Source organism: Pleurodeles waltl, chromosome 11, assembly GCF_031143425.1.
Source record: "Pleurodeles waltl isolate 20211129_DDA chromosome 11, aPleWal1.hap1.20221129, whole genome shotgun sequence".
Classification (NCBI taxonomy): domain Eukaryota; kingdom Metazoa; phylum Chordata; class Amphibia; order Caudata; family Salamandridae; genus Pleurodeles; species Pleurodeles waltl.
The window spans coordinates 967,506,796-967,578,884 of NC_090450.1; the positions used below are offsets into that span (position 1 = coordinate 967,506,796).

General features: G+C 47.9%; 1 protein-coding gene across 1 annotated transcript; it reads right to left on the reverse strand.

The window, feature by feature from the left end:
- Nucleotides 1–2,515: 2,515 nt before the first annotated feature.
- Nucleotides 2,516–27,604, reverse strand: GSC2 (goosecoid homeobox 2). The gene is made up of 3 exons (XM_069212947.1): nt 26,847–27,604; nt 10,507–10,754; nt 2,516–4,783 (listed from the first exon to the last, which is right to left on the reverse strand). The coding sequence occupies exons 1-3, from the start codon at nt 27,085–27,087 to the stop codon at nt 4,679–4,681; spliced, it is 594 nt and encodes a 197-aa protein (XP_069069048.1). The 5' UTR covers nt 27,088–27,604; the 3' UTR covers nt 2,516–4,678.
- Nucleotides 27,605–72,089: the final 44,485 nt, after the last annotated feature.

Here is a 72,089-nt window from a genome sequence, read left to right on the forward strand (position 1 = left end):
TAGGGAGTGCGATCCACAGTGCCCCCTCCTATTGCCCATTAGTGGAGCGCGATCCTCAGTGCCCCCTCCTACAAGCCATCAGTGAAGTGCAATCCCCAATGCCCCGTCTCCTATTGGCCATTGGTGAAGTGCGAGCCACCGGGTTTCCCCTTCTATAGGCCATCGATGGAGTGTGATCCCCAGTGCCCCCTCCTATTGGCCATCCATGAAGTGTGATTCCCAGTGCTCCCCATCTATTGGCCATCAGGGCATCTATATTCCCAGTACAACGGCTATTATTCTTTTAGTGCAGTGTGCCCTCTCAGTGTCGTTTATTCCACAATGCTCCACACTGTCTCTCCCTTTACCCCATTGATGCAGTGGGTCCCAGTGCATTACTTTCTCCGGTGCACCATGTCCCCAGGGTATCTCCTTGTTCCATCAGTGCAGTGTGTGCTGACTCCTCTTACTCAGTCGGTGCAGTGTGCCCCATTTCCTCTTTGCCCATCAATGCAGTGCACCCCAGTCAAGTTTATTCCCCCAGTCCACAATTTCGTCCACCGCCTCTCCCTAGTTCACCCAGTGCCGTAGAGTCCTTTAGTGCAGTGCATCCTAGTGCTGTTTAGTCCACCAGGACACCGTGCCTCCCACAGACTCCCCCTAGTTCACCCAGTGCCGCTGAGTCCTTTAGTGCAGTGCATCCTAGTGCTGTTTACACCACCAGGATGCCGTGCCTCCCACTGACTCTCCCTAGTTCACCCAGTGCCGTAGAGTCCTTTAGTGCAGTGCATCCTAGTGCTGTTTACTCCACCAGGACACCATTCCTCCCACCGACTCCCCCTAGTTCACCCAGTGACGTTGAGTCCTTTAGTGCAGTGCATCCTAGTGCTGTTTACTCCACCAGGACGCCGTGCCTCCCACCGACTCCCCCTAGTTCACCCAGTGCCCTTGAGTCCTTTAGTGCAGTGCATCCTAGTGCTGTTTACTCCACCAGGACGGGACTCCGTGTTTCCCAACGCCTCTCCCTAGTTCACCCAGTGCCGCTGAGTCCTTTAGTGCAGTGCATCCTAGTGCTGTTTACTCTACCAGGATGCCGTGCCTCCCACCGACTCTTCCTAGTTCACCCAGTGTCGTAGAGTCCTTTAGTGCAGTGCATCCTAGTGCTGTTTACTCCACCAGGACACCGTGCCTCCCACAGACTCCCCCTAGTTCACCCAGTGCCGCTGAGTCCTTTAGTGCAGTGCATACTAGTGCTGTTTACACCACCAGGACGCCGTGCCTCCCACTGACTCTCCCTAGTTCACCCAGTGCCGTAGAGTCCTTTAGTGCAGTGCATCCTAGTGCTGTTTACTCCACCAGGACGCCGTGCCTCCCACAGCCTCTTCCTAGTTCACCCAATGCCGGTGAGTCCTTTAGTGCAGTGCATCCTAGTGCTGTTTACTCCACCAGGACGGGACTCCGTGCCTCCCACCGCCTCTCCCTAGTTCACCCAGTGCCGCTGAGTCCTTTAGTGCAGTGCATCCTACTGCTGTTTACTCTACCAGGACGCCGTGCCTCCCACCGACTCTTCCTAGTTCCCCCAGTGCCGTAGAGTCCTTTAGTGCAGTGCATCCTAGTGCTGTTTACTCCACCAGGATGGGACGCCGTGCCTCCCACCGACTCCCCCTAGTTCACCCAGTGCCGCTGAGTCCTTTAGTGCAGTGCAGCTCAGTGCTGTTTACTCCACCAGGACGCCGTGCCTCCCTCTGACTCCCTCTAGTTCACCCAGTGATGTTGAATCCCTTAGTGCAGTGCAGCTCAGTGCTGTTTACTCCACCAGGATGGGACGCCGTGCCTCCCACTGACTCCCCCTAGTTCACCCAGTGCCGTAGAGTCCTTTAGTGCAGTGCACCCTAGTGCTTTTACTCCACCAGGACGCCGTGCCTCCCACTGCCTCTCCCTAGTTCACCCAGTGCCGTAGAGTCCTTTAGTGCAGTGCACCCTAGTGCTGTTTTACTCCACCAGGACGCTGTGCCTCCCACCGACTCCCCCTAGTTCACCCAGTGCCGTAGAGTCCTTTAGTGCAGTGCATCCTAGTGCTGTTTACTCCACCAGGAGGCCGTGCCTCCCACCGCCTCTCCCTAGTTCACCCAGTGCCGTAGAGTCCTTTAGTGCAGTGCATCCTAGTGCTGTTTACTCCTCCAGGACGCCGACCCAGTGCCACAGAGTTCTTTAGTGCAGTGCATCCTAGTGCTGTTTACTCCACCAGGATGCTGTGCCTCCCACCGCCTCTCCCTAGTTCACCCAGTGCCGCTGAGTCCTTTAGTGCATTGCATCCTAGTGCTGTTTACTCCACCAGGACGCCGTGCCTCCCACCGACTCCCCCTAGATCACCCAGTGCCGTAGAGTCCTTTAGTGCAGTGCACCCTAGTGCTGTTTACTCCACCAGGATGCCGTGCCTCCCACCGCCTCTCCCTAGTTCACCCAGTGCTGCTGAGTCCTTTAGTGCAGTGCATCCTAGTGCTGTTTACTCCACCAGGATGCCGTGCCTCCCACCGCCTCTCCCTAGTTCACCCAGTGCCGCTGAGTCCTTTAGTGCAGTGCATCCTAGTGCTGTTTACTCCACCAGGACGCCGTGCCTCCCACCGACTCCCCCTAGTTCACCCAGTGCCGTAGAGTCCTTTAGTGCAGTGCACCCTAGTGCTGTTTACTCCACCAGGACGCCGTGCCTCCCACCGCCTCTCCCTAGTTCACCCAGTGCCGTTCAGTCCTTTAGTGCAGTGCATCCTAGTGCTGTTTACTCCACCAGGACGCCGTGCCTCCCACTGGCTCTCCTTAGTTTACCTCTGCAAGGCACCCTAATGGTTTAAGCACACCAGTGCCTTGTGCCACTCAGGCCACGAATGCACCACTTCCTGCACTACAGGTGTGTTTAGTCCTTAGTGCTGTTCATTTCTGTAATGCAGTGCAGCAGAGTACCGTTTATGCCACAGGGCTCCATTTCTTTCACTATCTCTCCCTAGTTCATCAGTTCAGCCGTCATCCATTATAGTTCCTTGGTTCATCAGTGCAGTGTGCCCTCCAGTACACAAGTATCTCTTAAATTCAACAGTGCAGTGTGCCTGCTAGTGCACCATGTTTTCCACTCCTTCCTTTGTTCACCAGCGCAGCATGCTCGCCAGTGCACCATGGTATATCCTTAACTCACCAGTGCAGTGTGTCTATCAGTGCACCATGTTCCCCACGCTTCCCTTAGTTCACCAGTGCAGTGTGTCCACCAGTACGCCATGGTATCTCCTTAAGTTACCAGTGCAGTGTGTCTACCAGTGCACATCTTCTCTACTGTCTCTCCTTAGTTCATCAGTCTAGCGTGTCCACCAGTCTCCCGTGGCTTTATAATAGTGCATCAGTGCAGAGTAGCCACCAGTGCACCATGTTGTTCTCTATCTCTTCTTAGTTATTAGTGGTGTGCCCACAATTGCACTATGTACCCCCATTAGTCCATAACTGCAGTGTGCCCTCCAATGCAGCATGTTCTTCGCAATCTCTCATTAGTTCATCAGTGCAGTGTGGCTGCCAGTGCACCGTGACCCCTACAGTCATTATTTCATCAGTGAGTATGGCACCAGTATGTCCTGTACACCACGATGTCTTGTTAAGGCAGCAGTGCAGTGTGTGCCCTCCAGCGCACCCCATCTCCCATGGTCTCTCCTTAGTTCATCAGTGCAGTGTGGGTGCCAGTGCACCTTGTCTCCTGTGGTGTCTCCTTAGTTTTTCAGTGCAGTGTGCCCACCGGTGCACCCTCTCTTCCATGGTGTCTCCTTAGTTCCTCAGTGCAGTGTGTGCCCTTCAGTGCACCCTCTCTCCCGTGGTGTCTCCTTAGTTCATTACTGCAGTGTGACTGCCTGTGCACAAAGTCCACCGTGGACTTTCCTTACTTCACCAGTGAAGTGTGCCCTCCAGTGCACCCTGTCTCCCACAGTCTTTCCTTAGTTCATTACTGCAGTTTGCCCTCCAGTGCACTGTGTCCACCATGGTGTCTCATTAGTTCATCACTGCAGTGTGCCCCCCAGTGCACCCTCCTCTCTCCCATGGTGTCTCCTTAGTTCCTCAGTGCAGTGTGTGCCCTTGAGTGCACCCTCTCTCCCAAGTTGTCTCCTTAGTTCATCACTGCAGCGTGCCCTCTAGTGCACTTTCTCTCCCATGGTGTCTCCTCAGTTCATCAGTGGAGTGTGCCCTCCTGCGCACAGTGTCCACCATGGTGTCTCCTTAGTTCATCACTGCAGTGTGCCCCCCAGTGCAGTGTCCACCATGGTGTCTCCTTAGTTCATCACTGAAGTGTGCCCTCCAGTGCGCCCTTTCTCCCGTGGTCTCTCCTTAGTTCCTCACTGCAACGTGCCCTCCGGTGCACCCACTCTTCTATGGTGTCTCTTTAGTTCCTCAGTGCAGTGTGTGCTCTCCAATGCACCCTCTCTCCCATTGTGTCTCCTTAGTTCCTCAGTGCAGTGTGCCCTCCAGTGCACCCTCTCTCCCATTGTTTCTCCTTAGTTCATCACTGTAGTGTGCCCTCCAGTGCACCCTCTCTATCACGGGATCTCCGTAGTTCCTCAGTGCAGTGTGTGCCCTCCAGTGCACCCTCTTTCCCAAGGTCTCTCCTTAGTTCCTCACTGCAGTGTGCCTTCCATTGCACCATGCCCCCCACGGTCTCTCTGGCAGGGGGCTAGCGGACCTCCTCACTGGATTTCTTTGCTCCCTGGATGAGCAGCGCAGAGCTCGACACCCTCTTCTGACGCCTCCACTTGGCTCTTCGGTTCTTGAACCAAACCTGCAGGTGGAACCAAAACTGGTGAAGGCCCGGGCTGACGTGGTACGACATGTACAAAACACTGAAGACGGACTCACAGCAACACTGAACACATACTCCCAGGCCTCAGTCAGGACTGGCCAGGGTACCAGAGCCTCACCTGGCTTGGTTTGTTTTCCCTGGTCTGGGGGCCAATGAAGGCTGCAGAAGGATGTAAGTCTGTGAGAGGTTTGCTTTCTAAAGTTTCAACTCTTTTCTCCTCCCCTCATCAACAAAGAGAGGATGATACTAAGGGAAAACCCAGTAATGCTTTAAGTGATCAAGAGGGCTGTGAAGTCACTTTCACTTCCACCGGAAGTTTGGAGACTTCAAGTCCATGCGCATGCGCAGTGTACACTGCCCGCACTGGGCATGAGTGCCAGTGAACAAGGGTGGGTGGAAGTATCTAGCACGGGCGAGCTCTTTACTGAGTTATGTAAATACCTCCAAAGTTCTTCATGAAAAATGAAGACTTACTTGCAGAATTGGGCGCCACCACACCAAAGTCCAAATCTATTCGAATTTACAGTTCATCTTTCCACCAGGAAACTTCAGCAGATCTGAGGAGCAGAGACTCGCCAGGGGATAATTGATAGGTGTTTGTGTGTGTTTGGGGGGAGAGGGGGCGAAGAGGGGGTCATAACTTCATAAATCCTCATTCCGAAACTTTTAGAAATGTAACACTGACCAAAGGCCCCTCGCCCTCCAGCCATGAGAGCATTAGAAGTGTAAGAGTGCCCAGAATGTCCAGGCTGATGGGCAAAGAGTGGTTTATAGGGTCACTACTTGACATGGATAGAAACAAGGGCAGGTACTCACCGTCTTAGAGTACCCATTACCGGCTAAGAAGTGCGGATACTCTATGTTTGATAGTAACACCCCCTGCTGAGAAGTGCGGGCACTCTGGGCCTGATTCTTACCTTGGCGGTCGGCGGAGAGGCGGCGGTCGGACCGCGAACAGACCGGCGGTCCAAAAAATGGCATTCTGACCACGGCGGTCACCGCCGCGATCGACCGCCACTTCCCCACTCCGACCGCCACGGCGGTCATGACCGACGGGCTGGAGTTCGCACACTCCGGCCTGGCGGTCGACCCAAGACCGCCAACCGTATCATGACCCTGCTTACCGCCGCGGTTTTTGGCGGTCGGGAACCGCCATGCGAACCATGGCGGTAGGCACTATCGGGGCCAGGGAATTCCTTCCCTGGCACTGATAGGGGTCTCCCCCACCCCCCACTGCCCCCCACGAGTCCTCCCCACACACCCTCCACCCCCCTGCCACCCCCCAGAGGTGGTACGAACCCCCTGCCCCCCCCACCCCGACATGCACATACACGCACCCCGACATGCACGCACCCCCAACATGCACATATGCACACCCCCTACACACACACATACACAACGGGGGCACATACCCGCACACATACATGCCGACATGCGCACCCGCCGAACTACACACGTTGCCCAAAGGCACAGCAGCACCCCCCGCCCGCATGCACGCACTCACACACCCCCTCTACACACCCCCATGCACGCACACATCACACAACACCCCCCCACCCCCTCCCCTCACGGACGATCAACTTACCTTGTGCGTTGGTCCTCCGGGAGGCGACGGGAGCCATAGGGACGTGACCGCCAACAGAAGACCGCCAACAGAAGACCGCCACACAGAAATGTGGGTCGTAATTCTGGGGGCGGTGTTCTGCTGGCGTGGCGGTGGAGGTTGACCAGTCTCCACTTTCCCGCCGACCGCCAGTGTGGCTGCTGGCGGTATTCCGGCGGAACGCTCCCAGCGGTCGGAATACGCGCAGCGGCATACCGCCGCGGTCGGCGGTCTTTACCGCGGCGGTAACTCGGCGGTCTTGCGAAAAGACCGCCAAGGTCAGAATCAGGCCCTCTGTGTTTGGCAGTAATACCTCCCTACTCAGAAGTGCAGGCACTCTATGCTTGGCAGTAATACCTCCCTGCCGAGAAGTGCAGATACTCTATGTTTCAGGGTAAACCTTCCCTGCTGAGAAGTGCAGGCACTCTATGCTTGGCAGTAATACCTCCCTGCTCAGAAGTGCAGGCACTCTATGCCTGTCAGTGATACCTCGCTGCCGAGAAGTGCAGGTACTCTATGTTTGATAGTAATACCTCTCTGCCGAGAAGTGCAGATACTCTATGTTTCATAGTAACACCTCCCTGCTGAGAAGTGTGCAGGTACTCCTTGTTTGGTAGTAATACCTCCCTGCCGAGAAGTGCAGATACTCTATGTTTCATAGTAACACTTCACTGCTGAGAAGTGCAGGTACTCTATGTCTGTCAGTGATATCTCGCTGCTGAGAAGTGCAGGTACTCTATGTTTGATAGTAATACCTCTCTGCCGAGAAGTGCAGGTACACTATGTTTGATAGTAATACCTCTCTGCCGAGAAGTGCAGGTACTCTATGTTTGATAGTAATACCTCTCTGCCCAGAATTGCAGATACTCTATGTTTCATAGTAACAATTCCCTGTTGAGACGTGCGGGTACTCTTTGTTTGCCAGTAATATCCCCAGGCTCAGAAGTGTTGTACTCTGTGTTTGTAGTAATAACCTCCCTGCTTAGAAGTGAAGGTACTCTATGTTTGATAGTAACACCTCCCTGCTGAGAAGTGCAGATACTCTGTTTTTGATAGTAACACCTCCCGGCCGAGCAGTGATACCTTCCTGCTGAGAAATGCAAGTACTCTACCTATCAAATACCATTAGAACGGGTACTCGGAGCATGACGGTAGCGTCTAAATATAAAACATGGAATGTGGTCGCAAAGGTTACAGCTCACAAAGTGCAGCTGTTTAAATGGCCAGGACTCTCTGAAGGTGTCGCACCTTTCATGAGCCACATCCCAGCCATGTCCCCTGCTTCATCCTCTCACGGTTCCTGAGGCGGACATTTCTCCTCGTACAGGCCCGCCTTCTCGGCACCCTGGTGTACATCGCTTATTCACACTAGCCACTCTGCCAGCATCTCTGGAGCTGCAAGGGAGGGGTGCAGACAGGAGTCCCAGAGGAGGCTGACACTGGACCAAGAGAGGCGCACCCTCATTGGCGCTGCGGCAAGCCCCGTCAGGTTTCTAGCAGCATTTAGATCAGACCCACAGACTGAGGCTCACCTCATGCAGAGTGCCCCAAAGCTGTGAAGTTAGGGGTCGTATAATACATGTGAACCCACAACAGGATAGTGACGTACAGCTGTGTCCAGGTAAACATGCCATTCTGCGCTTTGTTTAATGAACTGCTGCATTATGTTCATATTTGCTACAGTATATGTACTTTAGATCAACGCTGCACATGAAGCGCACTGCATGAAACACTTGTAAATTTAATCAACCACTTTTCAGCTGCCGATTGCAGTATCCAGGCATTAAAGAGTTGAAAATCCTACCCAGATGTTGTTATTATCCTTAGTGGATTGCTTGGAGAATCTGCATTGGCCATACCTAGGCATACACACTGTATATACTTCAATTTATATTAGACATATCCAAAACAGTCATTCATTCTTTGTCATGAAATTGTTTTTTCCCACATTTTATTTATACCACAGATCTCTCAATATATCACTAGTGATGTGTGCTCAGTGTGTCTGTACTGACTGATTATGGGGTGCTCCAGCACTGCACACTCCACGGGACCTCTTTGTGTGGCTATGTTTGTGTTCCCAGTGCTTGTGCCTCCCGGTTTGTGTGTGTATCTCCCTATGGATGTGACTAGGACGCCCAGAAGAATTCATGTTTGCTTGCACCTGGTGTTTTCCTGATAGTTGTGTCCTTCTACTGCCTCACGTCTTCAGGTGCCCACATGTGAGGGTGCTGGTGTGTGTTCTCTGCCTTTATTTGTGGTAGTAGGTAACATTAGTGAACTGTGGTAAATTGCATTTTAGACAGTGGGAATGTAGTACATCCAATTAGTGGGACCCATTGTCCAGGTGGTGGTGCCTGAGGCTTCTTCCCACCGACTGATCCTGGTTCAGGTGCCAGAGGGAGAGTCGGAGTGGGTCAAGCAATAGGCCCTGGCACCAAAAAAAAAGTGTCTCTATTAGCGAATAAGAGAGTTAAAAAAGTTTCCCATGTTTGCAAATTGGGGTAGTTTTGAACTTGTAAAGACAAGCTGCATAACTGTTTTGTAGGGTATGAAACACTGCATGGATTTGAGCTTCCTTCAGGCAATGTTTGTTTTAATATCAGAGAAATCAACAGGAAAAACTGTCTCAACAGACCATAAACAGGCCCACAAGCAGCCAAAAATGTGGTCCACACACTGATCTGTAAGAACACCCTGTCGGGCACTTGCTGATTGCCCTATTGGCAGGGGCGTGGCTTGGTCAGTAACATTGGGGTTGTGTGAGCTTCAGATTTTCCGACAATCAAGCTGTCATTTGATATTTAAATACTTTATACGACAAGCAGGCTGCATGAGAGGGGCCTAAGGGGCAGAGGAAAAGGAAAGGAATGCGGATTGGTACGACTACTAAGAGAGAAAACACTATATTTTGTAAAATAACTATTATTTTTGAGGACTTTCAAAACAGAGAAGGAGAGAGTGTGTGTTAAGTTTTGTCTGTGTGTATTTACAAATTCTTGGTGAAATCCGACTGACAGTTCACAATACTCAACTGACAGCACCTGTACCCAACTATTTATCGGAAAATACATTTATTAGGCGGGTGTAACACCCCAAACACCCCCCTGAAGCTACACCTCTGCCTATAGGCCAGTCCAACCCTGGCAGGAGGCTCATTTCTTTGCCTTTACATTTGGTGGCTGTAGTGAGAACTGCTTGTGGGAGGATGGGGCAGGAGTCACAGCCTTTCTGTTTTACAGGTTCTAACAGGGGTTCATAGTAATCTTTGATCATTTTAACTTTTATGGGATCGCAACTATCCTGCCTCTGAGCATGTGTCTTTGGAACCCATGTCAGCCAATCAGAAGGCAGTCTTCTCAGCCCAGGCACTGTAGAAGGAAAGGAAGTGGAAAGGTGGGTCTTGGGAGAGCAGGATAGTCACCTGGTTGGCAGTAGTGGGTAGTGTTTAATTTTAAAACAAATAAATCAATAAATAGGTCGAGGGACCCAAAGTTTTTCTTAGGGCCCACCGCTGGTCCTCATGAATGTCAGGGTGGCGAAGTACCAAGGCTGCCTAGTTTTGATTCCACATGATGCTTCTTTCTTCCACCACCCTACATGTCCTGTCTCCTTATCTCGCTTGTTTGGCATCCATGCTTTCTTCCTTTAATGCAGTTTTGCTATATTTCCCTTCCACCTTCTTTCTCCCTCTCTCTTGTTCTGTGCCAAAGCCTGACCATAAAAAATATGAGTCCAGGTCGCTAAAAATGAACGCCCAGGCCCACCACCTGCAACCACCGGCACAAATTAAGCACAGCCACTGGGGTAAGATGCCACAAAAAGGATGACATGCAAAACGAAATCTGTAGTAACGAAATGGAATTATTAAATGGACTAGTGAAATAAAACAATGAAATGCAAAATCAAAATATTATAAGCGAAAGTGAACTATGCTAACGAAATTCAGTAATGAAATGCAATTACATTTAGGGACTCTAAGTATTGCAAACCACACCAAACATGACGCAGCGCTCTGGTTCATTTCATGAGTGCATCGGGGTTGCAGGGTTCGCTGGTGCCTTGCTCTCCCTATGAATCCGGTGACCTGCCTTCTCACCTCCACCCTCTCCTCCTTCAGTTGGATGCGTCCCGCCAGGTGCTCGCGCGTGATGACGTCGGGGTACTGGTTCTGGCGGAAGAGGGCCTCCAGGGCCTGCAGCTGCTCCTCGGTGAAGATGGTGCGGTGCCGCCGGGTCCTCCTGTGCGCCGGCTGCACCGGGCGCAGCTCTCCGGAGCCCCCGGGGGCCGGCTCCTCGGCCCTGGGCCTGGGCTGGAAGAGCCGCACGGACCACGGAAACCTGGGGGCTGACAAAGGAAAAGCAAAACATTTCTACTAGGCACGGGGACATTAGCGTGAGCATACGCTCGGTAACCTCCAACTAGGCCTGTTACTCAAAATTGCAAAGTTTTGCCGTATCACATAATTAATTATGCTTCGTTCTTGGGGAAAATTTAGCACGTGTGCACGGAAACACCAGGAACTATCAGTGCGAGTGAGTGCTGTTTGCGGCACGTGTTATCTTTGCAGTATTTTAGTGCAAAATGTGTCGTTACATCCAATACGAACACAGCAATCAATACATTTCACGGTGAAATATTGCTCCAGCTACCAGTTCTGCATTTTGCTTGATTAGGCACACATTTTCACGTAATTACGCTAAAACAAATTGCACAAGTTTTGCACCCTCCCAATGACTGCCACAGACGCTGTGCACAGGGTGACCACCAGGCATCGAGGCAAATTCTGGACAGGACTGTAAACAATTCAGGACAAAGGGTCAAAATTCAGGACAAAAATTCAGTACAAAGGGTCAAAGTTCAGGACAAAAATTCAAGAACAAACTTCAGTTTTAGACTCCCAAGAGAGGCCATGCCTCACTATGTTATCAGTGCACTTATTTACTCTTTTTTAACATAGCACTACTTATTCACTATGGTATTTTTGTGATTGCCTTCTGGTATGCTACATTCAAGTGTCACATTAGGTCTTTGTTCAGTCGTAAATGAATGCCCTTCAGCACTGTGTTAAGGCCATCACCTCTATCCAAATCTACCCAATCTTTCTTGAGAGGAAGTAACAACAACATTTTGATTAGGTTTCTGAACATTTTAAATCCCATGGCAAACAGTTTGGGAAACATTAAGGTAATTAACCTTATGCTAGTTTAAACAAATTGAACAAAAACATCTGGCTCACCCCAACCGCCCATGAACTTTCAAGCCCATAAAAATTTAATGAGGCAGGGTAGATGGTGTGGACGACGGTCTCACACCTAATGTCAAGATGTGAGGTACCCACAACTTGTCTGTCGTCTCACAGCACTAGAGTGTATGTCTGGGTGGGACTCTACATTTATCTCAGAACTGGGAGCCTGAACTACCAATCAAAGATAATAAAAGAGGAGGATGAAATCGAGATCAAATGGGACGTTGTTGCTAAGAATTCCTAAAATCAGACAAGATGGGTCCACCAAGACTATCGGAAGGTATTTGGTACCTGGGTAGTTATCTCTGCAGACAGGAGAGAAACAGAAGAGGCACTGTCAGGTGGTTGAACAAGCAGCACCCATCCACCTTGGCAAACACTTCTGGTGCAATGGTCTGCTGTTCGTGCCTGTGAAGGGCGAGCAGGGGCCAGACCCTTTGCAAGGTTGTGCAAGGCAATTGCCCGTTTTGTCCATGTCTTAAAATGGATTTCAAATTGAGCAAAAGCCAAACTAGTGATCTGGGTTATCCCTAAGTGTCATGCTTAGAATCGTCAAAATATTTGGGATGTAAATTGCACAAACAAAATGTAAATATTTTAAAATGTAATAAGTGTTTCTTTAACATATGGCACTGTTTTGCCCTTTATATACAATTAGACCTCAGATTGAACTGGGAACCAATTACCTTTCCATACCTAGTGATTAATATCTGCCATTCTCCCACTGATTTGCTGGATGGAAATCTCAGCAGAGCGTCACAGTTCCTCCAAGGCCAGTTTGCTTTTTGGTTCTCTCTTCTCTGTAGAGGCCACGGGGCACTAGTGAAGATGGTGTGCTAACCCAATGATAGTATTATTTTGCAAACCTTCTTCTGCTCATCCTTCATTCCTTCTTCAGACATGCCACACAACTGATTTGGTGGTTGGGGTGCCGTCGGGTAGCTCTTTCCACTCTAAAGCTACCCATGACTGTGGGTGGATTAGGCCTTCTGGATATAGAATGCTATTAGTCAGCTGCACAGGTCCTAAGGGTGGCTCGCTGGATTTCTGCCGCCCCCCCTGCATGAGATGGGTTTTATCTGTAAAGACTTTTAAGGAGGGCTTAATACACTGCTCATTGTTTCCTACTGACCATTCTACGGCTCACCATCCGCGGTTATCAGGCACAGCTTTATCTTGCCTTGCTAGACCCTGTAAACTCACTGACCCGAAGAAACCCTGTGCTCCTGCACTACCTTTGCTAAGCCTTCCCACTCGCACAGGGCGGCTGTGCTCAGAGCAACTCCATCAGTGGCATGCTGCAGGTGTCTTAAAATTGGGGGATTTGTTTCTGGACAGTGAGCTACTAAATTTCCAAACCCTTGCGGCCATCTTCACCCCAGTCAGCTTCTTACTTACAACCACCTTAAACAGTCATTAAATGCCCTATTTCATGTCTGCCACCTAGCACTAACCCTACATGAGGTGTCCCAGAAGCTCTACACCATAGGGACTGGTGAGAAGAAAATGCACTGGGGCACACCGAAAAGTGCAATAAGTCCACACTTTACTGTGCTTGCGAATCAGCGTGTAACACAAGTCTGTAATGCATCATCAGAATTTTATTAATACGTTGGCAAGTGATTCAAACCAAAATGACGGTAAGTCCAATGGAAAAGACAGCCAGACAGCCGACACGTGTTTCGTCTAAAATACTTTTTCAAGGCATAGACGAGAAAGCATGAATCAAAATTACACAGGATGTGGCGAATATCCCATGCCCTGGATTTACCAAACGTCCAATGTATCTCAAGTATGTAAAAAGCGTAAATATGTGCAGAATCACGTGCAATGCTACGACCTTGATAAGTCGTACGGTCGTGTCTCTTCCGAAATCCCAAGAAATGGGGGCACTGCACCAGAGGGACTGGTGGCAAACTGATAGAATGAGTGCACAGACCTTTCTTGCAACATTGAGACCACTCCAGGTCTTCTCGTCATACTACCTGGGTGAATAATGTGGCGAAACCTCTGCAAGATACAGACTGGAATAAAATACTGGACTTTCCCCACAAAGTATCACACAACTGTCACTTTAAGTACATTCATAGATCTTCCTTGGCCATTGGCTTTGTGGTTTGTAACTCACATTTCAATGCTTTCAATTGGCTGGCTTTATTTGTTTTAGGCTATGCAGCTTGAGTTCATCCCTTTTCTTGCCCAAACCTTATTTACAGTATCCTTTCGAGTGTTCCCTTTTTGTAAACAGACAGAGAAATCTTGTTCTTATCTCATGACATTTGCTGTGCTTTCAAAGAACAAGGTCAAATGTCAGGCTCTGTCTTCGGTGGGAACTTTGTTGTTACTTTTCTTTGACTTCAAAGTGAGAGGATTTATGCAACAATCTTGCTGGATATAGAGGTTAGGAAAGAGTTTTTTCTATCACATGACAACATTTAAATAAACCAGAATATATCAGAAATAGGAGTATGTTTTTGTTAATTCTGAACTGTGCTGGAAACAAATACCTTTATATGATTTAAACAAATCATTGCATTAGGCGATGCAATTTCCACACATCATTGTCTGTGCACTGTGTAGTTTTATTTGAAAAACTGTATGTCTGCGCAAATATAATGATAATTTCAATTAAAAACGTGTTGTCTGTAATGGCAGTGTGTTACCACACCATGCATACTCCATTCCACTCTGCTCTGCACCACTCCATACCACTGCACCATATTCTGCATCACTCCACTTTACACCACTCCATGCCACTGCACTGTACACTGCACATTGCACTTTTCTCCACTCTTCTCCACTCCACTCTATGTCACTGCTCTCAAAGCTACTTCACCCTACACCTCTCTACTCTACTCTGTACCACTCTACTCTATGCCTTTCTACACCACTGCGCTCTGCGGCTCTGCACACTATACCACTCCAGTCTAGGCAACACCAATCTGGTCTGCACAACTCCACTCCAACTCCACTCTATGCCACTCTGCAACACTGCACTGTAAGCCACTGCACTCTATGCTAATACACTCAATGCTAGTGCACTTTACTCTGTAACACTCAACTCTATTACCCTGCACTCTACATCAATACAATGTACGTCACTCTTATCTACTCTGCACCACTGCACTCTGTGCCGCAGCACTTTACACTACTTTCCTCTATACCATCACACTCTATGCCACTCTATGCAACTCCACTCTACCCTGCACCTCTCCACTCTACGCCACTTCACCCTACTGTGAAACAATCTACTTTACCCCACTGCACTCTGTGCCACTGCATTCTATGCCACTGCACTCTACCCCACTGCACTCTAAACCACCGCACTCTAAACCACTGCACTCTGACACACTGCTCTGCAACAGTGCACTGGTCGCCACTATACTCTACACCACTCTACTCTGTACTACTGCATTCTGCACCAATACACTCTATTCCACTGCACTCTATACCACTCTACTCTGCATAGCTCCACTCTACGTACTGCACTTTACAGCACTATGCTCAGCACTGCACCACGCTACACTACTCCACTCTACGCCACTGCACTCTATGCCACTCGAATCCACTCTGCACTCTATGCCACTGCACCACTTTACACTACTGCACTCTCTGCCACTCTATTGTATGCCACTCTCTTCTCCACTGCACTCTATGCCACTCTACTCTGCCCCATGCCAATCTATGTCACTGCACTCTACCCCAATGCACTCTAAACAACTGCACTGTACACCACTGTCCTTTACTTTGCACCACTGTACCCTACACCACTGCTCTCTCTGCCCTCAGCGGCCAGAACATGACACACTGCCTCCTAGTGAGGCCAGAACACAATGCACTTTCCTGGAGAGTCCAGATCACGACACACTCTCATAGGGAGGCCAGAACATGACACATTGTTCTAGAGAGGCAAGAACACAAAACTCTGCCGCCTAGAGAGGACAGAACCTGAGACACACTCCTAGAGAGGCCAGAACACAACCCACTGCCTCCTAGTGAGGCCAGAACACAATACACTTTCCTGGAAGGTCCAGAACACCACACATTCTCATAGGGAGGACAGAACACGACAGACTCTCCTAGAGAGGCCAGAACATGACACACTGTTCTAGAGAGGCCAGAACACAACGCACGACCGCCTAGAGAGAAGAGAACCTGACACACTTTCCTAGAGAGGCCAGAACATGACACAAAGTTCTAGAGAGGCCAGAACTCAACACACTGCCTCCTAGAGATGCCAGAACACGAACCACTGTTCTAGAGAGGCCAGAACACAACACACTGTTCTAGAGAGGCCAGAACACAACACACTCTCATAGAGTGTCCAGAACACAACACACCGCCTCCTAGAGAGGCCAGAACACGACACACATTCTAGAGCGGCCAGAACACGACACACTCTCCTAGAGAGTCCAGAACACGACACACTGCCTCCTAGAGAGGCCAGAACATGACACACTGCCTCCTAGTGAGGCCAGAACACGACACACTCTCCTAGAGAGACCAGAACACGACACACTGTTCTAAAGCGGCCAGAACACGACACACTCTCCTAGAGCGGCCAGAACATGACACACTCTCTTAGAGAGACCAGAACATGACACACTGCCTCCTAGTCAGGCAGAACACGATACACTTTCCTGGACAGTCCAGAACATGACACACACTCATAGGGAGGCCAGAACACAACACACTCTCCTAGGGAGGCCAGAACATGACACATTGTTCTAGAGAGGCCAGAACACAAAACACTGTCACCTAGAGAGGACAGAACCTGACAAACTCTCCTAAAGAGGCCAGAACATGACACAAAGTTCTAGAGAGGCCAGAACTCAACACACTGCCTCCTAGAGAGGCCAGAACATGACCCACTGTTCTAGAGAGGCCAGAACACGACATATTGTTCTAGAGAGGCCAGAACCTGACACACTCTCATAGAGTGTCCAGAACACAACACACCGCCTCCTAGAGAGGCCAGAACATGACGCACATTCTAGAGCAGCCAGAACACGACACACTCTCCTAGAGAGTCCAGAACTCAACACACTGCCTCCTAGAGATGCCAGAACACGACCCACTGTTCTAGAGAGGCCAGAACACAACACACTGTTCTAGAGAGGCCAGAACACAACACACTCTCATAGAGTGTCCAGAACACAACACACCGACTCCTAGAGAGGCCAGAACACGACACACATTCTAGAGCGGCCAGAACACGACACACTCTCCTAGAGAGTCCAGAACACGACACACTGCCTCCTAGAGAGGCCAGAACATGACACACTGCCTCCTAGTGAGGCCAGAACATGACACACTCTCCTAGAGAGACCAGAACACGACACACTGTTCTAAAGCGGCCAGAACACGACACACTCTCCTAGAGCGGCCAGAACATGACACACTCTCTTAGAGAGACCAGAACATGACACACTGCCTCCTAGTCAGGCAGAACACGATACACTTTCCTGGACAGTCCAGAACATGACACACACTCATAGGGAGGCCAGAACACGACACACTCTCCTAGGGAGGCCAGAACATGACACATTGTTCTAGAGAGGCCAGAACACAAAACACTGTCACCTAGAGAGGACAGAACCTGACAAACTCTCCTAAAGAGGCCAGAACATGACACAAAGTTCTAGAGAGGCCAGAACTCAACACACTGCCTCCTAGAGAGGCCAGAACATGACCCACTGTTCTAGAGAGGCCAGAACACGACATATTGTTCTAGAGAGGCCAGAACCTGACACACTCTCATAGAGTGTCCAGAACACAACACACCGCCTCCTAGAGAGGCCAGAACATGACGCGCATTCTAGAGCAGCCAGAACACGACACACTCTCCTAGAGAGTCCAGAACTCAACACACTGCCTCCTAGAGATGCCAGAACACGACCCACTGTTCTAGAGAGGCCAGAACACAACACACTGTTCTAGAGAGGCCAGAACACAACACACTCTCATAGAGTGTCCAGAACACAACACACCGACTCCTAGAGAGGCCAGAACACGACACACATTCTAGAGCGGCCAGAACACGACACACTCTCCTAGAGAGTCCAGAACACGACACACTGCCTCCTAGAGAGGCCAGAACATGACACACTACCTCCTAGTGAGGCCAGAACACGACACACTCTCCTAGAGAGACCAGAACACGACACACTGTTCTAAAGCGGCCAGAACACGACACACTCTCCTAGAGCGGCCAGAACATGACACACTCTCTTAGAGAGACCAGAACATGACACACTGCCTCCTAGTCAGGCAGAACACGATACACTTTCCTGGACAGTCCAGAACATGACACACACTCATAGGGAGGCCAGAACACGACACACTCTCCTAGGGAGGCCAGAACATGACACATTGTTCTAGAGAGGCCAGAACACAAAACACTGTCACCTAGAGAGGACAGAACCTGACAAACTCTCCTAAAGAGGTCAGAACATGACACAAAGTTCTAGAGAGGCGAGAACTCAACACACTGCCTCCTAGAGAGGCCATAACATGACCCACTGTTCTAGAGAGGCCAGAACACGACATATTGTTCTAGAGAGGCCAGAACCTGACACACTCTCATAGAGTGTCCAGAACACAACACACCGCCTCCTAGAGAGGCCAGAACATGATGCACATTCTAGAGCAGCCAGAACACGACACACTCTCCTAGAGAGTCCAGAACACGACACACTGCCTCCTAGAGATGCCAGAACATGACACACTTCCTCCTAGTGAGGCCAGAACACGACACACTCTCCTAGAGAGACCAGAACACGACACACTGTTCTAAAGCGGCCAGAACACGACACACTCTCCTAGAGCGGCCAGAACATGGCACACTCTCTTAGAGAGACCAGAACATGACACACTGCCTCCTAGTGAGGCAGAACACGATACACTTTCCTGGACAGTCCAGAACATGACACACACTCATAGGGAGGCCAGAACACGACACACTCTCCTATAGAGGCCAGAACATGACACATTGTTCTAGAGAGGCCAGAACACAAAACACTGTTGCCTAGAGAGGACAGAACCTGACATACTCTCCTAAAGAGGCCAGAACATGACACAAAGTTCTAGAGAGGCCAGAACACAAAACACTGTCACCAAGAGAGGACAGAACCTGACACACTCTCCTAAAGAGGCCAGAACATGACACACTCCTAGAGCGACCAGAACATGACACACTCTGTTAGAGAGACCAGAACATGACACACTGCCTCCTAGTGAGGCCAGAACACGATACACTTTCATGGATAGTCCAGAACACGACACACACTCATAGGGAGGCCAGAACACGACACACTCTCCTATAGAGGCCAGAACATGACACATTGTTCTAGAGAGGCCAGAACACAAAACACTGTTGCCTAGAGAGGACAGAACCTGACATACTCTCCTAAAGAGGCCAGAACATGACACAAAGTTCTAGAGAGGCCAGAACTCAACACACTGCCTCCTAGAGAGGCCAGAACATGACCCACTGTTCTAGAGAGACCAGAACACGACACACTGTTCTAGAGAGGCCAGAACCTGGCACACTCTCATAGAGTGGCCAGAACACAACACACTACCTCCTAGAGAGGCCAGAACACGGCACATGTTCTAGAGCGGCCAGAACACGACACACACTCCTAGAGAGGTCAGAACACGACACACTGCCTCATAGAGAGGCCAGAACACGACAAACTGCCTCCTAGTGAGGCCAGGACACGATACACTTTCCTGGAGAGTCCAGAACACCACACACTCTCATACGGAGGCCAGAGCACAACACACTCTCTTAGAGAGGCCAGAACATGACACATTGTTCTAGAGAGGCCAGAACACAAAACACTGTCGCCTATAGAGGACAGAACCTGACATACTCTCCTAAAGAGGCCAGAACATGACACAAAGTTCTAGAGAGGCCAGAACTCAACACACTGCCTCCTAGAGAGGCCAGAACATGTCCCACTGTTCTAGAGAGGCCAGAACACGACCCACTGCCTCCTAGAGAGGCCAGAACATGACACACTGCCTCCTAGTGAGGCCAGAACACGACACACTCTCCTAGAGAGACCAGAACACGACACACTGTTCTAAAGCGGCCAGAACACGACACACTCTCCTAGAGCGGCCAGAACATGACACACTCTCTTAGAGAGACCAGAACATGACACACTGCCTCCTAGTGAGGCAGAACACAATACACTTTCCTCGACAGTCCAGAACATGACACACACTCATAGGGAGGCCAGAACATGACACACTCTCCTAGAGAGGCCAGAACATGACACATTGTTCTAGAGAGGCCAGAACACGACACACTGCCTCCTAGTGTGGCCAGAACACGATACACTTTCCTGGAGAGTCCAGAACACGACACACACTCATAGGGAGGCCAGCACACAACACACTCTCCTAGAGAGGCCAGAACATGACACATTGTTCTAGAGAGGCCAGAACACAAAACACTGTCGCCTAGAGAGGACAGTACCTGACATACTCTCATAAAGAGGCCAGAACATGACACAAAGTTCTAGAGAGACCAGAACACGACACACTGTTCTAGAGAGGCCAGAACCTGGCACACTCTCATAGAGTGGCCAGAACACAACACACTACCTCCTAGAGAGGCCAGAACGCGGCACATGTTCTAGAGCGACCAGAACACGACACACACTCCTAGAGAGGTCAGAACACGACACACTGCCTCATAGAGAGGCCAGAACACGACAAACTGCCTCCTAGTGAGGCCAGGACACGATACACTTTCCTGGAGAGTCCAGAACACCACACACTCTCATACGGAGGCCAGAGCACAACACACTCTCTTAGAGAGGCCAGAACATGACACATTGTTCTAGAGAGGCCAGAACACAAAACACTGTCGCCTATAGAGGACAGAACCTGACATACTCTCCTAAAGATGCCAGAACATGAAACAAAGTTCTAGAGAGGCCAGAACTCAATACACTGCCTCCTAGAGAGGCCAGAACATGTCCTGCTGTTCTAGAGAGGCCAGAACACGACCCACTGTTCCAGAGAGGCCAGAACCTGGCACACTCTCATAGAGTGGCCAGAACACAACACACTACCTCCTAGAGAGGCCAGAACACAGCACATGTTCTAGAGCAGCCAGAACACAACACACACTCCTAGAGAGGGCAGAACACGACACACTGCCTCCTAGACAGGCCAGAACACGACACACTGCCTCCTAGTGTGGCCAGAACACGATACACTTTCCTGGAGAGTCCAGAACACCACACACTCTCATAGGGAGGCCAGAGCACGACACACTCTCCTAGAGCGGCCAGAACATGGCACACTCTCTTAGAGAGACCAGAACATGACACACTGCCTCCTAGTGAGGCCAGAACACGATACACTTTTCTGGAAAGTCCAGAACACGACACACACTCATTGGGAGGCCAGAACACAACACACTCTCCTAGAGAGGCCAGAACATGACACATTGTTCTAGAGAGGCCAGAACACAAAACACTGTCGCCTAGAGAGGACAGTACCTGACATACTCTCATAAAGAGGCCAGAACATGACACACTCCTAGAGCAGCCAGAACATGACACACTCTCTTAGAGAGACCAGAACATGACACACTGCCTCCTAGTGAGGCCAGAACACGATACACTTTCCTGGATAGTTTAGAACATGACACACACTCATAGGGAGGCCAGAACACGACACACTCTCCTAGGGAGGCCAGAACATGACACATTGTTCTAGAGAGGCCAGAACACAAAACACTGTCGCCTAGAGAGGACAGAACCTGACATACTCTCCTAAAGAGGCCAGAACATGACACAAAGTTCTAGAGAGGCCAGAACTCAACACACTGCCTCCTAGAGAGGCCAGGACATGACCCACTGTTCTAGAGAGACCAGAACACGACACACTGTTCTAGAGAGGCCAGAACCTGGCACACTCTCATAGAGTGACCAGAACACAACGCACTACCTCCTAGAGAGGCCAGAACACGACACACACTCCTAGAGAGGCCAGAACACGACACACTGCCTCCTAGAGAGGCCAGAACATGACACAATGCCTCCTAGTGAGGTCAGAACACGATATACTTTCCTGGAGAGTCCAGAACACCACACACTCTCATAGGGAGGCCAGAGCACGACACACTCTCCTAGAGAGGCCAGAATATGACACATTGTTCTAGAGAGGCTAGAACACAAAACACTGTCACCTAGAGAGGACAGAACCTGACATACTCTCCTAAGGAGGCCAGAACATGACACAAAGTTCTAGAGAGGCCAGAACTCAACACACTGCCTCCTAGAGAGGCCAGAACATGCCCCACTGTTCTAGAGAGACCAGAACACGACACACTGTTCTAGAGAGGCCAGAACCTGGCACACTCTCATAGAGTGGCCAGAACACAACGCACTACCTCCTAGAGAGGCCAGAACACGACACACACTCCTAGAGAGGCCAGAACACGACACACTGCCTCCTAGAGAGACCAGAACATGACACACTGCCTCCTAGTGAGGTCAGAACACGATACACTTTCCTGGATAGTACAGAACACGACACACACTCATAGGGAGGCCAGCACACAACACACTCTCCTAGAGAGGCCAGAACATGACACATTGTTCTAGAGAGGCCAGAACACAAAACTCTGCCGCCTAGAGAGGACAGAACCTGACAAACTCTCCTAAAGAGGCCAGAACATGACACAAAGTTCTAGAGAGGCCAGAACTCAACACACTGCCTCCTAGAGAGGCCAGAACATGACCCACTGTTCTAGAGAGGCCAGAACACGACATATTGTTCTAGAGAGGCCAGAACCTGACACACTCTCATAGAGTGTCCAGAACACAACACACTGCCTCCTAGAGATGCCAGAACATGACACACTTTCCTGGATAGTCCAGAACACGACACACACTCATAGGGAGGCCAGAACACGACACACTCTCCTAGAGAGGCCAGAACATGACACATTGTTCTAGAGAGGCCAGAACACAAAACACTCTCGCCTAGAGAGGACAGAACCTGACATACTCTCCTAAAGAGTCCAGAACATGACAAAGTTCTAGAGAGGCCAGAACTCAACACACTGCCTCTTAGAGAGGCCAGAACATGACCCACTGTTCTAGAGAGACCAGAACACGACACACTGTTCTAGAGAGGCCAGAACCTGGCACACTCTCATAGAGTGACCAGAACACAACACACTACCTCCTAGAGAGGCCAGAACGCGGCACATGTTCTAGAGCGACCAGAACACGACACACACTCCTAGAGAGGTCAGAACACGACACACTGCCTCATAGAGAGGCCAGAACACGACAAACTGCCTCCTAGTGAGGCCAGGACACGATACACTTTCCTGAAGAGTCCAGAACACCACACACTCTCATACGGAGGCCAGAGCACAACACACTCTCTTAGAGAGGCCAGAACATGACACATTGTTCTAGAGAGGCCAGAACACAAAACACTGTCGCCTATAGAGGACAGAACCTGACATACTCTCCTAAAGATGCCAGAACATGACACAAAGTTCTAGAGAGGCCAGAACTCAATACACTGCCTCCTAGAGAGGCCAGGACATGTCCTGCTGTTCTAGAGAGGCCAGAACACGACCCACTGTTCCAGAGAGGCCAGAACCTGGCACACTCTCATAGAGTGGCCAGAACACAACACACTACCTCCTAGAGAGGCCAGAACACGGCACATGTTCTAGAGCAGCCAGAACACAACACACACTCCTAGAGAGGGCAGAACACGACACACTGCCTCCTAGACAGGCCAGAACACGACACACTGCCTCCTAGTGTGGCCAGAACACAATACACTTTCCTGGAGAGTCCAGAACACGACACACACTCATAGGGAGGCCAGCACACAACACACTCTCCTAGAGAGGCCAGAACATGACACATTGTTCTAGAGAGGCCAGAACACAAAACACTGTCGCCTAGAGAGGACAGTACCTGACATACTCTCATAAAGAGGCCAGAACATGACACAAAGTTCTAGAGAGACCAGAACACGACACACTGTTCTAGAGAGGCCAGAACCTGGCACACTCTCATAGAGTGGCCAGAACACAACACACTACCTCCTAGAGAGGCCAGAACGCGGCACATGTTCTAGAGCGACCAGAACACGACACACACTCCTAGAGAGGTCAGAACACGACACACTGCCTCATAGAGAGGCCAGAACACGACAAACTGCCTCCTAGTGAGGCCAGGACACGATACACTTTCCTGGAGAGTCCAGAACACCACACACTCTCATACGGAGGCCAGAGCACAACACACTCTCTTAGAGAGGCCAGAACATGACACATTGTTCTAGAGAGGCCAGAACACAAAACACTGTCGCCTATAGAGGACAGAACCTGACATACTCTCCTAAAGATGCCAGAACATGACACAAAGTTCTAGAGAGGCCAGAACTCAATACACTGCCTCCTAGAGAGGCCAGAACATGTCCTGCTGTTCTAGAGAGGCCAGAACACGACCCACTGTTCCAGAGAGGCCAGAACCTGGCACACTCTCATAGAGTGGCCAGAACACAACACACTACCTCCTAGAGAGGCCAGAACACAGCACATGTTCTAGAGCAGCCAGAACACAACACACACTCCTAGAGAGGGCAGAACACGACACACTGCCTCCTAGACAGGCCAGAACACGACACACTGCCTCCTAGTGTGGCCAGAACACGATACACTTTCCTGGAGAGTCCAGAACACCACACACTCTCATAGGGAGGCCAGAGCACGACACACTCTCCTAGAGCGGCCAGAACATGGCACACTCTCTTAGAGAGACCAGAACATGACACACTGCCTCCTAGTGAGGCCAGAACACGATACACTTTTCTGGAAAGTCCAGAACACGACACACACTCATTGGGAGGCCAGAACACAACACACTCTCCTAGAGAGGCCAGAACATGACACATTGTTCTTGAGAGGCCAGAACACAAAACACTGTCGCCTAGAGAGGACAGTACCTGACATACTCTCATAAAGAGGCCAGAACATGACACAAAGTTCTAGAGAGACCAGAACTCAACACACTGCTTCCTAGAGAGGCCAGAACATGACCCACTGTTCTAGAGAGGCCAGAACATGACAAACTGTTCTAGAGAGGCCAGAACCTGGCAAACTCTCATAGAGTGGCCAGAACACAACGCACTACCTCCTAGAGAGGCCAGAACACGACACACACTCCTAGAGAGGCCTGAACACGACACACTGCCTCCTAGCGAGGCCAGAACATGACACAATGCCTCCTAGTGAGGTCAGAACACGATACACTTTCCTGGAGAGTCCAGAACACCACACACTCTCATAGGGAGGCCAGAGCACGACACACTCTCCTAGAGAGGCCAGAACATGACACATTGTTCTAGAGAGGCCAGAACACAAAACACTGTCACCTAGAGAGGACAGAACCTGACATACTCTCCTAAGGAGGCCAGAACATGACACAAGGTTCTAGAGAGGCCAGAACTCAACACACTGCCTCCTAGAGAGGCCAGAACATGTCCCACTGTTCTAGAGAGGCCAGAACACGACCCACTGTTCCAGAGAGGCCAGAACCTGGCACACTCTCATAGAGTGGCCAGAACACAACACACTACCTCCTAGAGAGGCCAGAAAACGACACACACTCCTAGAGAGGCCAGAACACGACACACTGCCTCCTAGTGAGGCCAGAACACTATACACTTTCCTGGAGAGTCCAGAACACCACACACTCTCATATGGAGGCCAGAGCACGACACACTCTCCTAGAGAGGCCAGAACATGACACATTGTTCTAGAGAGGCCAGAACACAAAACACTGTTGCCTAGAGAGGACAGAACCTGACATACTCCACTAAAGAGGCCAGAACATGACACAAAGTTCTAGAGAGGCCAGAACTCAACACACTGCCTCTTAGAGAGGCCAGAACATGTCCCACTGTTCTAGAGAGGCCAGAACACGACCCACTGTTCCAGAGAGGCCAGAACCTGGCACACTCTCATAGACTGGCCAGAACACAACACACTACCTCCTAGAGAGGCCAGAACACGGCACACGTTCTAGAGCGGCCAGAACACGACACACACTCCTAGAGAGGCCAGAACATGACACACTGCCTCCTAGAGAGGCCAGAACACGACACACTGCCTCCTAGTGAGGCCAGAACACGATACACTTTCCTGGAGAGTCCAGTACACCACACTCTCTCATAGGGAGGCCAGAGCACGACACACTCTCCTAGAGCGGCCAGAACATGACACACACTCTTAGAGAGACCAGAACATGACACACTGCCTCCTAGTGAGGCCAGAACACGATACACTTTCCTGGATAGTCCAGAACATGACACACTCTCAGGGAGGCCAGAACACGACACACTCTCCTAGAGAGGCCAGAACATGACACATTGTTCTAGAGAGGCCAGACAAAACACACTGCCTCCTAGATAGGCCAGAACATGACCCACTGTTCTAGAGAGGCCAGAACTCAATACACTGCCTCCTAGAGCGGCCAGAAGTTAGACAACACTTGCATGTTTCCAGGTGTGCTTTAGAATTAGGTTCCATTGCAAATTCTATATTTTTCTTTGGGTTGAGGTACAATATTTAACTTAATACATTATTTTAATTTTAATGCGAGGATTTGGTCGTGCTGACACATGTTCGCACTGCTTTAAATTGAACTAGAAATACCCTAAACAAATGCTCATGAAATAATACACAAATAACAGTTATGTATTCCCAGAGGCACCTTCTCCGTCCTTCAGGTTACCGGATACGTTACCGCGGTACAGAAAGGTATATCTGCCCAAGATCAGACTGCGTGTCAGGTTATGTCATGGCATTTATAAAGCCTCTTCAAGAAGTGGGGTACAGCTTCTTGAATCTACGCTCGATGGCTTGCACATAAGTCTCTTCTAAACGATAATGTTGGTCCACATACATCCACTCGGCGTCTTCTGGCCAAGTTAAGTTGAAGATGCATCCAGGAGGTCTGCATCTATTTAATTTTTTTCAAAATACCGACCAAAGATATGTTTAAATGAAATGATATGGAACGTTTTTGCATAGTCGCCGGTTATCATGAAAATCTGGCATGGATCGGGCCCTCGGGGGCCTGCCCTGGCCATCCCTCCCCCACCCTTTCACCGTGCAGGAGGATACTCACCCATCCAGGCCCCAGGCTCCTCTGGGGTGTGGGCATTTGCGTGGGAGCAGCAGCAGCAGGGACACCCCGGCGCCATCCCGTCCTCTCTGTAAACTGCAGGAACGGCGCCCAGCGGCAGGCAGGGAGTTGTAGGCGCTGGCTCCACGGACGAGTCCGCCAGGATACTGTCTATGGTGAAGGCGCGCTGCTTCTTGGCGCTGGGCCTTCGGGGGTCATTGCCCCGCGCCAGCTCTGCAGACATCTTAGCTCGACAATGGCGCTCCCTGCTGGACGGTAGCGTGCATAACCACTCGCTTGTGGCAGCTCTTGAAACAGTAAATGTGGCAGGTTCGAGCTCCCTACATCATAACTTCAGCTGTCCCATTAACAGTGCAGCGGGCCTGCTGAGAAGCGCCGGCACTTTATGATTAGATGTGCAGTGAGAAGTGCACGTAGAGTCCCATTAAAGTACAGCGGGCCTGCTGAGATGCCCCGGCACTTTACGATTAAACGTACAGCAGCTCTGCTGAGAAGTGCATGCATTGTCCCATTAACAGCACAGCAGCCATACTAAGAATACTGGTAAAGTCCGATTAAATGTACAGTCTTCTTACTGAGAAGTGCTGCTACTGTGTCTTTAACAGTAAGCAACCCTGCTGAGAAGTGGTGGCGGTGTCCCATAGCTGCTGAGAATTGAAGGCAGTGTGTCATAAAAACCACGAAATACCTAACGAGGAGTGCTGGCACTTTGTGATGACATTTATAGAAACTCTGCTGAGAAGTGGATGTACCGTCCTGTAAAAGCACATTAGCGCTTTTGACTGTGGTGAAAATGTCTGCCTTTTCGAGAATTGCTGCTTTTGTCTCATTAAGGGTAAGCAGCGCTGCCGAGAAGCTCCGGTACTGTGCAATTAAATGTGTAGCAGCTACACTGAGAAGTGCGTGTACGGTCACATTAAACGCACAGCAGCCCTACTACGAATGGTGACGAGGCCCCATTAAAAGTATAGCAGTGCTGCTTGGAATTGCTGCTTTTGTCTCATTAAAAATAATCAGCCCTGCTGAAGTGGTGGTGTTGTCTAATTCCTGGTGAGAATCGCAGGCAGTTTCCCATTAAATCCACCGAAGTCCTGCTAGAAGTGCTGGGAGTGTCCCATTAAATCCACCGAAGTCCTGCTGAGAAGTGCTGGGAGTGTCCCATTAAATCCACCGAAGTCCTGCTGAGAAGTGCTGGGAGTGTCCCATTAAATCCACCGAAGTCCTGCTGAGAATCGCAGGCAGTGTCCCATTAAATCCACCGAAGTCCTGCTAGAAGTGCTGGGAGTGTCCCATGAAATCCACCGAAGTCCTGCTGAGAAGTGCTGGGAATGCCCCAGGATTGCACCGCAGCTCTGCTGAGAACTGCTTGCACCGCCCTAACCAAAGTGCAACACTCATCTGAGTAATGCACAGCAGCCCTAGTAAAAGGGGTTGGTTATGTTGTTGAGAAGTGCCCGCTTATATTGGTGCTGTCGTGGGGAAAAGTGCCACCGTTAACATGAGATACATAGCAGTGTTTTTCACAAGTGCTGGTACTGCCCCTTCCAAAACTCCCGCAGCGTTGTGTAGAAGCGCCTGCGCCATCCCATTAAAAGTCTTCTGGTATTGGACAGTAAAAGTGCAACCCATCTGCCGAGGAGTCTCTGTACTGTGTCATTCAAAGTGCTGCAGTCCAACTTAGAAGTGCCTGCTGTGTGCCATTAAAAGTATTGCCGAAGTGCCAGTTACTGCAAAGTGCCAGTTCTGTGCCATTAAAGGAATTACATTTCTGGATTGACGTACCGGTACTGTGGTGCTTGAAAGGCAAGAAGTGCCGGTGCTCAGGTTTTGACTCTTCCTGAGTCCACAGGAGTCAGCATTAACCCTTCGCCTTCGGTGTTCAGGAGTCAGCGAGCCCCGAATGCCGCGCGCAGGAACCCGCAAAGTGCCAACACCGCGCCACGGGCTGCCTTTTAAGAAGACCCGTAATTCCCCTGAAATACCTTTTCAGTAATTCGTTTAGCTTTAAGCTGTTTTCTTTCAATCTAGTGACACTTTTTTCCCCTACATTTTAAATACCTATATATGTTTTTTCCTCTAAGCTGGCTGCTGTACAGAAGGCCGCTTTGAAAGAATAATCCTCTCGGATGCCGAGAGCATCGCACAATAACGCCCCTAATCTTGGAAGGCTTTGTTTGGGGTGAGTGTGGATCTAAGATTTTGCTAATCCCGTGGAATGAGCCGGGCCTGGAATCAGGGTCGGTCATCTTGAGCCAGATTTAAAGGAGGGGTCCCCTCAGCCCTATTGTGAGGCCGGGCCCTTCCGGGGCCTGAGCGCGCGCAAAAACGCGCGGCCGGGCCCGGGGATGGCGACGGATTAAGGCCCAGGAGAGGCACAATTATCGCCCCGCATTGCCCCAGCTTTGGGGGGACGTGGCCCCGCCAGAAATGAGCTGTCAGCTCCAACAGTGGAGGGCAGGCCGTGGCAATGAGAGGGAGATTCAGGCCCAGTGGCTGCATGAGCGGAATTGTGCAGATAAAACCAACTCCTTTGTCGGGCTCAACAAAGGAACAATTTGGCATTTTCTCTGACCTTAAATCTGCAATCAGCTTGGCTGCCCCCAGCCCCCCACCAGCACCTTGTATAAGTCTCTATATTGGCTGTGAAGTGAGGTATTTGCTGTTGTGTTGTGCTGCTACCAGCTGACATCACAGTGCTTCCTGGCATCAGCCCAGTGCTTAATTTGTCAATAAAAACGTGCCGGTGCCCAAAGCTCTCCTCTGAAACACGTGGCTGCCGCAATTAAATGTGCAGAAACAGATCATCAAGGCAGCGTAATCCTAAAACCTTCTTGGGCCTCTTTAATCCATTTACAGCCACTCCCTGCCCCTTCAGCTCACTCTTGCAGCTTTCTGTTCTCTCCCTGTGAAGCTTTTTTCCCTCTTCCTCTGCCTTTCCCGTGTGTGTCTTTTGCTCGCAGTAAAAGCCTGATGCAGAAAACTAAGCCCCGGCCCTCAAAAATAAGTGACAGTGCTCCGCACCGGAAACAACAAGCACAAATTAATCACTGCATCAGCCGCGTCGTAGGAAGCAAGAACGCTTCCCATCCAGCGCGCAATGAAAGCTGAACTGCCTCTAGGCGCTTTGCATTTTGGAACTCTGAAAGATGACCCTGGCTGAGGGTGAAGTCCCTCATGGCAGCGCAGGCGCCTCACACTGTCTATCCAGGTGCCCTCAAGCACTTTACAAATGCCTCACACTGCCTATCCGGGTGCCCTCTGGCACCTACACTATCCATGTGCCCTGAGTTCTGTCCCTAAGCGTCTGTCCATGGGCCAATGCCAAACCCCTCACACTCTGCGTTCTTATGGCGTCTCACAGCTCACACGTGTGTGCCCAGGTGTTTTCAGCTCCTCATAGAGTCTGCCACTGTGCCACAAGGGGCATTCCATTCAACACTGTCTTTCCTAAGCATCAGTGCATCTTACTCAAGGTCTGTCTCACTGCATGGCCATACACAGTGTTGATCAGGTCAGAGGTCATTCCAAGGCAGAGTTGGAGGGGAGCCGAGTCGTCAGGAGCACTGGATAGCTCAAGAAGGAAGCTTTTTGCATGGCAAAGGGCTGGGAAAGTATCAGTCAAATCCTCATCAACCTGCAGAGGTCAGAGTACTTCCATGATGATGGGCTACACTTGTCCAAAGAGCGGACGAAAGTTTTCTGCCCCAACCTCGGGGCAGCCAGGAAGCTAGTGGGCTGCGAATAAAGGGACAAAAAGTGGGGGGAGCCGCCCTTGGGCAGTAACCCAAAGGCAATGTGGCAGAAAGGAGGGTAAGGATGATGGGCAGGCCACACCCAACATGCCAAGGTGGCAGGACTACTTACCTTGGGATGCCTTACAGTAGGGTAAGACAATCGTTGGAGGGGGCATATGAAAACACAACGCTCACAGCCCAGGCCCGCCGGTGGGCAGGTTACAAGGAATACCCAAAGGTAGCGAGTTAAGCCTAAAAAGTTTAAAAGTAGTACCCCCCACAGGAAAGAAAAAACGCCAGCGCCAAGGCTCAATGTACTCAAAACCAAACCGTTTGATTTATGGCTGAGTGATTTATGGAAATGATGCAAATATAAATGTCAGAATTACTGATGGTAGGCCTGGCATCAATGATGCATGGCCCTGTGTGTCATAAATATCAAAGTCATTTATGACAGGCTCAAATGATTTATGGCCCTAACAGAGGATAACAGGGATCTTTTTGCTATAAATCAATGTTAATAAACTGGGCCGAATGTTTTTTCAAAACTACATAAGGCTATGTGTATCATTGTAATTTGGGAGTAGGCGACAAGCCGGGGTTTTGTCCGAGAGCGTCTGTCCTGTCCTAAAACCACTCCCTGCCCTGAAAAAAACCCGAAACTAAAGGTTTCGGTTTGTTTTGAAGTGCAGCTCGTTTTCCCTTAGGGAAAACGGGCTACACTTCAAAAAAAAAAAACTGCTTTATTTAAAAGCAGGTCGCTAACATGGAGGTCTGCTGACGTCAGCAGGCCTCCATGTTAGCGAGTGCCTATACTCACAATGGGGCCGCAATTTGCGACCCACCTAATGAATATTCATGAGGTGGGTCATTGCGACCCCATTGCGAGTTGCAGTCGGTGTCTGAGACACCGTACTGCATAGCAATTTGCGACTTGCAAATTGCGAGTCGCAGGGACTCGCAATTTGCAAGTCGCAAATTGCTTTTTTCCTACATCTGGCCCTAAGGTCCTTATTTAGAGTTTGGTGGACGGGATACTCTGTCACAAATGTAGTGGATGTCTTATCTGCTGTTCTACTAGCACGTTACATTGTCTGGCACTTCTAGAACGGAGGACATGAATTCTGACACCTTTCGAAGGTGTTTCCCATCAGTTAACTTTGAATAAGGCCCTAAATCTGGGCCTAGGAAAGTTGGCTTACTCCTGAATAGTTTTAAAACTTTCATTTCTTGGAAATTCTGAGGAGAGGAGTCAGGCTCCAATTATTGCCTCATATTAATATCCTCACTTCTTTTTACTTCCCATCAATCAAACACTCGGAGGCAAGACAATCACCCTTTAGGTCATACAAAATGCTCAGCACATGAAGGATGAAGGTATTGCTTGTCTGCTGTTGGTGCTGCAACCGTCTCTGGCTTTTGACGTGGAGGATCTGGCCAGTGGGAAGTGAATGGATGGTTTGGTTTTACAATCTTTCACTTTTTTCCTTTCTGACAGATCTCGGTTCTTGAGAGTATGTAATACCGGCCACCAACCCTTCACCTGCTGCGCTCAGTGTTCTTTCCTGCCCCTTATATTTTTCAGTGCATATATGGGACAGCTTAGTGCCAGTGTAGACAATTTACATACATCAATGTAGTAATCACACACTGCTGTACCTGACAGTCCCTAACTTTCTCGATATCTCAAAGTTGGAGTTCTAGCTGGAAACTCGTGAGACATCTTCACACTGGTGACTCTGAACTTGTTCCTGACTTAATGACGAAGCCCGTCCTGAGACCACCACCACTCTGATTTCAATTGGTAAACGCACAGGATGCACTCTTGACTCCCTGCTCTCCATGCAAATTTACAAGATAGCCCTATTCCAATTTCTCCTATTCAGAAGGGTCATGTCCTTGGGTCTCACAAGTGTTTGAGATGGGTGAAGGTCGCAGTAGTCCTCTCTCACCACCAGGGAGGAGATATGATTGTGGAAGGCTTGCTCAGATTATCTCTGGGACCCCATTAAATCTCTCCTACACACCCAAGCAGATTCAGTTGCAGGAGTGAAAAAATCTGACAGCATCACCCCAATTCTGACCAATCTTCACAGGCTCCCCTTTAGGCAAGCACTTCACCTTCAAAATCTGCAAAGGCATTCATAGCCATTCAAAGCCACTCACCACCAAAACAACCCCCCCAAAGAGAAGCTTTGTGTAGCCAGGGGGATTAAGAAATACTAGGAATAAAATATTTCTCGGTCTGGACATTCCACGATGCAGGGAAGAAAAGACATCCTAACAAGCTTGCTAATACTTTTCACCAAAGAGAGAACAAACTTCCATAAAAGTAGCAACCTTTCTCAGGGCACTTATAACATACACATTTTTTGCCCACTTCATCACGTAGTGCACTTTAAAATACATACCACCTTAATAGCAATGATACATACAATCAGTTAGTAGGTACGTTAAAACATTCATGATCCGATAGTAAACAAAAAAAATAGACGAAAAAGAAAGACTTAGCCCCTATTAACCAGTATATTATGTAACTATTTACTAAAATACCTTCCAGCTAACCATAGTTAAAATTTCATAATAAACAGAAGACCACTACACTAGATGTCTACTAAAATTCACAAATGTAAATAACTCTCATTAAAACGTTAAAACATAAATTAATATCACAATTAAACATTTGTACAAGCTGCCAAACTCTGGAACTTGCTACAAGCCAAGAAGAGAAGCCCCCCGGAGTGTGTACACTTCAGAAGACAGTTGAAGACATGGCTATTCCCTAGATAACCGCACCACCCACCTCCCGGCAAGAGAGCCCAGAAAACAGTTGCACCTTTAAGCACAACCCTCAGCTTCCAACCAAGGAATTGGAAATAATTCAAGAAGGAAAGTGTTAGGTAAGCGAAGACGGGCTGACCTATGGTTCGGCACGGTAATATATAGTTATATAATTGCATCTGTAACAGGTATAGCCCACAAAAATACTAAGACCATAATACTCAGTGGTCAGCACCAAATTATTACTTGTACCTCTTAAATTCATAAAAGTCATATCTGCTTTGAGGGCTGTCCATCACCAGCACTTTACGCCAAAAAAAATCAAACAACACCAAAATAACAGGCGTGGAATAACTGAAGAGATCACACATTGCAGGACAATTTCGAGGACTTTAATAAAGTCCACCGCTGAAGATCGCAAATATCTATATATCCTGACCACTTCTTAACTTCTCACAAAAACACTCTGATGTGGGACGATAATAAAAATGGCCATCCCAACAGATCTCTCCACTTCTCTCTCCCTTCAACCATGCCAGCTCAGGGACACAACTACACCAAATCTCAGATACACAACCCAGCGTAGTAAGCAGCCAAGCAGACTATATCATAAGAATCCCACAGAGACGTGCAGAGATGTTTAAAGCTATTAGCATACTGAAAACCATAAAACTGCATGTCTGTCTCTCACATTTCATCATTCATCACACTGCTACGTGCTGTGTCCCATAATACGATAACCACATCTCGGTGGTCATCATGTACGACATGAAAACACCGCCTACGTAGGATCAAAACAAAGACAACATCCTTCCTACCACACATCCTACCTGGTGAAGCATGCTACACATGTATGCACGTCCTTTAACACCCCACATAGGGCTACTAAGTGTTAATTAATAATGCAATGCAATTTGTATTCCTTTTCTGGAATTAATTCCTTTAAATCTTATATTTAAAAGTTTGCTGGGATTAGTAATCTTGCCATTATTCAAGCAATATTTTAGTGTCTCTGTGCAAGCTGTAATCCCATTATTTATAAATAATGTTTTAAGGAGTTTTCACAGATAAATTCTGGACAGCAGCACAGTAGGTGCACATCAATTATTTCTTGTATGTGCAAAATCTGTATGTCTGGTGATCTAAACTCTTTCACCTGCTTCTATAATCCTTTATTTGTTGGACCATAAAGTGTACTGACAGCATATCCTGATTGTAAGCCCTATTTAACAGCCCCCTAAAGTAATATTGCATAAAAAATGTTTCATATGGCGAGGAAATTAATTTAGCATAATGATGTAAGTCGAGTTGATTTAGGTCTAAAGCCCTGACTGTAATAGCTGCTTTTTAAATTAGTTTTTAAGGCGATACACAAACTTCTGTAAAAGTATTAAACCTTACATCTTTATTGCATGTTTCAAAATACTTGGACCAATGATTGTTTTGGAACCTAATACTCTTCTGCTAGACCAGTTTTAAGGAATTTGGCTTAGTGTGCATCACAAGATAGTAATATTGGATAAAAGCTGATTTGCACAATGGATCCTTTCTGATCAGCTGAATTCCTGTCATTTCTGGGCGCGACGTGTGACCTGGGGAAGATTTAAGATCCTTCTGTACACGATGCACTGCAATTTATTAAGGATGGGTGAGAATTCTGATGAAAAAGCATGAGGACTGAATGATCTTTTTAGTAAAATCTTTGCTTTTATGATCCTTATTAATGCTTCTGTTGATGGACTACAAATTTGTGCATTTGACCTGCAAAGGCCTAAATTTAAACTGCTTGCTTTCAGGACAGTTCATGGTTTGATTGAAGATTTTTGTAAAAACTTTGCACATAATTAAGGTTGTGTGATGAGGGAAGAGCAACAACCCTTTGTTCAATGACATTTATTCCATTTGGGTGTGGGGTCAGCTAGGAATCTATTAGTTTAATCAAGTTTTTGAAATTGAAGTCACCTGATAGAATTAGCTCATAATTTGCGTAACAACTTCTCTATTGATTCGCAAAAATGTAATTTTTTTTTCTTTTTGACCCCCTAAAAGGATCTAAATCAGAGGTCTTCAAACTGGGGGCAGGCACCCCTAGGGGGGCCTCAAGTGATCCCAATGGGGGCTCCAGGCTCTGGCCAAACAAAGCATTATACAGATAACAGTGCTACATTAAGAAAAAACATGTTATTGCATTTTAAAAAGGTAACAGTACTTAACTACAATGTTTAAATAAGTCTAGACATATTTACACATTGCCATCTTTATAAAATAATTGTGAAACATTCTGAGGGGGGCTCGATGAGTTTTATTTTTCAACTAGGGGGGCACGGCATTAAAATGTTTGAAGACCACTGATCTAAATAAACATTAGTAACGAGAATAGGTGTCTGCCTACAGCTTAACACCTGGACGGAAACTTTCTTCAAAAACCCCAACTGGAACAGAATTACTGCTTCATGTTTTTTGCAGACAAACAGTGTCCCAGTACCTTAAAAAAGGGGGCACACCCTCATGAGCGAGAGTTTGTTTAAGATCCACCTCATTCCAAGGTGTGACAGATGTTTTCCTACAAGACTGCTTATGTCTAATAAGACTAAGCTGTATCTTATGTTTGACATGTACACATGCTTTGATTTTATTGCTAATTCACTGTAAAGTGCGTTGGTTTGGTATGCAAGCCTGTAAAAATCATAAAAATGTTACCAGACCTTCAGGGGAAGGGGAGGTGGGTGAAAAGAAGAAGCAACAGTGTCTTCAGCCAGCCTGGTCCTTCTGTGTGCAGGTACATCTCACTGGTTCCTCTGTGGTTTGCTACAGCATGGCCTGTGTGCAGTGCTTAATTTGTAAATAAAAACGTTCCGGTGCTCAAAGCCCTCCTCTTAAACACGCAGCTGCTGCAATTAGATGTGGGAACACGGAATACGGAGGCAGCGTAATCCCATCGTCATCTCGGGCCTCCTCAATACATGTAAAGCCACTCCCTTCCCCTTCAGCTCACTCTTGCAGCTTTCTGCTTTCTCCCATTGTGACGCTTTTCGTTTTTCTCTTCCTCGCCTTTCCCATATGTGTCTTTTGCTCGCAGCAAATGCTTGGGGCAGAAGAATAAGCGCCGGCCCTCAAAAATAAGTGCCGGTTCTCAGCACTGGAAACAACAAGCACAAATTAAGCACTGCCTGTGTGCTTCTATGAAGAGAGGGGATAGGTAGTGGTACTATGATACAGGATGTAAAAGTAGCCATCTTACCAAAAACGTCCCTCTGCTCCACTATAGATCTTAACCTTTTGAGCAGAGGGTACATGCAGATGATGCATCCCATGAAAACACAAACAAAACCATCACTAAATAATTCTGATTGAATGGAGTGACATACGTAGGTTTCTACAGAAACCTCATTTATATCTCTTTTAACTAAATACGAGGACCGATGCCCCACTAGTTGCATCCGGGGAATTTCCATGCCATTCCCTCATTGCATCCAGTTATCTCTCTGATACCAGAATTTGTACTTGAAAAATAGAATGTCCCACAGCATTTTAGGACCACAGACTTTGTACAGAAGTGCGCAAGAAAAATAAGTACTTCTCTATGATCCACAGAGAGTCTTATTCTCTTTATGCAAGCCTTAGAAACCTTTGAAGAGATGATTCTAGGCATAGACAGCCATTATGATAAGTTGTTCTATAACAAATTTGTGCATGCACCTTACCAATTTGTAGCAATAGTCCTCTGTTGGTAACTTTTATTTACTTTTACCCAAGTCCCTCGGTTTCTTCTACGGAGCGGAGAAGCAGCACCAAGGTATGAAACTACCTCCAGGGCTCTTCAAGAGGTAAAAGATGAGCTGCTGACAGGGAATTCCAAACAAGGACCCAACTTCCAAGTTGGGCTGACAGCTCTACTAATGGCCAAGGAGACAAGGAATCAGCAAATACTCATCACCATGGTAAGTATTACAGGTAGGCATCCAATATAGCAGGTGACGCATTGGCCCGGGCACTGCTTTTATTCTTGCTGCTCCCAAATGCTAAATGTTTGAGGTCCGTGGTCTCTCAGGGTGGGCATGGCCACTGTACGCACAGGATGTGGTCAATAAAGACTAGACAACTTCCTGTATGATGAATTCTCTTCCTGGTCACAGCTGTGTTGACACGCTCTTGGAAGAGGCGCAGCAACCCTGACACCGGAAGTGGCTAGGGCAGACTCTACGGGATCACCAGAGGCTTGTGATGCTGCAGAGGCTGGCACCAACATACGGGAGCAGGGCAACCACCCCTGGCCACCTTCCATGCATAACAACATCACACATAGACCTGAGACCCTACATGAAGATGCGCCCTGATGTGGGAACCTTGGAGCATCGGTGGGGATCTGCGGCTGGATTAGGTGACTGGGGTTATAAAGTATTGCTCAAGTCTAGCTTTAGGCTGGTCCAACTCAAGGTTCTACACAGGGTCAGCTATGCCAGGGAATAAATGTAAGTTCAGATAGATGTATACATGGATGCATGGAAGTGGCAACATTATTTCAAATTTAAGGAAATGTCCTCCAATAGAAAGTTATGGGTCAGTGGAGAAGTGGAGATTTAGAGTCAGCGACAGGGGAAGCCCTGGAGATGCTGGCTTCGACCATGCTCCTTGGAATATGTGAGGCAACAGACCTATCTAGATGTGAAACATCCCTAGGAATTCAAGGTCTAATCATAGTAAAAAGAGGCATTGCCAAGAAATTGGGTAGCCGTGCAGCCGCTATAATCGAGGAATAGACCAGGGGTATGGACTGGTGTATGAGAGGAATGATGGATGCATCAGGGCTAGGGCTGTCCTATCAAACACAAGAACATTTGGGAGAGCTAGGCAATCTGGATGGGGACTGCCCATGATGGACAAGCAAAATGGGAACTTATCTGTTGCCTCTAGGTGAATATCTACAAATGCACATAGCATGCGGACTGAGAAGCCCACTCCCTGTAGACAGACTATAGATCCGGGGGATCTAATATGTAACATGAACTGCCCTGCAGGCATCACAGGAGATGAAGTTAATGTCCGTCGGATTCATAGCCACTGATATCCATTCCCCTCTGTCCGATGGATTGTCATTTAACGAAAATCAATAAAATGTATTACGAAAAAACATAATTACAGGGAGTGCAGAATTATTAGGCAAATGAGTATTTTGACCACATCATCCTCTTTATGCATGTTGTCTTACTCCAAGCTGTATAGGCTCGAAAGCCTACTACCAATTAAGCATATTAGGTGATGTGCATCTCTGTAATGAGAAGGGGTGTGGTCTAATGACATCAACACCCTATATCAGGTGTGCATAATTATTAGGCAACTTCCTTTCCTTTGGCAAAATGGGTCAAAAGAAGGACTTGACAGGCTCAGAAAAGTCAAAAATAGTGAGATATCTTGCAGAGGGATGCAGCACTCTTAAAATTGCAAAGCTTCTGAAGCGTGATCATCGAACAATCAAGCGTTTCATTCAAAATAGTCAACAGGGTTGCAAGAAGCGTGTGGAAAAACCAAGGCGCAAAATAACTGCCCATGAACTGAGAAAAGTCAAGCGTGCAGCTGCCACGATGCCACTTGCCACCAGTTTGGCCATATTTCAGAGCTGCAACATCACTGGAGTGCCCAAAAGCACAAGGTGTGCAATACTCAGAGACATGGCCAAGGTAAGAAAGGCTGAAAGACGACCACCACTGAACAAGACACACAAGCTGAAACGTCAAGACTGGGCCAATAAATATCTCAAGACTGATTTTTCTAAGGTTTTATGGACTGATGAAATGAGAGTGAGTCTTGATGGGCCAGATGGATGGGCCCGTGGCTGGATTGGTAAAGGGCAGAGAGCTCCAGTCCGACTCAGACGCCAGCAAGGTGGAGGTGGAGTACTGGTTTGGGCTGGTATCATCAAAGATGAGCTTGTGGGGCCTTTTCGGGTTGAGGATGGAGTCAAGCTCAACTCCCAGTCCTACTGCCAGTTCCTGGAAGACACCTTCTTCAAGCAGTGGTACAGGAAGAAGTCTGCATCCTTCAAGAAAAACATGATTTTCATGCAGTACAATGCTCCATCACACGCGTCCAAGTACTCCACAGCGTGGCTGGCAAGAAAGGGTATAAAAGAAGGAAATCTAATGACATGGCCTCCTTGTTCACCTGATCTGAACCCCATTGAGAACCTGTGGTCCATCATCAAATGTGAGATTTACAAGGAGGGAAAACAGTACACCTCTCTGAACAGTGTCTGGGAGGCTGTGGTTGCTGCTGCACGCAATGTTGGTGGTGAACAGATCAAAACACTGACAGAATCCATGGATGGCAGGCTTTTGAGTGTCCTTGCAAAGAAAGGTGGCTATATTGGTCACTGATTTGTTTTTGTTTTGTTTTTGAATGTCAGAAATGTATATTTGTGAATGTTGAGATGTTATATTGGTTTCACTGGTAATAATAAATAATTGAAATGGGTATATATTTTTTTTTTGTTAAGTTGCCTAATAATTATGCACAGTAATAGTCACCTGCACACACAGATATCCCCCTAACATAGCTAAAACTAAAAACAAACTAAAAACTACTTCCGAAAATATTCAGCTTTGATATTAATGGGTTTTTTGGGTTCATTGAGAACATGGTTGTTGTTCAATAATAAAATTAATCCTCAAAAATACAACTTGCCTAATAATTCTGCACTCCCTGTATGGTAATCACAAAAATCAGAAAGCAAAGGCAGCTACATTCTAGAGCCACAAGCATCAATCACAAAGCATGGAATGTTGCATCCTAGAGTCACAAGCATCAATCACAAAGCACGGAATGCTGCATTCTAGAATCAGAAGCATCAATCACAAAGCATGGAATGCTGCATCCTAGAGTCACAAGCATCAATCACAAAGCACGGAATGCTGCGTTCTAGAATCAGAAGCATCAATCACAAAGCATGGAATGCTGCATCCTAGAGTCACAAGCATGAATCACAAAGCATGGCATGCTGCATTCTAGAATCAGAAGCATGAATCACAAAGCATGGAATGCTGCATCCTAGAGTCACAAGCATCAATCACAAAGCATGGAATGTTGCATCCTAGAGTCACAAGCATCAATCACAAAGCACGGAATGCTGCATTCTAGAATCAGAAGCATCAATCACAAAGCATGGAATGCTGCATCCTAGAGTCACAAGCATCAATCACAAAGCATGGAATGTTGCATCCTAGAGTCACAAACATCAATCACAAAGCACGGAATGCTGCATTCTAGAATCAGAAGCATCAATCACAAAGCATGGAATGCTGCATCCTAGAGTCACAAGCATCAATCACAAAGCACGGAATGCTGCATTCTAGAATCCGAAGCATCAATCACAAAGCATGGAATGCTGCATCCTAGAGTCACAAGCACCAATTACAAAGCATGGAATACTGCGTTCTAGAGTCACAAGCATCAATCACAAAGCACGGAATGCTGCATTCTAGAATCAGAAGCATCAATCACAAAGCATGGAATGCTGCATCCTAGAGTCACAAGCATGAATCACAAAGCATGGAATGCTGCATTCTAGAATCAGAAGCATCAATCACAAAGCATGAAATGCTGCGTTCTAGAGCTACAAGCATCAATCACAAACATACCATTTTAAACTCCAGAACCCATGTCAGTCAAAAAGTATACCGTTCTGCATTCTAGAGGCACAAGCATCAACCAGAGGCATACCATTCTTAACTCCGGAACCCCATGTCAGTCAAAAAGTATACTGTTCTGCATTCTAGAGGCACAGCATCAGTCATAAAACATAAAATTCTGCATTCTGGAGCCATAAGCGTCAATCACAAAACATACCACTCTGACCTCCAGAAAGGATTCTGTACTGCATTCTAGAGGCACAAGCATCAATCAAAAGCATACCATTCTGAACTCCAGAAAGGATACTGTTGTGCATTCTAGAGTCACAAGCATCAGTCATAAAGCATAAAATAATGCATTCTAGAGCCATAAGCGTCAATCACAAAGCATACCATTCTGACCTCCAAAAAGGATACTGTTCTGCATTCTAGAGGCACACACATCAGTCATAAAATTCTGCATTCTAGAGACACAAGCATCATTCACACAACATCCAGCTCTGCATTCTAGAGAAGGGGCATCAACCACAAAGCTGCTGTGCATTCTGCAGCCAGTACTGTCAATCACAAAGCATAGCATTCTAAAATCTAAAGCCTTAATCATCAATCACAAAGCATGCTGTTCTGCATTCTAAAGGCACAAATATCAACCACAAAGAATACCATTCTGCTTTCTAGAGGCACAAGCATGAATCACAGCATACAGTTCTGCATTCTAGAAGCAAAATCATGCTTGACTCTAGAAGCACAAACATCAATCACGAAACATACCATTCTTCACTCTAGAGGCACACGCATCAATCACAAGCATACCATTCTTCACTCTAGAAGCACACCCATCATTCACAATACAAATACCATTCTGCACTCTAGAGGCACAAGCATCAATCACAAAGCATACCATTCTTCACTCTAGAAGCACACCCATCATTCACAATACAAATACCATTCTGCACTCTAGAGGCACAAGCATCAATAACAAAGCATACCATTCTTCACTCTAGAGGCACAAGCATCAATCACATCACAAAGTAAATCTCATTCTGCACTCTAGAGGTACAAGCAACAATCACAAAGCATACCATTCTGCACTCTAAAGGCACTAGCATCAATCACAAAGTAGATACCATTCTGCACTCTAGAGGGACAAGCATCAATCACAGAGCATACCATTCTGAACTCTAGAGGCACATGCATCAATCACAAAGTAAATACCATTTTGCACTCTGGAGGCACAAGCATCAATCACAAAGCATACCATTCTGCACTCTAGAGGCACATGTGTCAATCACAAGGCATACCATTCTGCATTTTAGAGGGACGGGCATTAATCACACAGTATACCGGTGTCCATGCTAGAGGAAGAAGCATCAATCCCGCGGCATACCGTTCAGCCTTTTAGAGGCACACTACTGCTGATGTGTAAAAAACAGGAACAGTAGGACTGGGACAACAACTAGCCGAGACCCCAACATAAAAGTAGGCCCATTAGCAAGTGAGTCATTAGCGAGCTGAAAACGTGGCCACATTCACAAATTGGGGCAGTTCTAGACATGTAAAGGACACTTTACAAGTGGTTTGGAAGGTTTGGAAAACTGCATACATATGTGTTTGCTGCAAACAACTTTTGTGCTACTGTTATGCTATTAATTGTGTTTGCCCAATGACTTTGTGTTTCGCCACTGCGCATATTAGTTGCTCAATGTTCACCAGGAGCACATTACACTCTGTATTCAGTTTAGCTGCCTATTGGCTTTAACGTGGCATTAGACATTACATTTGGTATTTAGGTTAGCTGCCTATTGGCTTTAACGTGGCATTAGACATTTCATTTGGTATTTAGGTTAGCTGCCTATTGGCTTTAACATGGCATTAGACATTACATTCTGTATTCAGTTTAGCTGCCTATTGGCTTTAACATGGAGTTAGACATTGCAGTTGAGACATTGCAGATGAGCTGTGTTTTTCCAAGCTGTGTTTTTCCACATGGTTGATCAAGCTGTGTTTTTCGTATTGAATTCACACCAAACCCTAGCTGATAAGAGAGCATAGATTTTGTGTTTACCTCTCAATCAAGCCTGGGAACGAGTGAGGTTTGGAGAGTTGGCCACTCTCCAAACTGATTCAGTTCCCACACTGAGCCAGCATTTTTGCTTTTAACGGTGGCCCCGGGCAGCAGCGAGGAAGAGATCTTTCAGGACTTCAGTCAGGAGCGGACGTCAGCTGCCTGATTCCCGTTTGGGTGGAAAGTCTCTTTCTCGCAGTTGAACCGGAGTCATCAACTTGAAGATAGGAGAAGGATGACAAGCAGTGATAGACCCTACGGTGATGCAATTTTGACTTTTATTCTTTGCTTTGAAGTTATGCTATAATATAATCACATGTATTTGCTGTGTACATTACAACTGAGAAGTACTTTGATATATTTTGCTTTCATTGCTGTGACTACTTTTAAACATGTGCTTCCAACCTACTAATCTCGTCATTCAGGAACTTCATGGTGAAGTAATAATAATAATAAATGTCTTCTTTAAACTAAGAAGTGCATTCCAGAGAAGTTTTGTCAGCTCGGTCATAAGATAAGAGAAGGAAAGCAGGACATTTTGTCGTTAGTCGGCAGTCTTGGGAGTCAGAGTTGGAGATTGGAAGTGCACTATTTAAAAGTGTAATTGTTTTTGTTGTTTAGAGAATTAAAGAAGCACGGCAGACCATGTTTGAAAATGCATCTGAAGTTAAACTGCCTTATGGTGCTGTGAGAAACATGTTTTCTTGTTTATCAGGACTTTGTGAGTCTTGGAATGAGTGCTTTGATAAAGCAAAAGTGTTTTCATATGTAGAAAATGTGCCTTTTGAAAGAAATGATGTTCCTTTTGTTCTTGACAGAAGGTTTTGGATACTTTTGTCTGCTTACAGAAAAATGCAGGAGAGATGTAGGCAGTTAGAACATGAAAATAAGAATTTACGTGAGCAAATTAGCCAGAACAAATTATTGCAAGATAATGCTGAAATCTATAAAACTATTATAGAAGAATCTGGCATTTCCCATTCCAGTAATGAGGAGGTTAAAAAAGGTGGGGGCCAGTGTGAGCCACTTGAGCAGAGCGTAGCGCAGAGCAGCCCACAGCTTTTGGCAGTTGAAGTGCATTCCTTAACAGATTACACTGAGAACAAAGTTGAGAATGTTATTTTCAGACCGCTTTTGCAAAGTACGATGTTTAAAATTAATTCAGACAAGGCAGCAGTACTGTCGCAAAATGTGCAGTTTCTGGGAATTCAGTGGAATCCAGAAAATAGACAGATGTTGTCACAGGTAAAACAAAAGATTTTAGAGTCTCTTATTATTTGCACTAAGCAAGAGTGTAGGAGGCTGGCCTGGCTTATAGTGGGTACCTTGTGGTACTTACACCCTATGCCAGGTCCAGTTATCCCTTATTAGTAGAATAGAGGTGTTTCTAGCAGCTTAGGCTGATAGAAGGTAGCTGTGGCAAAGCTTAGGCTGAACTAGGAGACATGCAAAGCTCCTACTATACCACTTATATCATATAGCACCATATCATAAGAAAACACAATGCACAGAGTTACTAAAAACAAAGGTACTTAATTTTTATGACAATATGCCAAAAGTATCCCAGTGAGTACCCTCAGTTAGAAGGTAAGTAATATACACAAGTTATATGTACACAAACCCAAAACAGGTAAGTGATAGTAAGAAAAGTAATGCAAACAGTGTAGAATTACAATACGGATGAACATAGGTCTAGGGGCAACACAAACAATATACTCCAAAAGTGGAATCAATCAATCAATAAAAAAAATATATAGAGCGCGCTACTCACCCGTGAGGGTCTCAAGGCGCTGGGAGAGGGGGGATCAAAAAAGGGGGAGGGGCAGGGAGGGTCACTGTTCGAACAGCCATGTCTTGAGGCTCTTTCTGAAGAGCAGGAGGTCTTTGGTTTTGTGAAGGTTGGTGGGGAGGGAGTTCCAGGTTTTGGGGGCAAGGTAGGAGAAGGACCTGCCTCCTGTGGTGGTGCGTTGGATGCGGGGGACTGTGGCTAGGGCGAGGTCGGCTGATCGGAGGTTGCGTGTGGGAGTGTGGAAGTTCACTCTTTCATTGAGGTAGGTTGGGCCGGTGTTGTGGAGGGATTTGTGAGCGTGGTTGAGGATCTTGAATGTGATTCTCTTGTCTATGAGGAGCCAGTGAAGGGATCAGAGGTGTGGTGAGATTCGTTCGTGGTGGGGGAGGCCAAGGATGAGGCGTGCGGCTGTGTTCTGGATTCTCTGGAGTTTGCGTTTGAGTTTGAGTGTAGTGCCGGCGTAGAGGGCGTTACCGTAGTCTAGTCTGCTGCTGATGAGTGCATGGGTGACTGTCTTCCTGGTCTCTGGGGGGATCCATTTGAAGGATTTTTTTAGAGTGCGGAGTGTGTGGAAGCAGGAGGAGGTTAGGGCATTGATTTGCTGTGTCATGGAGAGGGAGGGGTCTAGGATGATGCTGAGGTTTCGTGCGTGGTTTGCAGGGGTGGGTGCGGGCCTAGGGCGGTGGGCCACCAGGAGTCGTCCCATGTGGTTTTGTTGGGGCCGAAGATGATGATCTCGGTTTTGTTGGAGTTAAGCTTGAGGTGGTTAGTAGTCATCCAGTTGGCGTTGTCGAGGAGAGCAGCGTGTAGGTTGGTTTTGGCGGTGGTGGGGTTGCGGGTGAGGGAGAGGATGAGTTGGGTGTCATCTGCGTAGGAGAGGATAGTGATTCCGTGTGCTCGGAGGATGTTGGCTACGGGGATCATGTAGATGTTGAAGAGTGTGGGGCTGAGGGAGGACCCTTGGGGGACTCCGCAGATGATCTTGGAAGTGGTGGAGTGGAAAGGTGGAAGGTGGACTCTCTGGGTCCGGTCGGTGAGGAAGGAGGTGAGCCAGTCTAAGGCTTTGCATCACAAAATGGACCCCAGACCTATGGGAGCTTGTAGAGGATCGCTGGGACTGTAAGAAAACAGTCAGGGTGTCCAAGATACCCCACCCCAAGACCCTGAAAAGTAGGAGTAAAGTACCCCTACTACCCAAATAGTCGTGATAGGGGGATTCTGCAAGAACCACAAACACCAGCAAAGCACTGAAGACGGATTCCTGGACCTGAGGACCTCCAAGGCAAGGGGACCAAGACTAAGAGTCGCAATAGTGTCCAGAGGGGACAGGAGCCCAGGAAACCCCGGATGAAGTTGCAAGAAGGCTGCCGCCGGATGGAAGAAACCTAGGATTCTGCAACAATGAAGAGAGCTAGGAACTTCTCCTCTGGATCGAAGATGTCCCACGGCAGGCTGAAGGTTGCAGAAGTGTTTCCATGCAGAGATACCGCAAACAAGTCTTGCTAGCTGCAAGGGTTGCGGTAGAGGTTTTTGGGTGCTGCTGGGGACCAGGAAGGACCAGGATATTGCCCCTTGGAGGAGGAGACAGAGGGGGTGCTCAGCAACTCAGAGAGCCCCCACAAAAGCAGGCGGCACCCGCAGAAGTACTGGAGCAGGCACTTAGAAGATTTGTGAACCGGAGCTGGCTCAGAGTCACAAACGAGGGTCCCACGACGTCGGAGTCCAACTCAGAGGGTTGAGCACTGCAGGACGGAGTGCTGGGGACCCAGGCTAGGCTGTGCACAAAGGAATCCTTGGAGAAGTGCACACAAGCCGGAGCAGCTGCAAATCACGCAGTACACAGGTTTGCAGTCTAGCGTGGGGAGGCAAGGACTTACCTCCACCAAACTTGGACTGAAGGATCACTGGACTGTGGGAGTCACTTGGATAGAGTTCCTGTGTTCCAGGGACCACGCTCGTCAGGATGAGAGGGGACCCAGAGGACCGGTGATGGAGTCTTTTGGTGCCTGGTTAGCAGGGGGAAGTTTCCGTCGACCCACTGGAGATTTCTTCTTGGCTTCCAGTGCAAGGTGAAAGCAGACAGCCCCAAGAGCATGAACCACCAGGAAACAGTCGAGAAAGCCTGCAGGATGAGGCGCTACAATGTTGCTGGTAGTCGTCTTGCTACTTTGTTGCGGTTTTGCAGGCGTCCCAGAGCAGTCAGCGGTCGATCCTTGGCAGAAGTTGAAGAGGGAAGTGCAGGGGAACTCTGGTGAGCTCTTGCATTCGTTATCTGAAGAATATCCCAGAGGAGAGACCCTAAATAGCCAGAAAAGGAGGTCTGGCTACCAAGAAAGGAGGATTTGCTACCAAGAGAGGTAAGAGCCTATCAGAGGGGGTCTTTGACGTCACCTGCTGGCACTGGCCACTCAGAGCAGTCCAGTGTGCCCCCAACACCTCTGTTTCCAAGATGGCAGAGGTCTGGGACACACTGGAGGAGCTCTGGGCACCTCCCCTGGGATTTACTGGTCAGGGGAGTGGTCACTCCCCTTTCCTTTGTCCAGTTTTGTTCCAGAGCAGGGCTGGGGGACCCCTGAACCAGTGTAGACTGGCTTATGCAGAGATGGGCACCATCTGTGCCCATCAAAGCATTTCCAGAGGCTGAGGGAGGCTACTCCTCCCCAGCCCTTCACACCTATTTCCAAAGGGAGAGGGTGAAACACCCTCTCTCAGAGGAAATCCTTTGTTCTGCCTTCCTGGTCCGGGGCTGCCCAGACCCCAGGAGGGCAGAATCCTGTCTGAGGGGTTGGCAGCAGCAGCAGCTGTAGTGGAAACCCCGGAAAGGCAGTTTGGCAGTACCCGGGTTCTGTGCTAGAGACCCGGGGGATCATGGAATTGTCCCCCCAATACCAGAATGGTATTGGGGGGACAATTCCATGATCTTAGACATGTTACATGGCCATGTTCGGAGTTACCATGGTGACGCTACACATAGGTAGTGACCTATGTGCAGTGCACGCGTGTAATGGTGTCCCCACACTCACAAAGTTCGGGGAAATTGCCCTGAACGATGTGGAGGCACCTTGGCTAGTGCCAGGGTGCCCACACACTAAGTAACTTGGCACCCAACCTTCACTAAGTGAGGGTTAGACATATAGGTGACTTATAAGTTACTTATGTGCAGTGAAAAATGGCTGTGAAATAACATGGACGTTATTTTGCTCAGGCTGCAGTGGCAGGCCTGTGTAAGAATTGTCTGAGCTCCCTATGGGTGGCAAAAGAAATGCTGCAGCCCATAGGGATCACCTGGAACCCCAATACCCTGGGTACCTAAGTAGCATATACAAGGGAATTATATGGGTGTACCAGTGTCCCAATGAGAATTGGTAAATTTAGTCACTAGCCTTCAGTGACAAATTTAGAAAGCAGAGAGAGCATAAACACTGAGGTTCTGGTTAGCAGAGCCTCAGTGATACAGTTAGGCACCACACAGGGAACACATATAGGCCACAAACGTATGAGCACTGGGGTACTGGCTAGCAGGATCCCAGTGACACATAACAAACACACTGACAACATAGGGTTTTCACTATGAGCTCTGGGCCCTGGCTAGCAGGATCCCAGTGAGACAGTAAAAACACCCTGACACATACTCACAAACAGGCCAAAAGTGGGGGGTAACAAGGCTAGAAAGAGGCTACCTTCCTACAAAGAGACATTGAGTTTCGCAGTGCAAGAGGGAAACACTGATTTACGTGTAATCAGGAACAGGGGAAGACAAGAGTGCCCATGGAACTTTGGATTACGCTTTTTACTTGTTATTGGGCTCTAGTGAATACTGAGCAAATGACATTAAATGATAATGTAATTCGGAAACCTGAACTATCAAGCATGCAGTGGGTGATGAGTTCACCTAAATCTCACAGTATATGTAGGAAGTTGGCTCTGTATGCACTATTTCAAAGTAAGGAATAGTATGCACAGAGTCCAAGGGTTCCCCTTAGAGGTAAGATAGTGGCAAAAAGAGATAATACTAATGCTCTATTTTGTGGTAGTGTGGTCGAGCAGTAGGCTTATCAAAGGAGTAGTGTTAAGCATTTGTTGTACATACACAAGCAATAAATGATGAACACACACTCAGAGACAATTCCAGGCCAATAGGTTTTTGTATAGAAAAATATACTTTCTTGGTTTATTTTAAGAACCACAGGTTCAAGATTTACATGTAATACTTCAAATGAAAGGTATTGCAGGTAGGTACTTTAGGAACTTTGAATTAGCAAAATAGCATATACAGTTTTCACATAAATCACATATAGCTATTTTAAAACTAGACACAGTGCAATTTTCAACAGTTCCTGGGGGGAGTAAGAGTTTGTTAGTTTTTGCAGGTAAGTAAACCACCTACGGGGTTCAAGTTTGGGTCCAAGGTAGCTCACCGTTGGGGGTTCAGAGCAACCCCAAAGTTACCACACCAGCAGCTCAGGGCCGAGGAGGAGACAGAGAACGAACCTTGAGAAAGATGGAATCGGAGTACATTATTAGACTTAATAGCAGAGCCCCGTGGGGGTTGAACCAGGATGAAGAACTGTATGTACATGTGGGTTAATGGAATTGTTAGAATTTTTACACTCTTTTTATTGTTTAGGTGCTGTTTTGTTTTTGATTTGACTAACTGATACCTTCACCCCGGATTATGAAATGAATTAGTAAAATTAATTACTTTGAGAGGGTATGAATAGTTATTAAATTTTGGGTAGTATTAATAAATTTGGATAAGGAAAGGTCTTTTAGAGGTGATAAGAATATAAAATCCTCTATTGGTGATACCATAATGATGATATACTTATCTAATCAATTGTGTGGTAGAAATATGAAGAATAATTGTTAGACTGACAATCACACTTTTTTGTATAATGATTTTTTGAAAAGTGATGTGATAATGATTTAGTGTTGAAGGGTATCTCTAAAGATATTGAATTTTGTGAGTAAGATAAAAAAAAAATCTAAAACATAGGATTGTTAAACTATAGTACCCTCAGTATTTTTTCTGTGTCTATTAGCAAACAGGATATGAATAAGTAAGGGGGAGGGGGTGCAGTTTGTTTATTCACTTTTTGAATGAAGGTGGGCTATGAAGAAGCCCGTAGAGGTTGAAACGCGTTGCCCGTAGTTTGTTTATTACCTCGGTTTCGTGATTTTGGTCTGCAATAAAATTACGAGTGTGCAGCAGTACAGAGTGCCGGTGTTCTCCTTTGACTGCGAATTGGGAGGAAATCTTTTGATCTATTACGGAACCTGCATCCGGAATCGTGCACCGGCCCGTTGGTGGTTGCAGTCAGCTGTTGTAGGATTCTGCTTTTTTATATATATATATATATATATATATATATATATATATATATATATATATATATATATATATATATAGTAAACACCATAAAAGGATTGTGCACCATGAATAACACAATATGGATTCAGGAAACAAATCACATAACTTGTCAACTCGAATGTTACATAATAAATATCTTAGAATAGTGGCATACAATAAACAACATGAATTAAACTCGAGGAGAGAATCGTGCGTCTTGCCAATTCGAGTGTTACCATGTAAAATACCAAGAAATGGTAGCACGCAATGAATATCAAAGTCAAATCATCATTAATCAAATCGCGCGTCTTGCCGATTCGTAAAACACGATATAAATGTCAAGGAATAACAGCTCAGAATAAATAACAAGATCAAAGTACAATGAAACGAATCGCGCTTCTTTCGCCGATTCTTAAGCCACCATGTAAATGTCAAGAAATGGTAGCGCGCAATGAACAACAAAGTTAAATGCTCATGAAACGAGTTGTGCGTCTTGCCAATTCGTAAAACATCATGTAAATGTCAAGAAATAGTAACGCGCAATGGACAACAATGTTTAAACACCATAAAACGAATTGCGCGTCTTGCCGATTCTTAAGCCACCATGTAAATGTCAAGAAATGGTAGCGCGTAATGAATAACAAAGTCAAACCTTTATGAAATAAATCGCGTGTCTTGCCTATTTGTAAACTACCATATAAATGTCAAGAAATGGTAGCGCGTAATGAATGACAAAGTCAAACCTTTATTAAATAAATCGCGCGTCTTGCCTATTTGTAAACTACCATATAAATGTCAAGAAATGGTAGCGCGCAAGTAATCTGTTACTCATTTAAGAATTAAACCAAGAATATGAAAATTCTCAATAACGGTGTCGGGACAGTCCAACCACCGTCTTACCGCCTGGAACAATGATCACCAATGAGGGATGAGGGCAGAAGACTGGAAGATCCAAATAGGCCGCCGGAACAGGAGCTCAGGAAGAAGCTGCTACTCTGGACCGGGACCTCTGAATAGTGAGCACTGGGAGTTGGGCTGGCTCTCTTTTATAGAGTCTTGGCCCAGCCCAGAACCACGCCCAGGCATGTTGCAGGGAAAGTCTTTGGAAAGCCCTGGAAAGGGGCCACACCCTAACACACTCTGAAAACCTGCAGCAATACATTGCAAAGGAACAGTATTTGTAAGCCTATTAAAAATAAGTTTTCAGGATTGAACTCTGCAATGCAAAAGGTTAAACCACAACATATCAGCACAATGCATAAATTACGTTGTTTTGAGAGTGCTGGGTTTTTGCATTTTTGTCGCCAGTAGAGCACGTACTGCTCTGGTGTTGACAGATCATCCTAATGAGTTAACTGGTTGTCCCTGCGGACATAAGGAGATGTTGGTAGTCAATGCAAGCTCACAGTGGAGGCCAGGTGAGAGAGGGTTATAAGGATGGTAGCAGGGCAATGGCGACAAGGAAGGTGGGTGGAACAGGAGTGGGGAATACTGAGGCACGGTAGGGTGGCTATTTGCTCACCGCCCAATGCAGCTGATGCAGCCTATGTGAGATCTATTGGCTTTGTGTACGTTTTTTTAAGCATGTTGTGCAACTTACATACAAAAGGATTACTAAATTATTATATATAGAGAGAGAAAGTTCTCTTTTCTTTTTTGCATAATTTATGCGTCACTCTAATCCTGAAAGGGTTTTATTTTTACTTGTACTGGGTGCTCCCTTGTATCTGGACAAAGCTAAACCTCTCTGATGAGCTATAATGCTAGCGAAACATGTGTCAGGGGTTGCTTTTGCTCAATCCAAGTTGGCTTGGATGGTATTCTACCAATCCAAAACTGTAATACTGTGCCTGGAGTGTTGAAAGACTTTTGTCATTTTACAGTTTGGCAAGGATGGCATTGCGCCAATCCTATGCTGAAAGATATTTTGTGTATAAATGGCAAAAGACTTTGTCACTATCTAGCTCGGCGTAGATAGCACTGTGCTAATCCTATGCTTAAAAACGTTGCTAGAAAAACAGACATTTGAGGTTAGCAAATTTAGAGTGTCGCTGCTGTTGCAGGGCGCTCCTTACTGGAGCTGCTCCCCTCCTAAACTTGGGAACTACCAGGAGTTCTCTCTTCTTTTTTGCATAATTTATGTGCCACTCTAACCCGGAAAGGGTTTTGTTTTGAAATATACTTATATATTATTTTTTTTTACCTAGTGGTGTTCACCACTAAGTAGTTATAGTTAGGACCTATTTTCTATATAACAAACATTTTTTGTTTTGCTAATAACTTTGGTGCCGTTTGATGAAGCTTCTGTCTTGAAAGTTTTGGGGTGATCCTTCAAGCTGGGCCTGATACAAAGGAGGGGTCCCAAAAAGCTTTTTCCCCATGCATTTTTCCATAGGGATTTTGTATAGGAATAGCCTCCGAACCACTGGACGGAATTGCACCAAATTTGGCAGTGAGAAAATGTACATAAAGTTAATCATACACCATAGCTGCTAGGCATCTGTTTATCTTTATTATGTTGCCATGTGCTCGACAAACCTCCTGAACTTTGATGACTGACCTTGTGCTCGCAGACTTGGGCTGCAATCTGCTTATCGCTGCCATATTACTTTTTCCAATTACAGTTCCGAGAATTGTCGTGCTTAATCAGTAACTGCCAGAACAAGTTTGTACAGGTCGTTGCCACCTCCTGCCAGCTGCATCTGTACCTTCTCCCACCACACGTGTATCCCTGAAATATTCTGAAGGCCGCAGAGGACCTTGAATACGTTAGGGGTGGAATTGTCCTCTGACTAAGCAGTTTTGTGTGTATATAAGGTTGGGTGCCCCAGAGTGAAGGGGCAGCCTCCGTAGGATAGTCACTTGACTGTCCTGCGACTCTGTATTAGCTCGAGCTATAATCCATGTAATAAACTTCTCTTTATTCCTCCAGTTGGTAACTCCGTCTGATTTGTGAACTCTCTGCTAAATTGACCCTGAGGACATAAAGGTTGTCCCTCCACCGCTGGGAAGGAGACCCCGGGTGGGGGTCAAATCTTTCCTGGTTCCTCAGTTGGCGCCCGAACAGGGACCCGAGTCAGGCATCCAGGGGACCGACCAGGTGACGGAGGACTCACGATTGGATTTCCAAGGGAGGCGCCCCACACCAGATTCTGAGCTTCGTTCTCTGTCGTGGACCTGCGGATCTCCACTGTGTGTCTTCCAGCCGGCTCGACTTCTCCTGGCGCTGTCTGAATTCGGGTCTCTGTTTTCCGTGAACTACTGGAGTCCCCAACTGTCGGACCATAACAGAAGTGTCAGGTAAGGACGGGAGTTGAAAGATTCCTGTCTAAAAATAGGTCTGTGAGTATTGTACGGTTTCTATCGCTCTTTGCAAAGACCGACGTCAGTGGTAAGACTGACCTCAGTTGTCATTTAAGTATATAGGAAGCAAAAGGCATATTTGCCACTCATTTGGTGTATTCAAACCACTGATGTAAGATTTTTTTTTTTTTTAAATATACTGGAAGAATGCCAGCGTTCAGTTGTTTCAGGAAATTGTGTTGTTGTCTTTGCAGTAGGGACTCCCGCCTGGAGGAAACATGCCCCGCTCCTCCGGCCGGGACTCCGAATAATGATATATATGTTAAATATGGCATAGGTCCAATTATCTGGTCTGATATATGGAGAAAAAGAACCAAAGGTAGTTCTGATTTACAATGGCCTATTCACAGGACATTTGATAAAGATAAATTAGACTAGTTACAGGAACGTTTGTTTGTGACAAAAAGTAGACCAGGGATGTTTGATTCACTACGGACTTGGCAGAAAGAAGCAGACCAAAGACGTAGGAAGGCAGAGAAAGAATTACAGAGACATAAGACCAGGACGGTGACTGAAAAGGTATATGACTCTGACGTAGCTGAACATCAACAGAAAATTTTAGAACATGACCGAAGGCTTCACTTACAAACTGATAAGTGTTACCCTTCCAGGACAGTAGTGGATAAGCCACAAGAGGAAGACCCCCTTTTAAACGATATGTTAGATAAACCCCCGTTATATACTCCACCAATATATCCTACACTACATCCTCCACCTGCACCAGGTGACCCTATTGTGCCACCCCCGGTTGGATCTCAGGCAAGTGCTCCGCCACCCACCACCACCCCTCCTGTCACCAGACCTATAGAGGATACACCCCGCCCGACTGTACCCACCCCTCGACTGGCCCCCGTTTGGCCCACCCCTGACTCCTGTTTAGACACCACACATACCCCCCGCCCCATGACCCCGCGAAAGCACACCCTGCGCTGACACTTGTTCTCTAATTCACAAGAGGAAGATGTCATTGAAGAAATGACGCGGAGGTGGATGACTAATTGGAATGACTATGGGGTCAGGGACATTGTCCACACTATGAAACAATGGGATAGTTTAGTTCAGTTACATGCAGCCACCATTATGTGCAACATTATAATACAAGAATATGAGGATGATGGTTCCTCAGCTCCCCCGGGACTGGTGGACCTCCGAAAACACGCCTCTACTGGGCTGCCGTTTGGTTCTGGTCTACATGATTATGTAGTTACTCTTCTTGTATATAGGGACCGCCTGTGGACATGTAGCCCTTCTATAAGGGCATCCATGTTTCCCATGAGAGGGGTTCCGCCGGCTTGGCGAGAACCGGTGATGGGTGACGCTGGCCAAGTTATTACCGCAGGGCATTTTCAACAAATGTGGGTACACACCCCATGGAAAAGATCTGAAACATATACCCTAAAAGCCGCCTAATCCTGCAGGATATTATAAAGAATTGCAACAAATTCTTGAATCATGTACTATGACGTTGTCCGATATTGACATGTTAATGGCAGCAGTAGTCCCGCAGGAAGTATGGTCAAAAATACGGAGGCACGACCATGCTGAACTAGGGGGCACATGGGACCAATTGCAAGCAGCAGAAAGAGACAGGGTTGGGGGAGCGAAACCAGACTCACTTATATTGGCTCTCCCACTGCGTATTTTGGATTTAATGAAGACCATACTTGCACCACACAGGATAAATTTGGATAAATTGGCCGCCTGTAAACAGAAAAAGGACGAGGGTGTTCCAGACTTTTATACAAGGTTTGAGGGTGTCTTTTCTGATTACAGCGGCCAAGACATGACTACTGAAGGGGGGATAAGACTCTTTGTTGACAAATTCGTGGACAATTTATTACAGACATAAAGGGAAAATTGAAATTGTGTGAAAGTACGTGGCCAGTCTCTACTGCCACTGGAATACTGACAATGGCCCAATATTATGAGAACAGGGAGATAGAAGAACAAGAAAAGAACGAGAAAAAAACGAAGGAGTTAAAAACGAAGGTGTTATTTCAGCAGGCCTACCCTCACCCCCGTCAACAGCAGTCCAGATCAAGGTCACAAGGACCTCCCAATGACAGAAAGCAGTCCCAACGCCCTCCCCGTTCTTCCCTCTTCTACAATCAGTGCGCCTATTGCAAGCAGGAGGGCCACTGGAAGAATGACTGCCCCAATAAGGACAACTCCACAGGCCGTCCCATGCCCCCACCGCAACAGGACTACAGACCACGCGGTAGGTCTGGTCCTGCAGACAGACCCCGCCAGCAGGCCCCTTCACGGTCCCACAGTACCCTCCACCCGAATTATTTTGATGCTTCATCCCAGCGTCAATATTTTAATGACGACTATGATGCGTATGAAGGTCAGGGGTCCTCCTTTGACTAGGACAGCCTTCGACAGAGGGGGGTGGGACCAGTTTCTATTCCTGTTGGGCAGAATGGCCCTCATGTTGAGGTACAATTAGACGGTACTCCACATGATTTTTTGGTAGATACTGGGGCCACCAAAAGTTCTGTTAAACAGGAAGAGGTCCAAGGGGTCCCTCTGTCTGGCAATATTAACGTCTCTATGGGTTTTTCTGGTGTTCCAGTGGCTAACCCCGTCTCCCAGCGCTGCATGTTGCTATAGGTCCTTACACCATTAGCTCCCCTCTCATTCTTACTTCAGCCTGTAGTGAGAATTTACTGGGTTTGGACTTATTAACGAAATTGTACGCCACCATTTATTGCTCTCCAGGTGGAGTTCATGTCACTCTAGGTCCAAATATTTCCCTGTCACAATTTTTGTCAAAACCACTTCCACCCGAACTTCGAGATTTGCCAGACATTTTATGGGCCACACATAAGGATGATGTTGGATGTCTGGACAAACCACCGTATGTCATACGCTTGAAAGCCAATGCCAAATTACCTCGTCTTCCCCAATACAAATTATCCCAACACATTGAACAACAACTCAAAAATATTGTGACCCTGTTGATTGATTTGGGTGTCATTGAAGAAACGCGTGGTAATGATTGTAATAGTCCTGTCCTTCCTGTTCATAAAAAATTATCTGATGGCACAGCGTCTCCAGGACTCCGATTTGTTATTGATTTACGGGCGGTCAATAAGATTGTAATACCCCAGTTCCCTGTTGTTCCTGATATTACGACATTATTAACAATGATACCTGCCTCCGCTACTTGGTTCTCTGTTATCGATCTTAAGAATGCATTCTTTAGCATTCCCATTCATCCAGATAGTAGACACATCTTTGGGTTTTCACTGGTTGGTCGCAGTTTCCAGTTCTGTCGCGCTCCACAAGGCTATACTGAATCGCCTAGCATTTTTAGCCAGGCCCTCAAGGGTCGATTAGATGCCCTTGTTTTTCCTTGCTCCTCGAAGCTGGTTCAATATGTGGATGACCTTTTAATAGCATCCACTTCAGAACACAATTGTATAACAGATACTGTAGCCTTATTGAAACATCTAGCACACAATCACCATAAGGTCTCCCTCTCCAAATTGCAATATTGTAGACACGAGGTTATATACCTAGGACACCTCCTGTCTAAGGAGGGACGTACGTTAACGGCTGAGAGAATACAAGCTATACGAGACATACCGGTTCCAAGGACACAGAGAGACGTTAGGGCCTTTATAGGTATTACCTCCTTCTGTCGTCAATGGATTCCTAATTATTCTCTTTTGATAAAACCATTTTTGCATCTCATCCACAAAGATTGTCCTGAAAAGATTGAATGGAATGATGATTTTCAGTCTGGTTTTGATGAATTGAAAAATACACTCTGCACAGCACCTGTACTGGGTACGCCTGATTATCGCAAATATTTTCAGTTATATGTGAGCGAGAGAAATGGATGTTCACTATCAGTGTTAACCCAAGAGCATGGCGGCAAACAACGCCCCTGTGCTTATTTTTCGGCCCTACTGGATCCAGTGGCCCGTGCACTCCCGAGCTGTCTACGAGCAGTAGCCGCTGCAGCAGTCGCAGTGCGCCAGTCGGCCGGGATAGTCATGGATTCACCCCTCACCCTGTTGGTCCCACACACTGTTGACGCACTATTAAACAAAACAAAAACACAGCATCTTACTAATGCACGATTAACTACTTATGAACTGACACTTTTAGCTAGTCATATAACATTAAAAAGGTGCAACACACTCAATCCTGCCACTTTTTTGCCAATTACTGAAAAAACAGAAGATTCTTATGATGACATACATGACTGCATTCTCCGGACGGAGGATGAAACAAAAGGGAGAGTGGACTTACAGGACACTCCACTGAAAGACCCTGATGGCATATTATACGTAGATGGCTCATGCATCAAGCTACCCGATGGCACTACCTCTGCAGCCTATGCAGTTACAACAGCTACCACTGTAGTTGAAACAGCTAGAATACCACATAACTCTGCTCAGGCCGCAGAATTAATAGCTCTAACACGAGCCTGTGAGTTAAGTAAAGGACTTAGGGGGTCATTCTGACCCTGGCGGTAAAATCCGCCAGGGCCAACGACCGCGGGAGCACCGCCAACAGGCTGGCGGTGCTCCCTTGGGCATTCTGACCGCGGCGGTACAGCCGCGGTCAGAAACTGAAAACCGGCGATGTACCGCCGGTTTTCCGCTGCCCTGGGGAATCCTCCATGGCGGCGCAGCTTGCTGCGCCGCCATGGGGATTCCGACCCCCATACCGCCATCCTGTTCCTGGCGGTTTTGGACGCCAGGCACAGGATGGTGGTATGGGGTGTTGTGGGGCCCCTGGGGGCCCCTGCAGTGCCCATGTCATGGCATGGGCACTGCAGGGGCCCCCTTAACAGGGCCCCACAAAGATTTTCAGTGTCTGCCATGCAGACAGTGAAAATCGCGACGGGTGCAACTGCACCCGTCGCACCCCTTCCACTCCGCCGGCTCCATTCGGAGCCGGCATCCTCATGGAAGGTTGTTTCCCGCTGGGCTGGCGGGCGGCCTTCTGGCGGTCGCCCGCCAGCCCAGCGGGAAACCCAGAATACCTGTGGCGGTCTTTTGACCGCGCAGCGGTATTCTGGCAGTTCCAGCCAGGCCGCCGGCTTCTGCCGCCGGCCGGGGTCAGAATGACCCCTTTAAATGTGAATGTTTACACGGACAGTCAGTATGCATTTGGCGTAGCACACAATTTTGGTCGCTTGTGGGCAGAACGAGGATTCCTCACTTCACATGGGACACGTATTCAACATGGGACCCTTATAACTAACTTACTTTCTGCCCTGGCGTTGCCCAAAACAATGGCTATCATGAAGTGTAGTGCACACAAAAAGGTGACAGATGAAACTGGACGGGGCAACGCCCTAGCCGATCAGACAGCAAAAGATACAGCGTATGCAAAGACAGGACACATGTATGTGGTAGATAGTACAGAGAAGGTTCGTCCCCATGAAATATTTGGGAACACGGTAGAGAGTGTCAGGAAGATACAGGATGAGGCAACTGAACAGGAGAGAAAGGAATGGGAAGAAGGGAAGGCCAAGTTAGATGAAAATATGCTGTGCTGGACAGATCTGTCACAGAGGGAAAGATGGATGTTACCCGATGCATTAGTTCTGCCAGTAGTGACTATGGCCCATGGTCCTGCACACGTTAGTGCGAAAAGCATTTGTGATTTGCTTGATCCGGTTTGGTCTAATAAAAATATCAGAATAGTAGCTGACCAACTGGTTCAATCCTGCATGATTTGTTTACAATATAACATAGGGAAGGGTGCCTCAGTCCCCGCTGGGCATTTTTCCCCACCAACGTATCCCTTTGAAGTACTACAAATGGATTATATTGAGATGGAAAGGTGTAACAACTTGAAATATGTCCTAGTTGTGGTCTGTATGTTTAGTAAGTGGGTAGGAGCTTACCCTACTAAAGATAATACTGCCCTTACCACCGCAAAGATACTTCTGAAGGAGTTCTTCCCACGGTTTGGGGTCCCAAGGTGTGTCTGGTCAGATAATGGGAGTCATTTTGTAGGGCAGGTGATGAAAAGGGTGTGTGAAGGGTTGGGCCTCCGCCAGAAGTTTCATGCAGCTAACCACCCCCAGTCAGCAGGACTAGTTGAAAAATATAATGGCACAATTAAATTGAAGATGTCAAAAATATGCGCAGAACCCGGTGTACGGTGGCCGGACGCGTTGCCCCTGGCTTTAATGTCTGTCAGGATGACGCCTCACTCTAGATCAGGGTTGTCACCCCATGAGATAGTGATGGGTAGGCCAGCAAATGTCTGGGGGGGTCCCTCGACCTCACAAGTACTCAGAACTAGAACATCCTGTTTTGATGGATTATTTAAATGAACTCACTAATTCTTTGCGTTCTATTCACCAACAGGTGCGTGAAGCACTCCCATCTGTATCCACTGATCCAGGCCACAAGATATTACCTGGAGACTGGGTCCTCACAAAGAATTTCCAGCGGAAAAAGAGTCTTGAACCTCGATCGAAAGGTCCGCGACAAGTCCTCCTTGCTACTCGAACAGCAGTTAAAGTCGAGGGAGCTAAGAATTGGATACATGCATCCCACTGTAAGAAAGTACCCCTACTCGTACCCTCTGATGAAATAAAAAGTCGTGACCACCCGACAACTGAGGACCATTTGAGCAACACTACGCGGAGTGATAAAAAACAGAACAACAGTGCGCTGCAGGAGGTTCCCTCAGATTTTGGTCACACTGAACAATTGTTTCCTGACCATACCATACCACAGTAAACAAGATACGATTTCGGCCCACGAAAATAAGAAAATAAACAATGAACTGATTGCTTGTCCCCTGTATTAAGTCTGACGATAGCTGCAGGGCCGTGATTCTGACTGTCGGGCGGACCAGAGTGTGTCAATAGGACTGCTGGAATCACCCCACAGTGAAGCAACCACCAGTCACGGGCAGCACCTAGGTTGGACTGAACTGCTAGTGGGACAAGCAATAAAGAGAAATGGATGTTATACAAGAAGACAAGAGGAAAAATAAGAAAATAAGTAATTTAAAAAGACTATTAGGCCCATGTATCGCTTGTCTCACCATAACGATACTATTTTTGATACTTCTGTCCTGCATTGGGTGTGTAATACATGATTCTGACTCAGAGGTCTCACCAACTACGCCACTGCCTCCAGGACACAGCCATGTTTCCTTACCACCCCATGAGGAAGGACGACGTAAGGAATATGAAAACAATACCTTCATATCTATGTTACATCAACATCAGCTGGTTGTAAATAGAACAAATTGTTGGATATGTGGCTTGCTACCGAGTTCCGTGCAAAGAAGGTTGCCATATATTGCATTCCCTTTTTCTTTTGATGGCTCCTGCAGCTCCTGGTATGAACTATCAGCCATTTGGGCTACCTCAATGGATCCTACTAATTCCGGACTATTGGTCACCCACCTATACCGGTTATGCTGGCCCACTGGAACGAGAGTTTATGGAACAAAGGAAGAAAAGTCAGAATATGCTGACCGACGAAATAGGTCTACTGACATATATTTTTTATCCTTTAATACCACACCCCGGATTGGCGGAAGATTTTTTGTAACACAGGTCAAGGCTCCACTTTGTTTTCAGAAAAGTGGTAATAGAAGTGTAGGTGCCAGTAACTGTAATGCTACAGTAATATTGAATGGAACTAATTGGCCTACAATGATACCATCACGAAACTCGTATTTTGTTTGTGGTAATAATGCCTACACCTCCTTGGTACCCACCTGGACCGGCACGTGTTACATTGCTTGGTTACTACCACCAATTTACACAGCTGGCCCTCAAAACCACAGGATTCGGAGAGGGGTAATATCTGCAGAAGATACCTCAGCACAAGAAGCATTGGACTACTTTAAAGGAGTCCTTCCATTTTGGGGCCCTATGATGAACAGTAGGGATATCAGACATCTCACACAAATCCTGGAAGCAACAATAAATGAAACAGCAGGAGCTCTGAGTAACATCACTGCAGAGCTCGCTGCTGACCGCCTTGTTACTCTTCAAAACAGAATGGTTCTTGACATTATCTTGGCAGACCGTGGTGGAGTGTGTACTTTCATTGGATCGAGCTGCTGCATTTATATACCAGACAATGCCCCTTCAGTGTATAAAGCTATTCAAAGGTTGCATATGATAGCTTCCACAATACACCAAGACGAAGGAACATGGTCCTTGACCGACTGGTTTTGGGGCTTGATTTCCCAATGGGGCTGGAAGATACTAATATTCCTTTTTGTGCTTGCTGCTGTATTCCTCTCCTGTTGTCTTTGTGTACAGTGCCTACCTGCTTTGTGTGGTTGCAGTATGGCATCCCTTGCCCCCTGGCCTGTTCGCCCTCCTCAACACACGGCTATGCTGTCCCTTGAGCAGGAGATAAAAGACCTTATGTCCATTAACATAGACACTGAATGACGTTCAAACTTGCCTCACAATGGCAAAAGGAGGGATTGAGAAAATGTACATAAAGTTAATCATACACCATATCTGCTAGGCATCTGTTTATCTTTATTATGTTGCCATGTGCTCGACAAACCTCCTGAACTTTGATGACTGATCTTGTGCTCGCAGCCTTGGGCTGCAATCTGCTTATCGCTGCCATATTACTTTTTCCAATTACAGTTCCGAGAATTGTCGTGCTTAATCAGTAACTGCCAGCACAAGTTTGTACAGGTCGTTGCCACCTCCTGCCAGCTGCATCTGTACCTTCTCCCACCACACGTGTATCCCTGAAATATTCTGAAGGCCGCAGAGGACCTTGAATACGTTAGGGGTGGAGTTGTCCTCTGACTAAGCAGTTTTGTGTGTATATAAGGTTGGGTGCCCCAGAGTGAAGGGACAGCCTCCGTAGGATAGTCACTTGACTGTCCTGGGACTCTGTATTAGCTCGAGCTATAATCCATGTAATAAACTTCTCTTTATTCCTCCAGTTGGTGACTCCGTCTGATTTGTGAACTCTCTGCTAAATTGACCCTGAGGACATAAAGGGTGTCCCTCCACTGCTGGGAAGGAGACCCCAGGTGGGGGTCAAATCTTTCCTGGGTCCTCAGCAGAAAGGTAGGTCTTGGTCCAGAATGCAGCCTTTCTGTTATTTGGTGTCAATCCATTTAGTAGTTTTTGAGTAATTAAAGAAAAAACAAATTTGTAAATATGGGAAAGCAAAGGCTCCACAAACCCTCATGATCTCGTTCTGAGATTTGACTGGCTGGCAACACTGGCAGCCATGTTGGAACTCAGCTTCAGTCGAGAATCAGAAAAAAAGATTTAAAAAAAAGAAAAGGGGCCAAGGTAGGGACACCCTAACCCCTTAGATTTGATGCTGGGCTCCCAGAGCATTTTTTTTGAATTTTCAGCAGAAGATGCGGCGGATCCATGGATCTGCTAAAAAAAATTTTTAAAAACAATTGCAGGCTCTCATCCTTGTTTATATTAAGCCCCTGGGTGGGCCAGATCCCAGGGTACCAACGTTTTGAATGTGGGGTGGTGCCAGGCCCGTCTTGCAGACCCTGGGACCACCACCCTCATGGGGCACAATTTGAAATGACATGCAGGTGGGCTGCCTGCCTCCCCCACAGCCCCAGGGACTGCCACCTATCTGGGATACAATTTGAAATGACATGCAAGAGAGCTACCTTGCCACACACCTAGCCCCAGGGACTGCTTTGTACCCGGGACAGATTTTGAAAAGAAATGCAGGGGGCTGCCTCAATGAAAATAAATGCAGGGTGGCTGCGCGCAATGAAGCCTTGGGGCGGGGATGCGTGGTGGTCCCCGCGCAGCCCTGGAGACCACCACTTCCTTGGGGCACAATTTGTATTGACATGCAGAGGGGGCTCCAGGCCCCCTGCAGCTGCAGAAACCACCACCTCCCTTGGGCTAATGTTCAATCAAATGCAGAGAGGGCGCATGGCCCCCCACAGCCTCGGAGACTGCCACCTCCCTGAGGCTTTAATGAAAATGAATGCGGGGTGGCCGCGCGGCCCCCCCCTGCAGCCCTAGGGACCGTCTCGGGGCCTTCATAGTTACTTGAGATAACTATCTATAACAAATACATTTCTATGGTTTTGTACATTTAAAATGTGAGCCTAACTATAATGTCTCTGTAACATTTGGTTTTTAAGTTAATTACTTATATATATATATATATATATATATATAAATTACCTAGTGTGGTCGCCACTAGGTAGCTATCGTTAGGACCTATTTTCCACTGAGCATTTTTGTTTTGGCCATAACTTTGGCATCCCTTGGCTAATCGTCACACAATTTGCCAAACTTAAACTTTGGTCTGTTCAGCTTCTCTCTTGAAAGTTTCAAGGTGATTTGTCAAGCGGGGGCCAAGAAAAGCCAGGGTTCCAAAACACATTTTCACCATTCATTTTTTCTTTAGGACCTTTAGACATGCCTACAGCCTAAACCACTGAACGGAATAACACTTAATTTGGCACGAAGCTAGATTCTGTTTCGCAGATTACGCTTTTTGTGGTTTGGTGTGAATCTGTTCAGTAGTTTTGGATTAAGTTAAGGCCAAAAATTTTATAGATATCTATTGGCACTGACCCTCAGCGGATCCAACTGTCCAACTTGTCAATACTTCAACAAGGAAGTGTTGGTAGCCATCTTGGGACAAAAAACAAAAATAAAGAAAAGAGGCCAGGGTTGAGTCACCCTGACCCCTTAGCCCTGGTGCTGGGATCCCTGGGGGATCCCCCCAGGGCTAAAAAGCTTCTTTTTTTTTAAAGAAAAATTGGAGAAATCCATGGAGAGATCCGCTGATTTTTCCGAGATTTCCTTTTTTTTAAAAAAGAGGTCTCCTGTGCTTTTTATTTTCTTTGCCCCCGGGTGGACCAGGTCCCAGGGGCTTATTAGAGGAGAGGGTGCACTGGGCCCTCCTCTTTTGGCTTTAATAAGTCCCGGGGACCACCACCTCCCCGGGACGATTGAAGTAATGTGAGCGAGGTGGCCACCAACCCCTAGGGAAAAATGCTTTTTTAAAGTGGGAAAGGTCCTATGGCCTCCCCCACAGACACCTCCCTAGGGAGAATATAGAAATATACGCGGGCCGTCATTTGAGATGTCATCAGTGATGTCATTGACCATGTCATGAGTGATGTAATATGTGAGGTCATAAGCAGTGCATTACACAAGCACAAGTTATAGTGAGCTCAGGTAACTACAGTATAACTGCTGAAATTCTTATGTTTTGTACGAGTAAATTACCTTTGTTTTTATTTAATGATATATATACACACACACAAAACAACACCCTTTCGGGGTTAGAGTGACTAAAGTGACACCTCACTTATGCAAAACAGAAGAGAGAACTCTGGGCAGTTCCCAAGTTTATGTGGGGAACATTTTGCTGTACAAATGGCAAAAGACGTTGGGGGTCATTACCACCCTGGCAGACGGCAGAGAAGCGGCGGTAAGACCGCCAACAGGCTGGCGGTAAATTTTTTGCAATTATGACCATGGCGGTTACCGCCATGGTCATCCGCCGCTTCTCCCTTCCGCCCGCCAGGGCTGAGACGACCGCTGGGCTGGAGACCTGGGTCACCAGCCCGGCTGTCGTCACTATAACGCTGGCGGTATTTGGACCCGGCTGACCGCCGTGGATTTCATGCGGTTTGGAACCGCCATGAAATACATGGCGGTAAGCACTATCAGTGCCAGGGAATTCCTTCCCTGGCACTGATAGGGGTCTCCCCCACCCCCCACCCTGACTCCCTCCCCTACACCCCCCACCACCCCTGCCACCCCCCAAAGGTGGCAGGACCCCCCTCCCCACCCCGACCCCCAACATCACATCACTCATTCACACACGACACGCACGCAGGCACCACCAACACACATACACGCACACACACCAATATACATGCCAACATCCACACACACCCACATTCAAACATACACGCACACATCCATACAGACATACCTACAGACATACACGCACTCATTCCCAAACACAAAACACCCCCGCAAGCATACACTCACTCACACACCCTCCCTACATACACACACGCACACCCCCATGCACGCACACAACACACAACATCCCCCCAACCCCCTCCCATAACGGCCGATCGACTTACCTGGTCCGTCGATCCTCCGGGAGGGGACGGGATCCATGGGGGCTGCTCCGCCGACACCACACCGTCAACAGAACACCGCCACGCCGAATCACAGGACGTGATTCGGTGGGCGGTGTTCTGTTGACGTGGCGGTGGAGGTGGAGCAACCTCCACTTCCCCGCCGCCCGCCCGTATGGCTGTTGGCGGCTCTCCGTCTGAAAAAGGACGGAGAGCTGCCAACAGTCATAATACGCCGAGCGGAAAACCGCCACCACTGGCGGTCTTCAGCACGGCGATCCCTCGGCGGTCTTTACAAAAGACCGCCGAGGTCAAAATGACCCCCTTTGTCCCTTCCTATCCTGGCGTGGATAGCACTGTGCCAATCCTGTGCTTAAAAACCTTGCTAGAAAAACAGACGTTTGAGGTGAACAGATCTAGAGTGTGGCTGGGGTTGGAGGGTGATCCTTACTGGAACTGCTCTCCACTTAAACTTGGGAACTACCCAGATTCTCTAGTTCTCTCTTCTGTTTTACATATATACATGCGGTAATTCGCTCCTCCGCTGGTGCAAGTGCTGGAGGGTAGACCGATCCCTCGAATTGACAATTTGCTACAAAAAGAGTCGCACCGCACTCCGTGAATGTAACAGTTCCTTTATTGTACTAAATGTGCAAACAACCAACGCGTTTCGACCAAAGTGGTCTTTGCGGGATAAAACTTATTATGCTTCCCCTTTAGCCAACATGAACTATTCCTAGAGGAGGCTAAATCTCTCCTGCTCAGACACGGCCAAAAAATCACAGATCCCTAAGAAAAGGGTTAACAAAGCTCTCTGATGCCATACTAATGGCTGAAGGCGCTATACAAATGTTAATAACATACACAGTACACTTGGAACATAACATAGTACACGCCCAACCCAACAAAGCCCAGACTAAGTTGATGTAATCGGCCTGATAGCGCTTACCATTAAAAGGGTCTTCAGTCACCCGACGCCAGTGGCGATGGCCAACTTCTTGCCAAACACAGGCACCCAGCGGGCACTGGGCACCCGCAGTATCCTACGCCCCTGAGGTCTCACCCATCAAAACACCTCCCAACTCATTAAAACTGACACTCTCTCTTCACTGACCCAGAGCTCTCAAGTGTTCCAGTCCTTACGTGGGCTGCTTATCCAGTCCAGCTTTTCTCTTTGCATTATGACGTTTGAATTAATGTATTCCTGTTGATCCGATTCTAACACGATGACTACAGTTCCCAGCATGCAAACAATTAGCCTGGAATGGATTTGATGCTCGTGGACTTGGACTCGTGGCCTCAGGTGGCCAAACCCGAATCACACTACGATTACGACAGAAACGCTTGGAAGTCATACATAAGGTGCTCCACAGAATGGCGCTGCGACGCTGTACTAATAGCAGTCTTGGCGCTATAGACGTGCTAATTAACAATAACACACCCCTAAGTGAGTCCTCACTTACATTCTACCCATGTCAAAGAGTGTGACAAGTGCATTTTGTGGCAGGCACGTACACAAAGCTCATTACAGATACCAAATGACCCACTCGCCCCACACACACACAGCACCCCCCTCGCCCCTTCTATCCCCTCTGATTGATTTTCTTCATTCCCTTTCAGCGTTCTCTTCAGAGAAATGGAAGTGGTAATACTGTCTTTATCAGAGGAATTATGGGATTTAGGAGGCAGGTGTAACAAAGGGACTCCTCGAGAGGCGGGTAATCGGTGGGGCGCGGCGCCCCCTCGCACCGCCGGGGTAATGAAGAGGGGGGATTAGCGGCCGCTTCTTGCGCCAGATCCCATCACTGGAGATTGATACGGAAGGGATTGATGGGGGGAGGGGGCAGGCCATTCTATCAGGAAGTAAAGGGGATTTCAAGCCCCCTTGTTGCTTAAAGGGAGCCAGTAAACCCATTAAAAACAGATTAGAATAATCCGAGCACCCCTTTCATTCCATCATACAGTGTCCTCGGGGGGTGGAAGTGTTTGTTAAACTGACATAATGACAGCCATATCCCACCCTCCCCCCAAAGAGATGCCTTCCCGCTGCTGCAGATCCACCGCACCCCACGCACTAGAGCCACGGTCAGTACCCGCGGGCAAATGAACCCCACAGACGCAGGGCCTGCAGGGGAACATGCAGAGTGAGGGAGACTCCATTCAAGTGTGTGAGGAGTGAGTGAGACTACACTGAAGTGTGTGAGGAGTGAGTGAGACTACACTGAAGTATGTGAGGAGTGAGTGAGACCACTGAAGTTTGTGAGGAGTGAGTGACACTACACTGACGTGTGTGAGGAGTGAGTGAGACTACAATGAAGTATGTGAGGCGTGTGACGTAGAGCAGGAGTGAGACTCCATTGAAGTGTCAGGTGAGGAGTGAGTGAGACTCCGTTAAAGTGTGTCAGGTGAGGAGTGAATGCGACTCGATTGAAATGTGTGAGGAGTGAGTGAGACTACACTGAACTATGTGAAGTGTGTGATGTGGAACATGAGTAAGACGCCATTGAAGTGTGTGTGGTGAGGAGTGAGTGAGACTCCACTGAAGGTAAGGAGTGAGACTCCATTGAAGTGTGTGAGGTGAGGAGTGAGTGAGACTCCACTGAAGTGTGTGTGGTGAGGAGTGAAACTCCATTAGTGTGTGAGGCACTGGCATAACGAAACTTGAGGGGGCCCTGCAAAGTACCTGGAGTGGCTGCCACCCCCCCCCCCCCTGAACCCCCGAGTCAGGGACCTGCTGCCCTGCAGTGTTCTGTGTTCAATGGGCACCCTGGAGCTCGCTGCCCTCCCTCCCCCCAGGGGTTGCAGGTGCCTTTGTTACACCACTGGTGTGAGGTGAGGAGTCAGACGCCATTGACGTGTGTGAGGTGAGGAATGAGTGAAACTCCACTGAAGTGTGTGAGATAAGGAGTGAGACTCCACTGTAGTGTGTGAGGCATGAATGAGCCTCGACTGAAGTGTGTGCAGTGAGGAGTGAGTAAGTCTCCACTGAAGGGCCTGAGGCGTGTGATGTGGGATATGGCAAGACTGTCCTCTCCCTGAAGTGTGTAAGGTGAGGAGTGGGAGAGACTCTACTGAAGAGCCTGAGGTGTGATGTGAGACATGGCAAAAGTGCTGTCTCACAGAAGTGTGTGAGGTGGAGAGAGAGACACTCCGCTGACATGCATCACATGTGTGATGTGGGGCATGAATGAGACTCCATTGAAGGGCCTGAGGCGTGTGATGTGAGACATGGCAAGAGTGTTGTCTCACAGAAGTTTGTGAGGTGGAGAGAGAGACACTCCGCTGACATGCATCACGTGTGATGTGGGGCATGAGAGTGAGACTCCATTGAAGTGCCTGAGGTGTGATGTGAGACATGGCAAGAGTGCTGTCTCACAGAAGTGTGCGAGGTGGAGAGAGAGACACTCCGCTGGCATGCATCACGTGTGATGTGGGGCATGGACGAGACTCCACTGAAGTGCCTGAGGTGTGATGTGAGACATGGCAAGAGTGCTGACTCACAGAAGTGTGCGAGGTGGAGAGAGAGACACTCCGCTGGCATGCATCACATGTGTGATGTGGGGCATGAACGAGACTCCACTGAAGGGCCTGAGGTGTGATGTGAGACATGGCAAGAGTGCTGTCTCACAGAAGTGTGTGAGGTTGAGAGAGAGACACTCCGCTGACATGCATCACATGTGTGATGTGGGGCATGAGAGTGAGACTCCATTGAAGGGCCTGAGGCGTGTGATGTGAGACATGGCAAGAGTGCTGTCTCACAGAAGTGTGCGAGGTGGAGAGAGAGACACTCCGCTGACATGCATCACATGTGTGATGTGGGGCATGAACGAGACTCCACTGAAGGGCCTGAGGTGTGATGTGAGACATGGCAAGAGTGCTGTCTCACAGAAGTGTGTGAGGTTGAGAGAGAGACACTCCGCTGACATGCATCACATGTGTGATGTGGGGGCAGAACGAGACTCCACTGAAGGGCCTGAGGTGTGATGTGAGACATGGCAAGAGTGCTGTCTCACAGAAGTGTGTGAGGTTGAGAGAGAGACACTCCGCTGACATGCATCACATGTGTGATGTGGGACATGAGAGTGAGACTCCATTGAAGGGCCTGAGGCGTGTGATGTGAGACATGGCAAGAGTGCTGTCTCACAGAAGTGTGAGAGGTGGAGAGAGAGACACTCCGCTGACATGCATCACATGTGTGATGTGGGGCATGAACGAGACTCCACTGAAGTGCCTGAGGTGTGATGTGAGACATGGCAAGGGTGCTGTCTCACAGAAGTGTGTGAGGTTGAGAGAGAGACACTCCGCTGACATGCATCACATGTGTGATGTGGGACATGAGAGGGAGACTCCATTGAAGTGTTTGAGGCCTGTGGGACATTCAAGAGTTTTTAATAAATCTTTTATAGACATTTATATCAGAAAACAGTGCAGCTGCTTCAACAGCTCAGGGTGGGTATGGGGAGGGTACATGGGGGTGGAGGACGGGAATGGGGGCGAGAAAGGGGTGGAAGGAGGGGGCACAGTGGCACAGAAGTACAAGCTGCAATGACAATGTTACCTGATAACCCATCTACATTTAGCTCAGACAAAGCGGTTCGGGCAGAGCCTACCCATCCTCAATATAACAGCTAGGCAAGCTATGACGCAAATAAACGGATGACATCAGAGTACCAGGTCTATATGTAACAAACCCCAGCGCCCAGCGTCGCATAATCCCTCTTTGACCAAACAAAGAAACATTCAAGATCCAGAATGTAAGAGGTTATTCCCAGAATCTGCCTCTCCCAGTGGAGGTTGGGAGGGGTCCCTTTGTCGCAGGAAAGATAGCAAAGGTTCCCATATGGCTTTCGGGCGAGATCGCAAGGGCATCAGTTCCCAGAAGTGAGACAGGTGCTCTTGACAGTATGTTGCATCCCGTAACCAAGCCTTTACAGTGGGAGCAGGCCACCTGCCCCAGTGCATGGCCACCCTGCGCCTTGCCAGAGGCTGGAGAAGGGCTGTGAGTCAGTGGTCACAAGCTGGTCCGTCCTTGGCACAGCCCAAGAAGCCCACCGGGGGGCTGCCCGGTGGAAGGTGTCCAGTGATAGTGCAGAGCTTGAAATGGAAAAATAGAAGTGCAGGTGCTCTGTACCAGAGAACCTGCTTGTTTCTGAGAAGTGCAGGTACTCTCCAATTAAAAGTATTAAGGGCCTGATTACAACTGTGGAGGACGGTGTTAATCAATCAATCAATCAATCAATCATTCGCATTTATAAAGCGCGCTACTCACCCATTAAGGGTCTCAAGGCGCTGGGGGGGGGGGGGGGGGGGTGGATCAGTGCTCAAAGAGCCAGGTCTTGAGCTGCCTTCTGAAGGAGAGGTGATCAGGTATGGCGCGAAGGTGGCTGGGCAGAGAGTTCCAGGTCTTTGCTGCCATGAAAGAGAAGGATCTTCCTCCGGCGGTGGCTTTGCGGATGCGGTGGACGGCTGCCAGGGCTTGTCCGGTCGAGCGTAACGTGCGCGGAGGAGTGTAGAAGGAGACGCGGTTGTTGATGAGTTTGGGTCCGAGGTTGTGCAATGCTTTGTGTGCGTGGGTGAGGAGTCTGAAGGTGATCCTCTTGTTGACTGGGAGCCAGTGGAGTTTCTTCAGGTGTCCGGAGATGTGGTGGTGGCGGGGTATGTCCAGGATGAGTCGTGCGGCCGCGTTCTGGATCCGTTGAAGTTTCTTCTGCAGCTTGATGGTGATGCCGGCGTACAGAGTGTTCCCGTAGTCCAAGCGGCTGGTGACGAGGGCGTGGGTGACGGTCTTCCTGGTGTCGATGGGGATCCAGCGGAAGATCTTGCAGAGCATGCGGAGGGTGTTGAAGCATGCTGAGGTCACTGAGTTGACCTGTCTGGTCATGGAGAGGGATGAGTCCAGGATGAAGCCAAGGTTGCATGCGTGGTTGGTGGGCTGGGGAGTGCTGCCTAGGGCGGGAGGCCACCAGGAGTCGTCCCAGGCGGTGGGAGTAGGGCCGAGGATGAGGACCTCCGTTTTCTCTGTGTTCAGTTTCAGCCGGCTGTCTGTCATCCAGTTCGCTAGTTCCTTCATACCGTCGTGTAGTCTGGTCCTTGCTGAGGTGGGGTTGTTGGTGAGGGATAAGATGAGCTGGGTGTCGTCGGCATAGGATATGAGGTCGAGTCCGTGTTTGCGTGCGATGTTCGCTAGGGGGGTCATGTCGACGTTGAAGAGAGTGGGGCTGAGGGAGGATCTTTGGGGTACGCCGCAGATGATCTCCGTGGCTGTAGATCTGAAGGGGGGGAGGCGGACTCTCTGGGTTCTTCCGGAGAGGAAAGAGATGATCCATTCCAGGGCCTTGCCTCTGATGCCGGCGTTGCTGAGGCGGCGTATTAGGGTACGGTGGCAGACAGTGTCGAAGGCCGCAGAGAGGTCCAGGAGTATGAGGGCCACGGTTTCTCCCTTG

Excerpts from the sequence above, each read along its gene's own strand:
- GSC2 (XM_069212947.1), bottom strand. The coding sequence starts at position 27,087 with ATGTCTGCAGAGCTGGCGCGGGGCAATGACCCCCGAAGGCCCAGCGCC. Across the intron at positions 10,755-26,846 it reads GGAGCCTGGGGCCTGGATGG|CCCCCAGGTTTCCGTGGTCC; the intron begins GTGAGTATCCTC and ends TTCCTTTGTCAG. Across the intron at positions 4,784-10,506 it reads TGAAGGAGGAGAGGGTGGAG|GTTTGGTTCAAGAACCGAAG; the intron begins GTGAGAAGGCAG and ends TTCCACCTGCAG.